A 72089-nucleotide genomic window follows, 5' to 3' on the forward strand; every position below is an offset into this window, starting at 1 on the left:
TGACCGAAAATCCATCACTAGCGGTCTCACAGACCACACACCCCAGTTAAAGGTTAAATGAAGAATGATTTAAGAAAAGGTAATTACTTTCCCATGTGATCTGCTTTGTACTAAATTTTCATATTACATTTCAAATTTCATTCTATTGTAATATTTAGAGATATTTAATTGAGTTGATCAAGCGGTAAAAACTCTTCTGTGCAAACAAAGGATACAGCATGATGTACTCTATGCTTTTTAAATTCATCGAATTGAATCTCGTGATTCACAGAAGTTTTAAATGTGTTGTGGTCATTTCAGAATAGATTTCAGCTAAGAATGCCGGTGCATTCTGAAGCGGGGGAAGTGCAACACAAATTCGTCCAAATTTCAAGAATAATTGATCTTAACTGGTTTCAAAAGAACTAACTATTATTCCTTTTACATTAAATTAATGAAAATAAGTTATTATTTTACCTTTTGTTAAAATTCAAATTCTGCTGAAACTCTGTGGTAGAAAAGGTCTTAGACGTCTACTGCTTTGAGTTCTCAGTGGGCAGACCAAAGGTTATCGAGAAAATGCGACATCTTACTTATCTGTCACCTTGCCGATTATACTGCCTAATGCAGTCAAACCGTTTGACCTTTACTTCGATTGTTAAGAAAATATTAATTTTAAGATGACTTTTAAATTACCATATTCGTTAATGCAGATCTCTGCACAACAGTCCTGAGGTGATGAAGACATTTGCAAATGAAACTCTAAATCTCTCGCAAAGGGACGCGGAAGGACGGCAATTCCTCCCTGAACTAAAACTGTAATTAAACTATAACTAAAACCATTCATTTCATCCTTTTAGTTATAGGATACATAAACACGAGCGTTCCGATGATACCGTATGCATAATTTTTTCCGCGCATTTCTTTTATTTAGTAACGTGAAAATAAAACCGAACTTGAATATGGAAACCCACAACAAAGACTTAACACGACGCCTTTGGCAAAACAAAAGAATGGGTTTCGACTCTTCTACTACTACATTACGGGAGTTTCGGTTGAAACAACCCGCTTGGTATACGAGTATTTCGAGATTATTGATTTAATCACCGCATGATATAACGTACCTCAATCCTGAGGAAATATAAATTGGTGTTTTCTCATAACTGAAAGCGGCAGTGGGAAAGGATTCAACTTTTAAAATTGAGAAAACTTTTTCAAATTAGGTTTTCACATCTAATCCAATTGAAACGTGCTTAAATGTTCATATTATATACCCTTTTACTGAATAAATTCGAAAGAGAATATAAATATTCATGAATGAATTTGAAAATTTTATAATACAACGATATTCCGAATGGCATGTTCGAATGTCCGTTAAAATTGTCATTTCCACAAATAAGAGATTTCTTTCTTCGTTGTCTATAGTCTATTGGAAGATCACTGCTATGGGAAAGAAGTATCCAACTCATCAGTTTTGTGCCGGTTAAATCTACTGGGATTAATCTCTATGACCCTCGTGTAGTTCTAAAGTCTAATGAAAAGTGCTGTAGATATGTGCCAGTTTAGTGTGCGTCTTCGTCATCTTAGAACTTAAAATGTTACACAACAAGTGTTTCGTCTTTCTTGAAGAAGGAGTAAGATCTATGTCTGCATCTTCTACTTCTATGAGGATGCTGTGTAGATAATAGTTCAGAATCTTAAAGATTTTGAACTATTCAAAGTGGATTTAAGGCAAATTAATGTGAAATTTAATAGAAAATCTGACCAAAAAAACCCTGACGATCGCCTTAGATATTTTACGATTCAGTGCACCTTTCCAATTATCTTCATCAAATCCTGTTCATGTGTCGTCCTCGATATCTCACTTTGGCCTGAAATTCGGAGGGTTGATTCGAAATTGCACTTCTGTCGTTTAAATAACTAACCTAAAACATTTACCAAACCTATTTTCTGTAATCATGTTTGTCTAAAAACGCAACATATAAAAATTAACTTAAGGCTTCATCATCAGAGTTTAGATCATGGCTGTGAGCTTTATACGAATTGCTTCGAGCGGCATTATTCTCAATGGAGCTATATCGTTCACTGTATGTTTATCTATCTAATTATGTATTGATGAGAGCAATACTTCACACAATGAAAAATTATAAGTAATTTCTTATTGTTCTTTTTTAGCTGTACACATTAGGACACAATCGGGGCATTAGCGGTAAGAAAACTCTTGAAAGAAATATGCACAAAGGTGTTTTCCATTCCGTTTTACAACATTCTGTCAAGACCAAAATAATGCTAACATCTTCCAAATGTCACTCAACCTTGCTATCTTGTAAAGAAGAATTCTATAACAGTATTTGCTGTGATTGCATATAGTATATTCACTATAAAGCGCTTTGACTTTCTCGCCACTATAACTTGACTTTTGTAAATTATGTAGATATTAAACAGAATTTTTCTATATTAGTTTTCAACCAAGGGAGAAATTTACCGGCTTTGGAATACACTAAGACTTTCATTCCACTTTACTTCTTGTCGCCTTTATTGACTAGTTGGTATACCTCTCAAATAGTTGCTAATCCATAATCGTTTAATTTGTAAAATTTATATTCACGAGCGTTTCGAGGATATTGTGTGCATAATTTCTTCATTTCCGTAACTTGAAAACAAAACGAAGTTTCAACACCAAAACCGAGAGCAATAAAATAAGAAAATGGAATATGGAAAATGGAAAATGGAAAATAAAATACGTTTCTAATTTTTCATTATATTATTGGAGTTACGGCTAAAACTCCGTTTTGGTATATAATGAGTGCGATGTTTTTATTTTTTACACCGGGAATAACAGCAATCCGCATTCTTGGAGAAATATAAATGGATGTTTTTTTTACTGCTGAAAGTGGTAGCAAGAAAGGATTCAGGAATTAAAATAGAAAAAACAAATTTTCAAATTAGTTTTTCACATCTATAAATAACCATACAAATGTGTATAAATATTCATAATATTACGTTTTATTTAATAAATTTTCAAGGAGAATATAAATTCTTATGAAGAGAGCTCGAAACATTATTATACAGCGATATACCAAATGGTGCGTTTGAATGTCCGTAAAAATTGCTCCTTCCACAAATAAGAGATTTCTTTCTTTGTCATCTGTGGTTTATTGGAAGGTCTCTGCTTTAAACGAAGTATCCAACACATTATTTCAAAGGAGCTATTTAGTTTATTGTATGTTGGTCTATCTCATCGTGTGTTTAGTTGCGCAATATTTCACACATAAAAAATGCAAAGATTTTCGTATGATTCCTTCATATTTGTGCATATTAAGAGAATAACAGGACAGTAGGAGAAAGAAAACTATTGCTCTCACTATGCGTACAGGGCTTTCTATTCAGTTATAGTAAAGCCTGTCGTGCACGGAAATCACGATCACATGTTTTAAAAGTCAATCAACAATGTTATTTGGAAGAGGAGAAATTTGGAAGCAATTTATTTTAGAGTAATGCCATTGTTTTTGTAAAAGTTTGGCGCTGTGATTTGAATTCCTGTTTATTCATTGCGAATGCTGTTTAATGTTCATAAATAAAATTAATTAATAAAAAAATGTATAATTAAAAATTATAATTCAATATTTTTAAAAATAACGAATCCATCTTTGAACTTTGTCATGCTACCATGTAATTGGTTAGAGATAAAGATCGCATTTTAATTTTATTTTATGTCATTGTATTCTATATTAAAATTCTTGCTCATTACATTCTGAAGAATTATTTCAAATACACTATTCGTTTGGAAAGAACTATATTTCTGGAAACATAAATTAACATATTTTGCATTTGAATATGGCAGCAAGTGAGGAAAGATTCATCAATTAATGCTGAAAAGAATTTTTTTTTTGGCTTTTCCTGTCCTTAATAGCACTAGTGAACACGTCTTTTTGGAGTTTAATATTGTTTAAATTTTTTTTTTATTGTTGTGTGTTGTAAATAATGACAAAATGCGGCAATTCATTTTGCAACTTTGCTTGCATAGGGAATCATTCAGAATGCACTTTTTCTAGGGTACGAGTATAATTTAAAACAGAATTTCGATTTGTTGTGACGTGGTTCTTAAAAGTTGACAGGTGTTAGATTATAAATTTTATTAATGATGAAAGAAAAAAATTGATCATTGAAGAGTAAATTGAAATATGCGAAGCCATCACGCACTATTCAGTTCATTAGAACAGAAAATAAAAAATAAACAAATATTACAAAGTAATTATATGAAAATTGCACCAAATTAAAGACTTTTTTTAAAGTTTATTTTAAACATAAAAATCTTTTCTGAAATTTTCATCTTATATTAATGAAATTATTCCACATTTTATCCCTTACTTTCTTTATTTTTTTTAAAAAATAAAGAGTACATTATTGTACAAATATTCGAAACATTGGATATAGGAAAATAATAATCAAATGTTAGTACAATCCAGTAAATCTTAGATTTTTAAACTCTTAAATTCTAAATTTTTTATTTTTCATTTTCTTAAGTCAATTTAATTATTTTTCACTTATGCAACATTTTCTCCTAAGTGAGCAATAAGATGGTATAAAATATAAAAAATATCCATAAAACTATATTTTATGAATAACTAAATGAATATCGTGAAATTTCATTGGGTATAATGAAGTTTCCATGCTTTTTATTTATACAAATTCCAAGGCTGTAAAGATTTTAAATAATTCAGAAACTTAAAACTGAATTTTTTAAAATTGTGATTCAGAAACTGATTTCTGAATCAATGATTGAATTCTCAGAAAATTTAAAGACGTCATCAAAAATATTTTATGAATGCTTAAGTAATTTTGACACTCACATTATCAGGCCTCTTCCTTTTTTTTTCATCCATATTTTTGATCATAAGGGACATATTTCTTTTTTCCATAAAGCAAAGTAAAACATTTTTTTGTTAACTTTATGTTTATTTGGACAAATTTAGAAACCAGACTGATTTGCCAGTTATCTTGGTTATAATTCATTTCGATTGCATCTCTTATACTTAATTTAATATTCAAAATAATTATATTTTTTAAAATAGAAATTGCAATATAGGTTAAAGATTTATAATTATGTGCTCTACGAAGGACTCTATCCGTGTTTAATATTAACCTTATTGTTTTTGCCTAAGATAAATGAAATCTTAAAATTAACAAATTGGATATTCAAAATAAACTTGGATCATTATGAGGCTTCTATGTTTCGTGTTAATATAGAAATCAGTTTTTTTTTTATTTGGATTATCCTACTTGAATTTCTATTAAATCTATTGTTTATTAAAATAATAACAAAAATAACAAAACAGCTATTTTTCAGGAAAAAAATAAACTTCATTTCTAGAAAAAAATAAATGAATATGTTTAAATTATTGAAAGTGGAGAAAAATGAACTCATCGATTAAATTTAAAAATAATTTTTTCAAATTGGTTTTCCAAATCTACAACGATATGAGAATATTAATTTTTAACATAATATAATCTTTTCTAAAATTTAACTTATAAAGAGAAAACTATAAAATAAATGGACGAAAAATTTAAAACATTTTCTTGGTTTGCAATTTTTAAGATAAAATATTCACATGTTACTTTAAATTCCTTTTTATTTCTTTCTGTAAATCATAGCGTTGTTTCATTTTTACAGCCCAGCGGCAGAATCTAGACGTTTGGAATGAAAGACACATTACTACCAATATTATACTTGTTAAATCGCTCAGGAACAATAATCTTGTGCGGTAACCCAGGTTTGGAAGATGGGGCTAATAATTTCCGAAGAAATACTGGCTCAAAAACACTTATTTTACTGAAATACTTTTTAATTTTTTAATTATAGGATCTGTAATTAGTAACGTTACAAGGATATTCTATACAAATTTTATTTTCCTGAAGGCTCGTTGCTCCAGCAACAAAAAGAAATTTGAAAAGAGAAATTCAGATAGAAACCAACAAATACATTCCTAACATTTTATCAAATAACGAGAGATTGTATTAAATCGACTGTTCGATATCACTGGACAAAAAATATATATTCACCGAGATGACAGTTAAAGCCCTTTCTGAAGAAATATAAATTGATGTCTTTTCACGGCTTAAAGTGGTAGCGAGAAACGATTCAGTGATTGAAGCTTGGAATAATACTTTCGAATTATGTTTTCATATAGATAAAAATATAAAAATGTGTAAATATTTATATTTTATACCTTTTAATTATTTAAATTTTAAAGACAATATAAAGATCTATGAATAAATCTGAAATCTTTAATGCACTATGGTATACCGAATGACATATTCCGATGTACTTCAAAATTTTTCTGTCCACAAACGGGAGATTTCTTTTTTATGGTCTATTAAAAAAATCACGGCTTTGTTAACGAAGTTCACATCACTTCGAAACTATTTTCATGTTGATTAATTCAACTGGGATTAATCATTTTTAACACACGTCTAATCTAATAGCACATTTATTGTAAAACTGAAATTTTGAAAATAATGATATAAATATGTAACAAGTCCAAGCACAGTCCAAGTCTTCGTCATTTTATAGCTGTAAATGCTCCATAGTAAGTGTTTTCTATTTTGGAGAAAAGGGAGGAGGGGGTCGAAGTCGTCAACTCTTCCTTCTCAGACGGAGCTGCACTGAAAATAGTTCAGAATTCTAAAAGGTATAAAACGATCAGATTAAATAATAGGTCTAAAGTGGGTATAAGGAGATAAAGTAGATAATTTCATTGATCTAATTTGTTCGCTTATGAAATATCGCTTTATATAATGCAATAGTACAGGCTGAGATACGGTGAACTCTTTGACGGATATAATTCAAAATTTGATAAGTATCTACATTGTAGATGCTAAATCCATACTAAATTTTTATTCATTCAGCTTTTTAGATTTTGAAGTGGTCGAGTTTCCTTGTACAAGAACAGTGGGGCCAATAGATTTGCTCAGAATTCATAATGTTCCTAATGGGTCAGAAATCTGCAAATTTGGTGTTAAGTAAATATGAAAGATACATGCTAAGAAATCCGTCCGGCTTATGCGTCTTTCTAAGTTTTTTTTTTTTTTTTTTTTTTTTTTTTTCACATACAGACAACGAAATTTGCTGAAAATGCATTTTGTGCACTCGGGGAGGAATGAAACTTGGGAATTTTTTAAACTCTTCAATTCTTATGTTCAAAATATAAGAATTGAAGAGTTTAAAAAGTTCCGAAGTTTCAACATTTTTGAAACATTTTTTGTATACTTCGAATACGAAAAAGTAAAACTATTATACTGTTATCAACAAGGCTTAAATTGCAACTTGCTTGATTCTGGAAAACAAAATTTCCAAACTAAAGAAAACACTATAAAACCGGGAGGTGTGTTGGTTACAGTAAAAGGCCATGGGTAATTGTCGAGAACAGATTTTTAACAAATTCCATGTTATCCGATGCTTTCAGAAGCTTTACAATTTTTTTTTTCATTCGCTAGTTTGACAAATTTTTTTTCACAATTACGTCTTTTCTTCAAAACTATTCGTAAAAAACAGCATTTTTTGTTTTCAAGTAAAAATGAGCAGCGCAAATATTTAAACCCATTAATCTAAAAATAAAAGCATTTACTAGTAATTACACCATGTCCATCATTACCACCAAGGTTTACAGGGCGATATTTTCTAATACCATTTGAAACTACTTCATAACGGAAACTTTTAAATAAATGCTGTGCTAGTTAGTTATTTTTCAGAGAAAGAGAAATGGATTGTTTCTAGATGTACACATTATTTAAAATACTATCAAGAAGTATAAAATGAATAAATCTAATTTCTGTGAAATGTGTTTGAAAGCATAACTGCATTCAATTATATAAAATTATTGATTCTTTGTGTATGATACTTTTTTTCCCTTTCTTCACTTATTTGCAATGTTTCTATCTTTTATACGGTAAAACAATTAATGATTTGAAAAAATTCCCACTTTCTGTGAAGATTCAAATGTATTATGGATTGAAGATTTATACTCATGAGCTCTTGTAGAGGATTTATTGGTTTTTAATAGTAACGTTATCGTTATTTGGGCCAAGTTTCAAAATAAAAATAAAGATGGGTTGTCATATCAAATTTATATCATTATCGGACATCTTTGTCACTTCTGAATAAGCTACGGGTCTTCAGTTAAATCTTTTGGCTATTAAAATACAAACAAAGATCATGTATCAGCTATTCCAGAAAAGAAAGATTTGGCATTTCCAAAGAAATATAAACTATGGTATTTATCACTATTGAAATTGTTTCCTAGATGGCGAATGATTCAACGTTTGGATATGAAAAGAATATTCTCAAATTAGTTTTGAAAATCTACAACTGTGCATAACAGTTACTATTTTCCATGACAAAATCTTTTTGAAAAATTATATTTAAAAGAATAAATTTTAAAATTAATATAAAAGTGGGTGAAAGTCTTAAAATCTTTTCTTACTACGTCGTTTTAAACTAAAAGTTCCAGCTTTATTACAAATTTCATTTAATATATATTCATTTTATTTATTATCAGTTCATTTCATTTTCTATAAATCAAATCGTTATTTAATTATTGGAGACCAGCAACAGAATACAGATCTTAGTACCCTTTATTACCATCATTGTACTTGTCAAATAGATTAGGGGAAGTATCATTCGAGGCACAGAATTTTAGAATATCGGCTAATAATTCACTTGAAAAATCTGACTGATGATGATCTTATTTTATAATCCTATAACTAAAAAAATTCATTTCATAGTTTTAGTCATAGGATTTATATTCACAAACGTTCCGAGGATATCGTATTAACAATTTTTTCGCAGATTTCGTCACTTCAGAAATGAGAAAATAACACGTTGGCATAGCGAAACCGAAAGCGTTAAGACACGCAATGGTTATCACAGAAAAATCAAATAAATTTCTAACTTCTGATAGTATTAACATTGCTCCTGTTGAAACACCCGCTTGGCATACTAACAACAAATTATTAGTTTTGCGCACCGGATCACTCAGCTATAACATTGCAATTCTGAGCAAGTATAAATTGATGTCTTTTTATAGATAAAAGTGGTAGTAAGAAAGGATTCAACAATTAAAATTGAGAAAAATGTTTTCAAATTACTTTTTCATACCCGTAAGAATCTAAAAGTGCGTAAATGTATTGCTTTGTATCCTTTTAATAAATAATATTTGAAATATTATATAAATATAGATAAGCTCAGCTTAATAATTTATTATACAACGGTATACCAAATCGCATGGTCGAATGTCCGTTAGCATTGCTCTTTTCACAAGTAAGCGATTTCTTTCTTTGTCATTTATGGTCGATTTAAAGTTCATTGGTTCGGGAAGGAAGTATCCAACACATCAGTTTCGTGTCGGTTAAATCTACTGGGATTAATCGTTTCGACTGTCGTGTAGTTTTGAAGTACGGGGAATAATGCTTGAAGGCGCGTGTTCGTTATCTTACAGCACGTAATGTGACGGAGAATGTTTCGCCTTTTGTGTTCAAAACCTGATTCTTCAGCTTTTCTCTTGATGATGTACGGATAATAGTTTAGAATAATGCAGATAATGAACTATTTAGAGTAAACAGTCTTTCTAAAGTGTATTTAAAGTAGAGTAATGAGAAATTTAATAGAAAAAATAACAAAAAGAAATCCTGAAGAGTACCTTAGCTGTTTTAGGTTTCCAAGCACCTTTTCCATTAACTTTTTTCCAAAACCAGCTCATGTTCTGTCCACGATATTTGACTTTTACCTAAATTCTGAGGGACGATCCAAAACGGAATTTATGTCACCTAAATAGAAAACATAAATTACTAAACTAACCAAAAATGTGTGTCAAATCTGTATGTCGGCTAGGGATCCGTGCATTGATAAGCGCAATACTTCAAACATAAAAAAATTATAAGGAATTACTGATTTTATATACATATATATATATTAGATCATTAATGGGAGAATAGCAGAAAGAAAACACTTGAAAGGAAAATACAATAGAAAGCGCTCTATACTTTTTAAATTCATCGGAATGAAATAATTGTATTGATAATCGCATCGCACAGAAGTTTGAAACCTATTACTCGTTTGAGAATAGATTCCGGTTAAGATGACGAAACTTCAAAGGCAGCTATCGATTAAAGTTCTTACCGAACCGTCAAATTTATCGGGAAAATGTGACATCTTTTTTAACAGTCGTCTTGTCGATCATACAGCCAGTTTTAGTCAATTTAAATTTTATTTGGATAATGTATATTACAGTATTTTAACTTTAAGATGAATTTTAAATTATCATATTCGTTAATGCACAATTCGCCACACCATCCTGAAGTGGGGAAGACTTTTATAGATGAAACTCTCAATCTCTCGCCGAGGTGGGGGGCTGGGGGCAACATGCGATATGGCGCGGTCAATTGTCTCCCTTACCCCCTTGCCAACACCACCACTGGATGTACATTAAATTTTTTCCCCCCGTTTTAAAGATTTATGTATGTCATCAAACGACCAGAATGCCGTTTGACAGAATTCTAATTTGAAACAGGACGCCCTTAACGACTTCATATGTAATGAGCTCAGATAATAAGCAGGATGATGTGTAATGTCTTTTCAAGCGCTTTGAATTCAGAACGGCTTTTCGTATAGAAAATTTACTGTGCTCAATTTATTCAGATGGCTTCTAACACAACAAGTGGAGAAATAAGAAAGGTTCAAGAAATAATTCAAAATATAATGGGATGTTCCAAATAGTCTAATTTGAAATTTAACCTTATTTCATTCAACAACCTTCTTAAAAAAAATCATCAATCAACTCGTATCGTTTCCTCGTGCATGTTTTTAATTATTCAGAAAAACATAATTACAAGCATCGGAATTCTTCCACTTTTAGCCACGAAAACAGAAATTTTTATCATTCTAAAAGGCAGTGTGTCACGAATAGTTTATAAAATATGACTCATAGCTTAAAGGATTGCATAAATGTTTAAACCTCATAACTATTCCAACGCACCCTTTACAGACTGAAACAGTATGCGAATTGCAATGAATTATTAATTTATTTTTCAGTTCTTAACTAAAGGCGTTAGTCCCATTACAATTTCTTTTTTTTTAAATTTAGTATTGAGAATTCTTTAATTGATTTGCTCCAGTAGCAGAAATACGTCTTGGAAATTTCAGGAAAACCAATAAACGCTGTACGCTTGTTAAATTCATTGAAATCATTTGCTTTAATACTCTCGTGTTATTCAAAAATGATTATGTTTATCTTTTGAGAATAGAACCCGCATAACAGTTATGATGCATTTTAAATAATTTAAAATTTAAAGACTTACCCGCAGAAACTATCAACCATCATGCTGTCGTACAGTTTTTTTTTTTAAAAAATCGCAAAACGACATATGCATTAAGGAGGAATAAAATTACAGTATGATAGGAAAACCTTATAAATTCAGAATAGTGCATCGTATAGCGAAATAAGAAATCTGCACCTATAGTAAATTGACAATGCTGAATTTATCGAGAAATATTTCCCCCGGGTTTCTCTTCGAAAAGAGGATGAGATATTTCAGGAATGGTGGTTCGATCTCGCTACCCTGGAAGGTACATAAATCGGTGGGAGATCTGGCTCCCCCACATATCTCAGCGCAGTTAAAAATGGTTCATCCTAACTTTCAAAAATAGATTTTCCAGTTTTATAATACAGTTTTTGTAAGTTAAATGGGAACGAGGCAAAATTTAAAAAACAGAGAAAATGTGTTTTAAAATTAAAAAAACATATGTGTTGTCATATCAAATTTAGATCATTATCGAGACATCCTTATCACTTCCGAATATTCTACGAGTCTTCAGTTAAATCTTTTAGCTATTACAATACAAACAAAGATCATGTATCAGCTATTCCGGAAAAGAAAGATTTGGTATTTCCAAAGAAGTATAAATTATTGTATTTATCGCTATTGAAACTGTTACCTAGATGGCGAATGATTCAACGGATGGATATGAAAAGAATATTCTCAAATTAGTTTTGAAAATCTACAACTGTGCATAACAGTTACTATTTTCCATGACAAAATCTTTTTGAAAAATTATATTTAAAAGAATAAAGTTTAAAATTAATATAAAAGTGGGTGAACGTCTTAAAATCTTTTCTTACTACGTCGTTTTAAACTAAAAGTTCCAGCTTTATTAAAAATTTCATTTGATATATTCATTTTATTTATTATCAGTTCATTTCATTTTTTATAAATCAAATCGTTATTTAATTATTGGGGACCAGCAACAGAATACAGAACTTTGTACCCTTTATTGCCATCATTGTACTTGTCAAATAGATTAGGGGAAGTATCTTTCGAGGCACAGAATTTTAGAAGATCGGCTAATAATTCACTTGAAAACTCTGACTGATGATGGTCTTATTTTATAATCCTACTAGCCGCCTTTGGCGACCAGTCGGTTCACCAGTATTACCGCTCGCTACAATTTTCAATTAAATATTTTAAGTAACTTGTTTCTTAATAGCTTCTCAAACAAATCATTTTTAATCTTCAAATTTTGATAGTTATACCAAACTTATACTGTTGTTTAGATCGTTTCGTTCAATTTACTATATATATTTTGCTAATTTGTTTTCATTTCCGGTAAAACTTCAACTTTAATTTAAAGTGGAAATGCTGAAATTGCAATTAATGTAAAGATATTTTTAAATGAAACCAAGCGTTTTATTTTATTTATCATTTTTGTTGTTATTTATTTATTATTATTATTATTGAATATGAGTACTGCAAACAGAATCGTTCGGTATTTAAGTCTTATGTGAACTACAAAATATTTTTCATAATTTGCGTAATATCTCAAAGAATAATTCAACAAAAATTTCTCAAATTCAGCATAAAATTCAGTTTTTAGTTTTGCTTTCAAAAGTATTGAAATGAAATCAATAATAATATTTTGTTCCGGCCTATAAATATATTTCAAAAATTATGAAGTCTAAATTTTATGCAGTAAGGTATCATATTCTGAGAAATATTCTGGACACACCAAATTTTAAATAAATGAATGAATGTTTCCATTTTCCACGATTAATTCTGATTTATGTTAAATTAACTGATAAATGTTAAAAATTTAGAAAAACTCAACATTTTCATAATCTTAGGCCAATTAATCTTGAGAAACCTGAGCGCTGATTGGCGTATTTTCTTTAAAACAATCGATGGAAAATTTAAAATTATCCTTTTTTTTTTTTTTTTTTTTGAATAGTGATATTTAAATTTTTATAAATCAGTCAGTTATAGTGACTGATTTTGTTGATTGGAAATTAATTCTTTATTTAAAATATTAGTGTTTCAAGAACATTTTGTTAAACGTGATTTCCACAGCAGAAGCTTTATGTAAAATCAAAAATTCGTTATATATTAGAGTACTTATTGGATCAAGTTACATAAAATATAACCATTTTCCATTTAGACCATTTTAGCAGATCTGTGTCTATTATTAAAGGTTTACAAATTAGCAGTGTGGCCCTGATTTGAATGGATATTCTGTTCATATTAAACAAAACTTGCCTTAAAATAAAACTGATTTATTATATTAATAATACAGATAGTGTAAAAGATCATAAAATAATTTTTCTTGAATTTATTTTTTAGAAAAAAATAATATTTCATATTTGTTTTATTTCCTACAGACACGTGACGAAAATCATATTTTTGCAGATTTCATTTCCAAAAAGATTTAATTTATTTTTAAATGGAGCTTTAATCGATGTGATGGCAACACTTTGAAAAATTTTTTCCCCATGAATGCGAAACGTGCTCGTGTAGCTTAAATTTTATTTTTATTTTGTACGAAAAAAATTGTTAAAAAATATAGTTAAATTATTTATTTAAAAATTAATTAAAAATAGAAATTTAATTTTAAGGTTAAAAAAATTGGTATCATTTAAAAGATAAAATTTTGATCTTTAACTTGATGTAAAAATCTTTTTTGTGTGGTACTATTTTCGGAAGTTATAGCAGAAACACGCTAAAATTTCGCTTATTTTTTTAAATATATATAATTTTAATTAAAAATTGGAAAAAATAACCCCTAGGTGCACATTCCGAGCCTCCAAGGTATACACGTGCCAAATTTCGTAGCTGTTGATCGAACGGTCTGTCCTGTAGAGCGCCAACACACACACACATCGAGCTTTATTATAAGTATAGATAAATAAAACAATTCATTTCATAGTTTCAGTCATAGGATTTATATTCACAAACGTTCCGAAGATATCGTATTAGCAATTTTTTCGCAGATTTCGTCACTTCAGAAATGAGAAAATAAAACATTGGCATAGCGAAACCGAAAGCGTTAAGTAACGCAATGGTTATCACAGAAAAATCGAACAAATTTCTAACTTCTGATAGTATTAAGGGTGCTCCTGTTGAAACACCCGTTTGGTATACTAATAATAATAAATTATTAGTTTTGCGCACCGGATCACTCAGCTATAGCATTGCAATTCTGAGCAAGTATAAATTGATGTCTTTTTATAGATAAAAGTGGTAGTAAGAAAGGATTCAACAATTAAATTTGAGAAAAATGTTTTCAAATTACTTTTTCATACCCGTAAGAATCTAAAAGTGCGTAAATGTATTGCTTTGTATCCTTTTAATAAACAATATTTGAAATATAATATAAATATAGATAAGCTCAGCTTAATAATTTATTATACAACGATATACCAAATCGCATGGTCGAATGTCCGTTAGCATTGCTCTTTTCACAAGTAAGCGATTTCTTACTTGGTCATTTATGGTCGATTTAAAGTTCATTGGTTCGGGAAGGAAGTATCCAACACATCAGTTTCGTGTCGGTTAAATCTACTGGGATTAATCGTTTCGACTGTCGTGTAGTTTTGAAGTACGGGGAATAATGCTTGAAGGCGCGTGTTCGTTATCTTACAGCACGTAATGTGACGGAGAATGTTTCGCCTTTTGTGTTCAAAACCTGATTCTTCAGCTTTTCTCTTGATGATGTACGGATAATAGTTTAGAATAATGCAGATAATGAACTATTTAGAGTAAACAGTCTTTCTAAAGTGTATTTAAAGTAGAGTAATGAGAAATTTAATAGAAAAAATAACAAAAAGAAATCCTGAAGAGTACCTTAGCTGTTTTAGGTTTCCAAGCACCTTTTCCATTAACTTTTTTCCAAAACCAGCTCATGTTCTGTCCACGATATTTGACTTTTACCTAAATTCTGAGGGACGATCCAAAACGGAATTTATGTCACCTAAATAGAAAACATAAATTACCAAACTAACCAAAAATGTGTGTCAAATCTGTATGTCGGCTAGGGATCCGTGCATTGATAAGCGCAATACTTCAAACATAAAAAAAATTATAAGGAATTACTGATTTTATATACATATATATATATATCAGATCATTAATGGGAGAATAGCAGAAAGAAAACTCTTGAAAGGAAAATACAATAGAAAGCGCTCTATACTTTTTAAATTCATCGGAATGAATTAATTGTATTGATAATCGCGTCGCCCAGAAGTTTGAAACCTATTACTCGTTTGAGAATAGATTCCGGTGAAGATGACGAAACTTCAAAGGCAGCTATCGATTAAAGTTCTTACTGAACCGTCAAATTTATCGGGTAAATGTGACATCTTTTTTAACAGTCCTCTTGTCGATCATACAGCCAGTTTTAGTCAATTTAAATTTTATTTGGATAATGTATATTACAGTATTTTAACTTTAAGATGAATTTTAAATTATCATATTCGTTAATGCACAATTCGCCACACCCTCCTGAAGTGGGGAAGACTTTTGTAGATGAAACTCTCAATCTCTCGCCGAGGTGGGGGGCTGGGGGCAACATGCGATATGGCGCGGTCAATTGTCTCCCTTACCCCCTTGCCAACACCACCACTGGATGTACATTAAATTTTTCCCCCCCGTTTTAAAGATTTATGTATGTCATCAAACGACCAGAATGCCGTTTGACAGAATTCTAATTTGAAACAGGACGCCCTTAACGACTTCATATGTAATGAGCTCAGATAATAAGCAGGATGATGTGTAATGTCTTTTCAAGCGCTTTGAATTCAGAACGGCTTTTCGTATAGAAAATTTACTGTGCTCAATTTATTCAGATGGCTTCTAACACAACAAGTGGAGAAATAAGAAAGGTACAAGAAATAATTCAAAATATAATGGGATGTTCCAAATAGTCTAATTTGAAATTTAACCTTATTTCATTCAACAACCTTCTTAAAAAAAATCATCAATCAACTCGTATCGTTTCCTCGTGCATGTTTTTAATTATTCAGAAAAACATAATTACAAGCATCGGAATTCTTCCACTTTTAGCCACGAAAACAGAAATTTTTATCATTCTAAAAGGCAGTGTGTCACGAATAGTTTATAAAATATGACTCATAGCTTAAAGGATTGCATAAATGTTTAAACCTCATAACTATTCCAACGCACCCTTTACAGACTGAAACAGTATGCGAATTGCAATGAATTATTAATTTATTTTTCAGTTCTTAACTAAAGGCGTTAGTCCCATTACAATTTCTTTTTTTTTAAATTTAGTATTGAGAATTCTTTAATTGATTTGCTCCAGTAGCAGAAATACGTCTTGGAAATTTCAGGAAAACCAATAAACGCTGTACGCTTGTTAAATTCATCGAAATCATTTGCTTTAATACTCTCGTGTTAATCAAAAATGATTATGTTTATCTTTTGAGAATAGAACCCGCATAACAGTTATGATGCATTTTAAATATTTTAAAATTTAAAGACTTACCCGCAGAAACTATCAACCATCATGCTGTCGTACAGTTTTTTTTAAGAAAATCGCAAAACGACATATGCATTAAGGAGGAATAAAATTGCAGTATGATAGGAAAACCTTATAAATTCAGAATAGTGCATCGTATAGCGAAATAAGAAATCTGCACCTATAGTAAATTGACAATGCTGAATTTATCGAGAAATATCTCCCCCGGGTTTCTCTTCGAAAAGAGGATGAGATATTTCAGGAATGGTGGTTCGATCTCGCTACCCTGGAAGGTACATAAATCGGTGGGAGATCTGGCTCCCCCACATATCTCAGCGCAGTTAAAAATGGTTCATCCTAACTTTCAAAAATAGATTTTCCAGTTTTATAATACAGTTTTTGTAAGTTAAATGGGAACGAGGCAAAATTTAAAAAACAGAGAAAATATGTTTTAAAATTAAAAAAACATATGTGTTGTCATATCAAATTTAGATCATTATCGAGACATCCTTATCACTTCCGAATATGCTACGGGTCTTCAGTTAAATCTTTTAGCTATTACAATACAAACAAAGATCATGTATCAGCTATTCCGGAAAAGAAAGATTTGGTATTTCCAAAGAAGTATAAATTATTGTATTTATCGCTATTGAAACTGTTACCTAGATGGCGAATGATTCAACGGATGGATATGAAAAGAACATTCTCAAATTAGTTTTGAAAATCTACAACTGTGCATAGCAGTTACTATTTTCCATGACAAAATCTTTTTGAAAAATTATATTTAAAAGAATAAAGTTTAAAATTAATATAAAAGTGGGTGAACGTCTTAAAATCTTTTCTTACTACGTCGTTTTCAACTAAAAGTTCCAGCTTTATTACAAATTTCATTTGATATATTCATTTTATTTATTATCAGTTCATTTCATTTTCTATAAATCAAATCGTTATTTAATTATTGTGGACCAGCAACAGAATACAGAACTTTGAACCCTTTATTGCCATCATTGTACTTGTCAAATAGATTAGGGGAAGTATCTTTCGAGGCACAGAATTTTAGAAGATCGGCTAATAATTCACTTGAAAAATCTGACTGATGTTGATCTTATTTTATAATCCGATAACTAAAACAATTCATTTCATAGTTTTAGTCATATGATTTATATTCACAAACGTTCCGAGGATATCGTATTAGCTATTTTTTCGCAGATTTCGTCACTTCAGAAATGAGAAAATAAGACGTTGGCATAGCGAAACCGAAAGCTTTAAGTAACGCAATGGTTATCACAGAAAAAACGAACAAATTTCTAACTTCTGATATTATTAAGGGTGCTCCTGTTGAAACACCCGTTTGGTATACTAATAATAAATTATTAGTTTTGCGCACCGGATCACTCAGCTATAACATTGCAATTCTGAGCAAGTATAAATTGATGTCTTTTTATAGATAAAAATGGTAGTAAGAAAGGATTCAACAATTAAAATCGAGAAAAATTCTTTTCAAATTACTTATTCATACCCGTAAGAATCTAAAAGTGCGTAAATGTATTGCTTTGTATCCTTTTAATAAATAATATTTGAAATATAATATAAATATAGATAAGTGCGGAGGTAATAATAGGAGGTGCGGTCGTAGAGACCGCGCTTAAATAAATAACTGAATTATTTTAAAAACCATCCGTTGAAATGAGTTGAAAAATTGCATGTGTATTGAAGGTCATAAAACAGGAAGCTACAGGTCAATCCATTCAATTGAGCTAAAAATAGAATAGGGGTGACCGAAAATTAATCACTAGCGGTCTCACAGACCGCACATCACCAGTTAAAGGTTAAATTTAGAAAAAATTAAGAAAGGGTAATTACTTTCATATGTGATGTGGTTTGTACTAAATTTTGATATTACATTTTAAATTTCATTTTACTGTAATATTTAAAGATCATTAATTGAGTTGATCAAGCGGCAGAAACTCCTCTGTACAAACAAAGGATAGAGCATGATGTACTCTATGCTTTTTAAATTCATCGAATTGAATCTCGTGATTCACAGAAGTTTTAAATGTGTTGTGGCCATTTCAGAATAGATTTCAGCTAAGAATGCCGGTGCATTCAGAAGCGGAGGAGGTGCAATAAAAATTCTTCCAAAGGTCAAGAAGCATAATTTCTCTAATATGATTCCAGAAGAACTAATTATATTTCCTGTTATATTAAATTAATGAAAATAAGCTATTATTTTAACTTTTTTAAAATTCAAATTCTGCTGAAAATCTGTGGTAGAAAAGGTCATAGACGTCTACTGCTTTGAGTTCTCAGTGGGCAGACCAAAAGTTTTCGAGAAAATGCGATATCTTATTTATCTGTTACCTTGCCGATTATACTGCCTAATGTCGTCAAACCGTTTAAACTTTACTTCGATTGTTAACAGTATATTAATTTTAAGATGACTTTTAAATTAACATATTCGTTAATGCAGATCTCTCCACAACAGTCCTGAAGTGGTGAAGACTTTTGCCAATGAAACTCTAAATCTGTCGCAAAGGGAAGCGGCAGAACGGCAATTCCTCCCCCCCCCCCTGCTAACACCGCCTCTGAGTGTTTTCAAATATTCTCTTTACTTCCGTTAAAAGATTGATGCATGGCTCATTCGACCATTGTGCTGTTTGATTTGATTCTCTTTTTGAAGATCCGCTTGGCAACCTCATAGCTCAGTTAATATACAGGATGATGTGTAAAGTGCTTCCAAGCGCTTTGAATTAAGAACGGCATTTCGTATATCTAAAAATGTAAATTGGCTATGCTGAATTTATTGTGATAGGTTCCGACGCAACGAGTGAAGAAATAATGTATTAAAGTTTTAAAAACTGATTTTAATTTCTAAAATGGACGAGCAGAAGTTAACATAGAATCGCTAGTGAAATTATTATCAACATCATAATCAAGCGATAACATTTACTAATTATAGAAGCGAATGTGTGTCTGTGCATCTTAGCGTTCTACAGAAATGATTATTTTATCTAAAGCTAGTAAAATTGGCGCAAATAGTACTCAATGAAATGTGGACGTAAGCACTTGAAATGACTTTTTTGAAATTTTAGTTTTAAAAAACAAGGTGGATTTTGGTGTTCATATCGACAGCCACCAAAACTATTATTTAAAAATGGTTTTCCTCTAAAATATTTCGTCTTTTAATCGTCCTAAAATTGAAAAAAAAAATATCCTTTTTAATGAAAAACGATTTAGCTGCCTTCAAATCTTTTCCTGGATATTGGTATTTCCTTTTTTTGTTCATAAAGTATTTTCCAACCCAATTTAATTTTTTCCCATCAAATATTACACTGCCTGATTTTGTTTTGTATATGAAACCTAAGTAAGGCTCTTCTTATTATTTCCGAAGTACATACCAGAAATAAGAAAGTCGACGGCATTTCACGAAAGACAATATGTAATTAGATTCTCCTTGTAATTATATTTATAATGACGAAATGATGTCACTTGCCTCGCACAGTAAAAGTATATAATAAACAAAATAGGCTCGGGGCTGTTAAAATACCGCAACATAAATATCAGTCACAATTTCATGCATAGCAATATTTTGTTCCAGAGACGATTGATATTAAGTTACGTTTAAGAGATTTATTTGAAATTAACTATAACAAATAATACCCGCCAAACTAGTGGTATCTAATTGTGGCTAAAAATGTTTAGTTTAGTTTTATTAACGTCCCTTTTTAAAGCAACACTATTGATATTTTGGGACGGACCTCGTAATTTTGAACCGAGGTCAGATGACCCCCCCCCCTCCTCCCCACACCAGCGGGAGGGCGTTTGGCCTGGACGGTTTTAACGTGCATCAGACCTACTTATACGACGATTCTTCGGTGGAATCGGATCTCGAACGTGAAACCCTCGGCATCCGAAGCCGTTGACCTTACCACCAAGCCACTGCTGCCCGTGGATAATAAAGAATAAAGTTACCAGAAAAGTGTATTATTTTTAAGTTCTAAGTGTATTATTTTACGTTCTAAGTGAAGAAATATCTAACTTATGAGCAATTATATATGGAGTAAGGAAAAGGAAGAGGCATGATGCCAGATAACATGCTTGTGAAAATGATTTGATATTTCATGAAATATCTATCATATCGTCTTGAAACTTTCAAAGAATTCTATCGCAGGATCAGAAACGACTGTCTCAGAATTTAAAAAAAAAATGTTAATGTTCTGAATCCCTTTAAAATCTTGCTTTGAAGGCACTCAAGGTGTTTAGGAAAACCCCTCACAATTTCAAATTTTTAAAAAGTACTCCATTTTAATTTTTTGACCAAACAAAATTCATAGCTTCGAAATTAAAACTAATGTAGTTTTAAAATGTGTACAATTTAAAGGTGAGGATGAATATACGGATTTGTTTTTTTTTAATTCCTCCAAATGTTTTGAAGATCAATTATGCAGAAATTTCATGTATACGCAGATCCGAAAGTGTTCGGACACTTTCAATGATACAGTGCATCTAGAGACCATAAGAATTAATATGAAGCAAAAAAAAAAAGAAAAAAGAAAGAAAGAAAGAAAGAAAAGAAAGGAAATTGAAATTTTATCATGGATTGGGACTGAAGGACTGGTTCTTTGATTTTTCTCGTTGTTTTAAATATTTAGATTAATAGAAAAATTCTTCTTGGACCGAAAAAAGAAGGAAATTTTTTTTCATTTAGCAAATTGTGTACGGTATTAAAATTTCTAAAACATAAAAAATCTTTTTTAGCATACTTTTCTTTTTCTGGAATTCCTAATAGCAAATAAATCTTGAGAGTTCTTCACAGAGACAACATAGCTATCGTTAAAAAGCTTAGTTCGTATTCTGCTTTGTAGTAATATTTTCATATTTTTGATGCATATGTTGATTCTTATTTAAATATGATTGAATCCGTTTAATTTTCACCTTTTACAAATTTTTAATATATATTTCATTATGTTGTGACTCATGGCACTTTACAAGACTGCTGACTGATTTATCAGCGAATTAAGTCGAATGAGCGTCTCTTGTTTTTTTCAGTAGCGCCATCTAGGGCCGAACGTATGACTCAGCGATGCGACACATTCGCGTGCACAACCCCTTTATAGAGGGGGACACCTTCACACACCTCACATATAGAACACAGAAGTAGAAAAACAACCATGCCCGAACCGTGAGTTGAGTGCGGGGCATCAAGATCACGGGAAAGACGCGCTTCTACTAAGACAGGACGCCAGCTACGTGATTAGGTAATAATAATATTAAGATGACAAAATTTTCAATAAATTTAATGTAATTCTTCGACAATTCTCATTTATCGATTATCTAGAAAAGAACACAATTATCGATCATCAAGAAAAGAAAAGCACAATTTTTTACTGTTAAATATTATTTTCAATGCAGGACATATTTTTAAAATAGGTACTGTTCATTTCATGAAACAGAAGCTAACACTTTTGAACTCTATTACATAGCAATCGGTTGATAGGCAAGGAATAAAACGAGCGCATTTCCGGATTTTTCTCTTAATCAATGATCTGCATAAGCATTAAATGCTTTCTTTCACTTTTATTTTTTTAATCACTAATCATTCAGAACCTTTCTACTTGCCTTTAATTAGAAACTTATTTATTGGTCATACGGATCAAGAGTTATAATAGAGAATATAAAGACATATAAAATAAAATGAAAAAGCTATCTTTATCTCTAACCCATTACATGGTTACATGGCAATGCTCAAAATTCGGAAAGTTATTTTTTAAAACAGAGAATTACATTTTTCAATTATAATTTTTTTTTTGTTATTTTTTAAATATTTAATCTTATTTATGAGCATTTACAATATAGAAATAAGAATTCAAATCGCAACGCCAAACTTTTTGACAAAAACAATGTTATTACTGTAAAAAAAAAAAAAAAAAAAAAAAAAATGTGCAACTCAACCGAAATCCCTTTTGAAACCAGCTCCGCGTTCAAACATCTATACCACGAGATTGTCCTCAACGAAAGTGTCTTTTTATCTCACAGAATATAACAAAACAGCCTATGGCGGTATAAATTCGGGCGCCAAAGCCGAAACTCTGTCTCTAGACCGACGAAATTAGAAAAAAAAATGTTTACAGAAAAAAGAAATTAAAATTGAGACTTGAACACTTAGCTCAGAATTTGAAAATGAAATAAAAATCTTAATTTTTGTTTTAATTTTAAAATTTACTGCTGGATATGATTTTTTTAAAAGAACAAACAGCAAATTATCGCACTTGTATTAATGGAGACATGAAATATTTACTCGAAAATGCTTTTCGAGTTTTAATCATTGAATATATTGTACTCTGTTTCAATTAAGACAGTAAAAAGACATAAATTTATATTTTTTCAGAAAAGGAAAACTTTTGTTCCAATGATGCCAATAACTTAAAGGACATTCTTATACCAATCGGGATTTTTAATAGAAAATTATTTTTGTCAAAAAGAAATAAAAATTACAAATTTCTGATTTTCTATTTTTCATCTTCTGTGATCAGTTATCTACTATGTGTTTTTTTTAATTAAATTAACTCAGATAATTCGTGTATCAAATTTATACTAAACATAATTTGCGATCTTTAAAGGCATTTAAATTCAAAAAGTCCTTACCTGTTTACAGGGAAATAAAGTGACTGTGTTAAATTTATTCAGACAGGTTTTGAGTCCTTCTAGTTGTGAAATAAAGACGCAACAGAAAATAACAAAAAAAAAATAGAGCTGATCAGACAAAATGAGTCATCAGAACGTTTTTCTCCGTGCGTTTTTCAGATTTTCATAAAATTTATATATTTGTTTATCTTCTCTGTTTCTTTTAAATTTCGCCTCGCCGCTACTTAACACGCAAACATTTTATGATAAAACCGGAGAAATTTGTAATTTTTCGGTGCTAAAACGAAAGCTTTTTAAATGCACGGAAAGATAAAATTCTTCTTGTAAATATATCTGCCAATTTTAACAGATGATTCCAGAAACCATTTTACAGAGCATTTATTATGGTATACTACATAATTTTATACATAGTCTTGGTCGATTCTTGGTTTTATACATAGTTTTGGTCGATCTCGTTCATTTTTTGAAACTTTTAGTGTGCCCTTGTTATTTCCTTGTTAGTTGGGCTCGAATGTCTTCCAGTGTGAAATGCACCATAATTCTCAGCAGAGATATATTCTCAAAATAGCAAAACATTCAGAATTTCATGAACACGCGAGAGTCAAAAAAATTCAATTTCATGAATTTAACAGACATAGAACCGGTCATGGTATTTCATTAATTCCCGAGGCGAATTTCTGTCACCAGATCAAGTCAATTAATGAATTCTCAATTTTACTGAAAAAAAAACGTATTAATTACGAGAATTGCACCATTAGTTTAGAGCAGGAAATTAAAACATAAATTCAAATTTTTGTATTAATTTTAAAATTTACTCTTTGAAATTTAATTTTTTGAAACATTGTCATACTGTAAACAATTGCTGTGTCCTTGAATTCTTGGAGACATGATATATTAATCCTAAAATCGCTTTCCAATTTTAATGATTGAATAATTTGTTCCTCGTTACCAATTTAAACTGTAAAAAGGCATGGATTTATATTCCTTTCGAAATAGCACGCTATGTGTCTCGGTGAATAATATTCAAGCATATGAAATGCGAATCTAAGAGGGAGGTTTGATAGACACTCCTGTATTTTTGTTTAAAATTATTATTCGGGGGATGTGATATTGTAGTAACCTGTTTTTAAATATTTAATTCGTTGTTTGTTATGAATTCTTAAAAAGTTTTATTTCAATTATTTAATACCATTGTAACATTTGCACAAAATAAGCTGGGTGATCGTTAAAGTCCTTTAAATATCAAACGGCATTTGCTGTATTCAAGTAAATAAATTGTATTCAATTATATCCCATCTAAATAAATATGCTGCATTCAATTATATCCCATCTAGCTGTGAAATAAAGCGCAATAGAAAATAACTGAAAATAAATAAATAAAAATGATCGGATAAGATGTATCAGTAGAGTCCCCTCCCTATCAGTGCGTTTTTCGGATTTTTCATTACATTTTTTATTTTATCTATTGAATAAATTTCACCTCGCTGCTAATTAACATGAAAAAAGTGTATGATAAAACCGGACAATACATTTCTCAACCCTAGTATGAACCATTTTTATCTTCAGGGAAAGGAAACATAACTTCGTTTCCTGGAAACTTTTCCATGGAATTTAATTATGATATACTATATACTTTTCTAGAAGGATTTTTTTTGGGTGTCAATCTCCTTTAATTTTCGAAAAACATTTAGGGGAATCCTTCTTATTTCTCTGCTACTTCGGATCAAATATTTCTGAATAAATTCAGCTTAGTCAATTAACTATAAGTACACATTTCTTATTTGAGTGGGGCCGTGGTGGCCTGGTGGTAAGGTCTGGTTTTCAGAACCGGTGTGCTTCAGTCTTGAGATATGATTCCACCGAAGAACTGTCGTGTAAGCGTGTCTGGTACACGTTAAACAATCAGGACCAAACATCTCTCCACTGGTGTGATGTGGAAGTTTGGAGAGGGTGGGGAATGTTAGCTCAGGTGTCGTCCTCGTCATCTGACAGCAGTTCAAAATTACGAGGTCCGTTCCAAAATAGCCCTAGTGTTAATTTATAACAGGGATATTAATATAATTAAACTAAACTAATCTTATTTGGTTATACGATATACCGTTTTGAATTTATAAGGTTTGAAAGGCATATTGTATATGCCGCTTATTGTATATGTCGTCCTGTGAGTCTCCTATAAAAAATAGAAGTTAATCCAAAGGCACAATGGTTAATAGATTCTACACATTAAACAGGAAAAAGGAATCAATTAAAATACATCATAACTGTTAAGAGGGAGCTATTCTCAAAGGAATAACACATTCAAAACTTCATTCAAACGCGAGTGCGAAAACAATTGACTTAGATGAATTTAACAAGCATAGAGCCTTTAATGTTTTCTTTTAATCCTAAGATGAGTTTCTGCCTCTGGATCAAGTCAATTACAGAATTCTCATAAGTGCAGAAAAAAGAAATTTAAAAGGTCATTTTCAACTTCATTCATTGCAATATAGGATGCTAAGTAAAAGTATTCAGCCATTCGTTCATCTTTACGTTAATTATAAAACATAATTATTCAAACAGTCTTATAGTTAAAAACTGTTGCGTATTTGTATTCTTTAAACATAAGTTCTATTTCATAAATACCTTTTCACTTGCAATCATTGATTTTTTTTTCTCACTTCTTATGGATTTCAGTGGCAAAAAGACTTTCTATTACATTTCTTCCGAAATTAGTGTCGCTGAATGTTATTTAAATTTGTGAAGTTTAAAAAATTAAATATATATAACTTAAATTTGTATATATATAATAAATTATATATACAAAATAGTGTATATATAAAAAATTTAAATTTGTGTATATATAATAATGCTATTTAAATATATAAATTTGTGCCACTGAATGCTATTCGTTTGATAGGCAATCATATGCAAAACAGCAGATTTAACAGAAACTCTTGTTACATATAAAAAAAATGTGTTCGAATTTTAAAATAGTAATATTACAGCATGATATTTTTTTATGAAATTCGCCAATTATTTTAGATGAAATATAATCCTGCTTATTCAATGATTAGCCAATATATATATATAAACTCTGCTGGTTGAACTCCGAGTAAAAAAAATTTTACAACATCAATGAAAAATGTTGCTGTAAAATAAATTGTTTTTCTGTCAAGATGTCTCCTCAAACAGGCTCAGTATTCAAATCATTTAGACTGGCGAACTTAAAAAGGATTTATCTCTAAGACATAAGAGCAGAGTTCGTTGTGTTATATCTTCCGTGCCCAAAGCTGAGATTGTGCGATTATAACTAGGGATTGCAATACCGGTATACCGGAATACCGAATACCGGTATTTTGAGCCATTTGTACAATTTTGTAATACCGGTATTCACAAGTTTAAATACCGGTTTTTCAGTATTTACTAGAAATTTTTAAAATTGTCTCCACTCTATGTTCAGGGATCGCCAACACAGCAAAAAAATATATGTTTTTGTTTTTATGTCTCCCTAAAAGGCGAAATTAATTAGCTAATTAGTGGCTTAATTAATTGCTTAAATCTAAATTAGCGAAACATGGATTATCCCTGAAATCCATGTTTACAAACCATCCCTGAAACCCACGTATATGGATACAGGGATTATCCCTGTATCCATAATGACTGATGGAGCAACAGTTATGAAAAGAGTTGGAAAGTTGATTGGTGCAAATCAGCAATTGTGCTATGGTCATGGAATTCAATTAGGAGTAACAGATGTATTATACCAAAAAAAAATAAAGAGCAGAAGAATCCAAATACTGTGAATATAGAAAATTCGGATTCTGACATTGAAGACAGTAAGAGTGAGAGTGATATTGACAATGAAGATAATGACAATATAATTGTTGAAAAAGTTATTGCTAATGAGAATGAAATATTAATCCATCAAAAATTGATTAATATAATTTATAAAGTTCGAAAAATTGTAAAGATATTTAAACGTTCCCCTACAAAAAAAGGCCATATTACAAAAATATTTACTAACTGAAAATAAAACGGAATATATGTTAATTATAGATTCTAAGACACGTTGGAACAGTTTACTCCTAATGATGGAACGATTTTTGAAATTTAGAAATCCAATCCAAAAAGCAATAATAGACTTAAACTTGTAAATTAATTTTTCAGATAGTGAATTCGACTTAATATCCAGAACTATATCAGCTCTACTTCCAATAAAACTGACAATAGAGGCATTATGTCAGAGAGATTTTAATTTATTAACAGCTAATGCAACAATAAATTTCATGTTGCAGTCACTGAAAGAACAGCACACATCACTATCTGAAGAATTATATATTACATTGAAAAATCGGACAGAAGAAAGGCATACCGAAATAGAAAATGTCTTATGGTATTTACATAATTATAATGATTTTAAAAATGAAAATGAAAAAGAAGAAAAGGAAATAATCAATTCAAATCTGATTAAGTTTATAGTAAATTTTCTTAAAATTTTTTACCCTATCCACATTCAGAAGAATTTGGTTCAGTTATCGAAGATTATGATGACACTAAGGTCGATAGTGAAAAGGAATTGTCCCTTGGAAAAAAATTAGAATTAGCTATAAATAAAAAAAATTCAACGAACCAAAATACAATACAGAAATTAGCTATATCCAAAACCATCCGACGAGAAATCGGTTTATTTGAAGATGAGGGATTTAGAGGTAAATACTTGGAAAAAGTATATCGCGCATTGCTAACAGTACCACCAACTAGCGTAGATGCCAAAAGAGCGTTTTCGACAGCTGGTAATTTTTATACAAAATTACTTTTCAGGCTTAATGACAGTACAATTGATGCGTTATGTTTTTTAAGATCACATTTCAAAAATTTGCAATAGCACCACAGACTGGATAATGATATTTACACTTTTTTTGTGATTTAAATAGATAAGTTGTTCCTTTACTTTTTTGTGATTCTTTATATACTGTAATAATTTATAAGTTACATGTTATTTTTTGTGATATTTACACTCTCTTATAAAACTGGTAAATAAAACAAAGAAACACCTGTGTTTTCTTTCTTTTTCTAAAATTTCTAATACCGGTATTAAAACCGGTATCCCGGTATTAAAATCTAAAAAATACCGAATACCGGTATTGAAAATTTGGTCTTTGGTTTCAATCTTCATATCGTGGACATTCTATAAAATATTATAGAATATTCCATATTATTAATATTATTATTACTATAGAATCTTTGATTCAGGGGTCTTGAATGTTATTATCTCTAAAACCTCAAATTCATCGCAAAATCATTAGATGATCTCCAAGTTTCTCTACAAATCCGAAGGTCATTGATCCAGCATCATTTGGTGCAACTTATAAATACATTCTCCTTCCTTGGAAATTTATTGCGCAAACAGCAAGATTAGAAAATCATTGCAATATGCATGTAATTTAAGTCTATAAATAGACTGATGAAATATTTAAAAGGTTTATATTTTTATGCAGTCATTTAAGCTATTAGCCTGATATTATTAAAAGTTCGTGACACACTGTATTTTAGAACAATAACAATTTCTATCTTCGAGGCAAAAAGGAAAGGATTCTGAAGATTTCAAATATGTTTTTTTTTAATTATTCAAATATTTGCACGATGAAATGCTACTTGTTGCCTGATGAATTTTCTTCAAGACTGCTGTTGAAATGATTAGACATCATTTCTAAATGTACTTTTTGGTTGATCTCCATTAATTTCTGAATTATTTTTTACATCTCTCTTATTTCAGCAGTAGTTGCGTTGGGACCTGTCTTAATAAATGCAGAAGTCAATTTACATTCAAGGCTATATGAAACGCCGTTTGGAGTTTAAAGTGCTTGAAAGGATTTTACACATCACTCTGTATATTACTGGGAGATTATTGCTTATAAGTCGTTAAGTATGTCTTCATCCAAAGTAGAGTTCAGACTGACAGCATTGTAGTTAATACATGCCATATAAAAACAGCTAAATAAAATAAAGAAAATATGTAAAATACATAGTCACTCCTAGACTGAATCTATTCTTATACGACCAACACATACAAAACTTTTATATCATGAGAGCGTCAAACCAATTCAGTTTGATGAATTTAAGAAAGATCCCCTGCTGTAGTACAGAGGAGTTTTTATCACTAGATCAACCTAAATACAGATGTCTTATAATTACAGGAAAAAAAAAGAAATTTTAAATGAATTTTACAATTTTAATACAAAACAGGATCACATGAAAAAAAATATTCAGATAATCGTCCATCTTTACATTAATTTTAAAATTTAGTTCTTAAAATGCAATTTTTTTAAATTTATATATTACAAAAATTTTGTGTAATTGCATCCTGTAATTCTTGCCCGAATGACAATGTGCATTATGAGACAGATCAGCAACCCCTAGGACTTAATCAAAGAGCTTATCTAGTTAAATACTACAATAAACTTTTCAGCTTCGACAGAAACGATCCCCCCACCCCTGTTTTCGCCAAAAGACAAAACACTCACTATGGAACATTTTACATCGAAAGATGACAAAGACTTGGCCTAAGCTTGATCTTCTTACATATTTATACTATTTCCTAAATTTCAGAATCTTAGATTATACAAGCGTCAAAATGATAATTCTAATGGATTTAACCAACACAAAAATAGTTTTGAAGGGATGTAAACATCGTTCCCAAAGCCGAGATTTTTTCTATAGACCACAAAGAAAGAAATCTCCCACTTGTGGACAGAAAAATTTTTATGGATATTAAAACATGCAGTCCGGCATATCGTAATATAATAAAGTTTCAGCTTTATTCGTTGATCTTTATATTATCTTTAAAATTTAAATAATTAAAACGGTATATAATATAAATATTTACTTACATTTGTACTTTTATAGATGTGAAAAAATAATTCGGAAGTATCATTCCTGATTTTATTCATTGCGTCTTTCCTCGTTACCACTTTCATCTGTAAAAATACATCAATTTATATTTCAGTAATACAGGTTGTTATCATTCCGGTGAATAGAATGTTTTGGCTACATGATATCGGGCGGGAAATTCATTAGAATTTCTCATAATTTGATGAAACATTAGAAACAACTTGGTATTTTCGGATATATGTATTTTAATATGTTAATGAATCTCACTTTCAATTTTGAAGCTTTATATTATGCTCTTCGTATGTTTAAAGCAACGAGGCTTCAGGAAAAAAAATATGCATATGATATCCATATAACGCTCATAAATATAAATCTTGTAATTAAACAAATGAAATGAATTCCTGTAAAATAAGCCTTATCTTTAAATACTCTATACCACACAAAATTATTGTTCCTGTGCTGCTTAATAACTGCAATATTGGTGTTAATGTGTCTTATCTTTCCTAAGGTGAAGATTCCGTCTCGGTTCTGCAACAATCAAAAAACGCTACGATTTAAAGAAAGAAAAAAGGAATTTAAATTGAAACTGGAATTTTTCAGCTTAAAAATTTCCGACCAAGAAAAAATTTTAAGTTTTTCATACATTTATGAGGTAAATTAATCTCACGAGAGGGCGCTCTGCATTTTTTCGATGATAGCCTAGCAGTCAGAGTTAGTTCAGAGAGTGACGTCAACCGACGTTGGTTGGACCTGAGTTATCAAAGATATGATCCTCTGAAAAGACCGAAACAAGAATTGTTGCGTAGAATAATTCATCTACAAAAGTCCAATGTACCACGCTTAGGTGGGAAAGATCATCGTAATATAATAAAGTTTCAGCTTTATTCGTTGATCTTTATATTATCTTTAATATTTAAATAATTAAAACGGTATATAATATAAATATTTACGTACATTTGTACTTTTATAGATGTGAAAAATAATTCGGAAGTATCATTCCTGATTTTAATCATTGCGTCGTTCCTCGTTACCACTTTCATCTGTAAAAATACATCAATTTATATTTCAGTAATACAGGTTGTTATCATGCCGGTGAATAGAATGTTTTGCCTACGGGATATCGGGCGGGAAATTCATTAGAATTTCTCATAATTTGATGAAACATTAGAAACAACTTGGTATTTTCGGATATATGTATTTTAATATGTTAATGAATCTCACTTTCAATTTTGAAGCTTTATATTATGCTCTTCGTATGTTTAAAGCAACGAGGCTTCAGGAAAAAAAATATGCATATGATATCCATATAACGCTCATAAATATAAATCTTGTAATTAAACAAATGAAATGAATTCTTTTAAAATAAGCCTTCTTGAGCCAGGATTTCTCCGTAGATTATTAGCCTTATCTTTAAATACTCTATACCAAGCAAAATTATTGTTCCTGTGCTGCTTAATAACTGCAATATCGGTGTTAATGTGTCTTATCTTTCCTAAGGACAAGATTCCGCCTCGGTTCTGCAACAATCAAAAAACGCTACGATTTAAAGAAAGAAAAAAGGAATTTAAATTGAAACTGGAATTTTTCAGCTTAAAAATTTCCGACCAAGAAAAAATTTTAAGTTTTTTTGTACATTTATGAGGTAAATTAATCTCACGAGAGGGCGCTCTGCATTTTTTCGATGATAGCCTAGCAGTCAGAGTTTAGAGAGTGACGTCAACCCAGATTGGTTGGACCTGAGTTAGCAAAGATATGATCCTCTGAAAAGACCGAAACAAGAATTGTTGCGTAGAATAATTCATCTACAAAAGTCCAATGTACCACGCTTAGGTGGGAAAGATCATCGTAATATAATAAAGTTTCAGCTTTATTCGTTGATCTTTATATTATCTTTAAAATTTAAATAATTAAAACGGTATATAATATAAATATTTACGTACATTTGTACTTTTATAGATGTGAAAAAATAATTCGGAAGTATCATTCCTGATTTTAATCATTGCGTCATTCCTCGTTACCACTTTCATCTGTAAAAATACATCAATTTATATTTCAGTAATACAGGTTGTTATCATGCCGGTGAATAGAATGTTTTGCCTACGTGATATCGGGCGGGAAATTCATTAGAATTTCTCATAATTTGATGAAACATTAGAAACAACTTGGTATTTTCGGATATATGTATTTTAATATGTTAATGAATCTCACTTTCAATTTTGAAGCTTTATATTATGCTCTTCGTATGTTTAAAGCAACGAGGCTTCAGGAAAAAAAATATGCATATGATATCCATATAACGCTCATAAATATAAATCTTGTAATTAAACAAATGAAATGAATTCTTTTAAAATAAGCCTTCTTGAGCCAGGATTTCTCCGTAGATTATTAGCCTTATCTTTAAATACTCTATACCAAGCAAAATTATTGTTCCTGTGCTGCTTAATAACTGCAATATCGGTGTTAATGTGTCTTATCTTTCCTAAGGACAAGATTCCGCCTCGGTTCTGCAACAATCAAAAAACGCTACGATTTAAAGAAAGAAAAAAGGAATTTAAATTGAAACTGGAATTTTTCAGCTTAAAAATTTCCGACCAAGAAAAAATTTTAAGTTTTTTTGTACATTTATGAGGTAAATTAATCTCACGAGAGGGCGCTCTGCATTTTTTCGATGATAGCCTAGCAGTCAGAGTTTAGAGAGTGACGTCAACCCAGATTGGTTGGACCTGAGTTAGCAAAGATATGATCCTCTGAAAAGACCGAAACAAGAATTCTTGCGTAGAATAATTCATCTACAAAAGTCCAATGTACCACGCTTAGGTGGGAAAGATCATCGTAATATAATAAAGTTTCAGCTTTATTCGTTGATCTTTATATTATCTTTAAAATTTAAATAATTAAAACGGTATATAATATAAATATTTACGTACATTTGTACTTTTATAGATGTGAAAAAATAATTCGGAAGTATCATTCCTGATTTTAATCATTGCGTCGTTCCTCGTTACCACTTTCATCTGTAAAAATACATCAATTTATATTTCAGTAATACAGGTTGTTATCATGCCGGTGAATAGAATGTTTTGCCTACATGATATCGGGCGGGAAATTCATTAGAATTTCTCATAATTTGATGAAACATTAGAAACAACTTGGTATTTTCGGATATATGTATTTTAATATGTTAATGAATCTCACTTTCAATTTTGAAGCTTTATATTATGCTCTTCGTATGTTTAAAGCAACGAGGCTTCAGGAAAAAAAATATGCATATGATATCCATATAACGCTCATAAATATAAATCTTGTAATTAAACAAATGAAATGAATTCCTGTAAAATAAGCCTTATCTTTAAATACTCTATACCACGCAAAATTATTGTTCCTGTGTTGCTTAATAACTGCAATATCGCTGTTAATGTGTCTTATCTTTCCTAAGGTCAAGATTCCGCCTCGGTTCTGCAACAATCAAAAAACGCTACGATTTAAAGAAAGAAAAAAGGAATTTAAATTGAAACTGGAATTTTTCAGGTTAAAAATTTCCGACCAAGAAAAAATTTTAAGTTTTTTGTACATTTATGAGGTAAATTAATCTCACGAGAGGGCGCTCTGCATTTTTTCGATGATAGCCTAGCAGTCAGATTTAGTTCAGAGTTCAGAGAGTGACGTCAACCGACGTTGGTTGGACCTGAGTTAGCAAAGATATGATCCTCTGAAAAGACCGAAATAAGAATTCTTGCGTAGAATAATTCATCTACAAATGTCCAATGTACCACGCTTAGGTGGGAAAGATCATTTCAACAACGTCAACTGCCCATCTTGAAGTAATATTAATTCCTTCTTCATCATTGAATTCTCATTCATAAAAATCATCATAATCATTTTTGTCAATCAAAAAATAAAACGATTTAGCTAATCCAAGTGGACTGATGCATTAAAACCCATCACACCCACATCAATTTTAATCTTTTCCTTTTAAAAGTTGAATAAAAAAAGATTATATCATTGGAAGGATTTAATTTCTTATAATCTAGTAGATTTGGAAAAATAATTTGAAAATATTCTTTTCAAATTTGATTGTTGAGTCGTTCATTTTTCTCGGCTTTCTCCGCTTTCAATTGTAGAAACATATTATTTTATATTTTTCCAGAAATTAAGACTATTTTTTTTTCCTGAAAAATAGCTGTTTAGTTATTTTTGTTATTAATGTGATCAAAAAGAGATTTAAACGGAGAATCGGGGAAAACGGAAATGTGATCGGACAAAGTGTGCCATCATATTCATCTCCCCCCGGTACGGTTTTCATTTTTTTTTATTTGTTATTTTTGTTCATTTTCTCTGTTTCTTATATTTAGACTCGTCTCAACTTTACTCTAAAAACATTGTGTGATAAAACCTCAGAAAATATTTTGAAATGTTGAAACGAACAGTTTTTAAATTCAAGGAAAGTTCAAAATATATCCGACAATGTTAAAGATAACTCCAGTGCCCTTTTCTTCCAGATCTCTTGTTATAGCATTTATATATTTTTAATATAGATTTTAGTTCGATCGCCTATATTGTTTTAAACATTTTAGAGTACGCTTCTTATTTCATTGCTATTTGGACAATTATCTCAATAAATTTAACACATCATGTGTAGGTACACGTTTCTTATTATATTATATTCTTCTTCTTATTATTATTATTATATATATATATATATATATATATTGGCAATACAAGACATCGTTCTGAATTTAAAAGACTTTAAAGAACCTCATAGATAATCCCGAACATTATATCCTGCTTACTGCATATAAGTCGTTAAGTGAGTTTTGTTTTTTAAAAAAACCGAATTCAGTCCTTGAGCATAATGATTGATAGATGCTACACAGTTCTTTAAATTGAAATAGGAAAAATATCTAACATGCACCATAACTCTTAGCACAAATTTACTCTCAAAGTACCAAAACTTTCAAAAATTATTCATTAACACGCGATTGTCAAAACAATTGACTTCCATGAATTTAACAAGCATAAAATCCGTCATGTTATTTCATTACATACTAAGACAAGTTTCTGCCTCTAGATCAGGACAATTAAATAATTCTCGAATTTAAAATATTGTTAATTTAAAAACGAGACTTGCTCCTTTAGTTCAGAACTGGATAATAAAAAAATCTTTTTTTAAATGTAATACATTTAAAGAATATACAATATATCACCATTGTGAACTTGTATTATTTCACTAATGAAATACTAATTCTAAAATTGCTTTTCTAATAATTAATCAATTAATAAATAATTATTGAATAATTATTCAATAATTCGTTCCTCGTTACCAGTTTTAACTGCGAAAAGCCATTGATTTATATAACTTCGGAGATGGCATGTTATCTGTTTCGGTGAATAATATTTAGGCATGGAAAGTAATGTGATATGCGGGAGTTTGATACCCCCCCCCCCTTTTTTTTTTATTTAGTTATTGTTGTCGAATATGTGTGTGTTATCGCTTGTGCTTTACAAGCCCTTTCACAGTTATCTGTCAGCAATTTAAGCCGAGTGGACATCTCTTGTTTTTTCAGTAGCGCCAACTAGGGCCGAGAGTAGAACTTGGCTACTTCATGCGTCACATTCGCTTGCACAGCCCCTTTTTATAGAGGTGCATATTCACGCACCTTACAGATAGAACATAGAAGAAGAACAACCATGCCTGAACCGGGGACGCCCATATCACGGAGGAGACGCGTTGCTCCTATGCCCGGATGCCGGCTAGAATATGTAATCAGTGATACTGCAACCAGCTGATTTTCACTATTTAATTCGTTAATTTTTATGATTTTTTTTTCAAAATTTTATTTTATTTATTTAATACCACTTCAAAATTCACACAAAATATGTTGGATAATCGAGGGTGTACCTTAAAAAGAAACGGCTCTTTATTCCGAATAATTTGTTACCTTTTGGATTCTAAATTTTTTTTCTACACATCATCTATCGACAAGAAGATGTAGACTTTGTTCCCATTCCTTTTTACCGAAATACAAAACACTAGTTGTGGAATATTTTACGTTGTAAAATTACAATACACGCGCGACTTAGCTGGGTATTCTTAAATATTTAAAGCACTAAATTTGTATACTTGAACACTACACGATAGTCGAAACAATTAATCCCAGTAGATTAACCGGTATGAAACCTGATGTTTTGGATACTTCGTTCTTATAGCAATGATTTTCAAATGGGCTACAGACGACAAAAAAAGAAATCTCTTATTTGAGGAAATGACAGTTTTAACGAACATTCGAACATGCCATTTGGAATATCATTATATAATAAAGTAATAAGCAGGAATCTTTAATATTTATATTGTTTCGAATTTTATTCACTAAATAGGGTATATAATATAAATATTTAAACACGTTTGAATTGGTTTGGATGTGAAAAACTTATTTGTAATTATTTTTCTCAGTTTTAAACGTTGAATCCTTTCTTGCTACCTTTCAGCTATGAAAAAACATCAATTTATATTTCTTCAGGAAGGAGGTTTGTTATCTTCCCCGATGAGCAAAACAGTGTTGTCACAATTATCATATGCCGAACGGGTGTTTCAACAGGAACGTCCATAATTTAATAAAAGATTAGAAACATATTCTATTCTTCTGCCAAAACTATTTTCTTACGTTAATGTTCTCGGTTTCGGTATTCAAATTTCGTTTTATTTTCACATTACTCACACAAAAGGTAAGTAAACATGTTTTTTTTCACATATTACGCACACAAGGTAAATGCACACGGTTTATTTTCACATATTACGCACACAATGTAAGTACACACATTTTATTTTCATATATTAGACACACAAGGTAACAAATTAGCACAACATTTACGAGTTTCTATAACGAAATTGTTTCAGAGGGTATTTGTTATAAAATGTTGGCCTGTAAATCTTGATGGTAATGATGGACATGGTGTAAGAACTGGTTTTTTGAAAAGGTAATAAAAAAAAGTGCATTGAAACTTAAAAGAGCTAAAATCCTCTGTTGTAATTTTTTTGTCGATTTTGTTATTAAATTTCTCATTTGTCTGCTTTAAATCCACATTAAAAAAGCTGTTTGAATAGTTTATAATCTTTCGCATTCTGAACTTTTATCTACACAGCATCTATAAAGAAGGAGAAAATGCAGACTTTGCAGACCCACCCTTTTCCGCCAAAAGACAAAATACTCTCTGTAGAACATTATATATCGTAAGATAACAAAGATGTGCCGTTAGCTGGGTATTCTTACATATTTAAAGCACTATTCAATATACTTCAACACTTCACAAGAGACAAAATGATTAATTCTTAGTACATTTAATGTGGTGAATACTTCGTTTCCAAAGCAATCAACTTCCAACAGAACACAGACGACAAAGAAAGAATTTTTTTTATTTTTGGAAAGAAACTTTTAACAGACATTCGAACATGCCATTCGGTATATCATTGTTTAACATTGTTTTTCGGTATATCATTGTTAATCATTCGGTATATCATTGTTTAAGCTTGATTCATCTATTTTTATACTACCGTCAAAAATTTAATCAATAAAAGGGTATGTAATATATATACATTTGCACATGTTTGTATTGTTATCGATGTGAAAACATATTTCGAAAGTATTCTTCTCGGTTATAATAATTGAATCCTTTTTCGCTACCACTTTAAGCTGTGAAAAGAAATCCATTTACATTTCTTCATGATTGGCTTTTGTTATCTTCACCGATGAGCAAAACTAAGTTTATTTTCTTATGATATTTCTGCTGAAATCTTTAAACAAGTTTTTCTCAGTTTGATTTTTTCGAAATAATGTTTGTAAAGAAATTCTAAGCCAATCACATTTTTTATTTTTTTATTTCTCCAAATTATTTAAAATATTTTTCTTTGTACACATAACTTTCATGTTAATTGAATTAGAGTTAATTTATTAAAAGTTGTGATTGAAAAAAAAATTACATACAGCGAAACTCAGAATGTCTAATATTTTTAAAACGTACATATACACACACATACAAATTTTTCAGAAAATATTCTTTTACAAAACTAATTCAAAATAAGCTCCCTAATTTCGCAAAATTCCTAATAAGGATTTTCTCAAAAAAAATTTTGTACGGAAATATTAAAAATAGAAAGAGAAGAAACAATTTAAATAAATATTTATTTTATAAAATAGTATTTAAAATAAATTCTTATTTTTTTAATTAAAATCTTTAAGTAAACCTTTATTAAAACCTTCATTTGCAAAAATTTAATTTTTAAATTTCTGAAAATGGTAACATATCTTAGAAATCTATATTTCTGCACAGTTTTCATCCAGATTATTCTAAACAAAGCAAATGTGGTCAAAATTGTAGAAAAATATTGTTAAAGCAGTGTTCCCTCACTTACGAGTTCCCTAAATTGAATCTACAACTCTTCTATTTTGTGCGTATTATAATCAACCAAAATAATTCCGTTTCATACTTTGCAATTTTAAATATTATAATGGAGCTGGATAGTTATTAATTTATTTAAAGACCGACTATATATAATTTGAAAGCATTTTTAACTTTATTTTAATTTAACTAATTAATTAATTAATTATATCGAAATAATATTTCAAAAACAAACTGGAGGTTTGTTCTTAATTTCTTAAAAGCAACGTAGATATAAAAGACACGCGTTTCTTTTAAGTTTTCCTCATTATGAAGCAAGAAAAGTGAATTTAAAAAGTGAAAGAACAGTTTCGCTTCCCACATTCGCTGATTCATTTATTTGAAGGTTACTGGAGTGTTTACGGCTGTCTCATCAATGAATAAGTATTTCATTCATTTAAAAATCCCACTAGTAGTTTGTAAATTGCAAGGCCATAAGCGTGGATACTTACTGATTTTCGTCACGGAAAGAGTTTTACTTGCTGTTTTAAAAAGTCTGCATGAATATTTATTATACGTAGCAATACATTCAGTTTTCTGCAGTTCTATTTTGCAAAAAATTTTCTTTTCAACTAATCACCACTTTTATTTGTAAATGACTTTAGTTCAATTTATTTTGAGTAGGAATCGTGTTTTCGAGTACCTTGCAATCTATTCTACTAATTTCTAGCGAATGAAAAGTTCCTTTTTATTACGCTGGAATGGAAAATTAGGTGCGGCGACCTTCGAGAAGATTTTGTGTTTACTCTCTCCCACACGTGTTTTAGCTTTGTCTTACTGGGCTTTTGTTTTCTTCGAAAACACCGTGTTGTCAGAACTTGGATTTAAAAACTCCTGAAATGGAGTGTAATGCAACAAAACATTATACGGGGAAGATTTTATTAACCAGTTAATTGTTTTTGACTAGTATATTCGTCATGGAGAAAGTACAACATTTTCCATTATGGCGAGTTTATTCGTCAGGAGTAATAAGTAGTGACAATTTGCAACTTGAATTGTAATTTTAAAGAAAACTCAAACGCATTCGTAATCTTCAAGATGTTTAAAATATTTTGAGGCCAAGTCGAAATCAAAAGAACAAATAAAAGATTAATATGCGTTGTACCATGCTTTGCTCAATACCATTCTCTAACAACAAATTAAAATAATAAATTAAATTTTTTATGTTTCTTTTCATTCATATGCAAAAAATGTATTTAAGTTTAAGCAAATAAATAAATGTGATTATTGAAAAAAAATAAAAGTAATTTCATTACAACATAATTCCATATTACAGATACTCTGTGTTTGACGAGTATACTCGTTCTTGACACAATTTAGATACTCATTTTCCGAAGAAATCAAAATAGTTAACTGGTTAAAAAATTTTACTAACTATTTGCTCAGTTTCCTAAGTTTTTTTCCCTTCTCTAGCCATTGGCGACCGGCTGCCTTTCTAAGAGTATTAGCAATGCTTAATTTTTTATATTATATAACTTATTCATATAAAATTGGACGTTAAAAACATTAAATTAAGCTACAAATTAGTCAACAAAATGTTTTTTAACATGAAATTACAGGGCATAAAAATTTGTTCGTGAAAGCACTGTAATCGTGAAAAAATTCAAACTCCAGATTTTGATGAATCCTTATGCCTCAAACGTCCTCACTGAGTTCGAAAAATGTTTTTGGTCATTACGTCTTTCTATTTGTCCGCTTGTCTGTGACACAGATAAATTAGAAATGTTTTGAGATATACTAATGAAATTCAGTGATATATATATATATATATATATATTAATTAACCTGTTAATAGTTTTGGTTCCAAATATATTTGGTTAAAAATATACTGTGATTTAAATAAGTGAAATTTGGTATGTGGTCTATCAAGCTTCTGATATTATACTTCTTGCACCTTCACATTTTATTTATTTTATTATTTTTTTTAGTTATGATACCATTCGCTTCTAAACTGATATAATCTCTAATTCCTTTTCCAATACAATAAAAATTGAGCAATAACAAAAAATTTTCAGAGTGCATTCTAAGTAGAAGAGAAAAAACTATTCATTAATGAAATCATATCAGTAACTAGGACAAATGGACTAGGGTAATTAGGGCATGAAAGAATCATTCAGAGTAGGTCAGTTTCATTTCCTAGTGAAAAGGACCCATGAGGACATTAATAAAAAATTTGTACCTGATAAAAATGATTTTTTTTTCCGCAGAGAATTTGAAGCAAGTCGCAGAATTAAGATATCTGCTAACTGTTTTGTACAGCTGAGATTGGCTAATTCTAACGCCTTTAATCAGAAATTTTATTTGGTCCAGTGATTTAAAATTAACATAACGCTAAAAGTTCGTTTATAAATTTTTCACTTTTTATCTTTTCTAATTTCCGTTTCTTAGCAGAATAAATTCCAGGATTTTTAGTGAATAATTTTTTTGTTGTATCTTAGCTGCAAATTTTCTTTTAATTTTTTCTTTCTTTTTTTCAAATTTAATGTAAATTAATTAATTAAAAAATTTTAAAATGTAAAAATTCTCATAATTTAAATATATGATAAGAATTTTATTTGATTGACCTATTTTTAAAATGATTAAGAATGAATTTAGGAAAATCTTGGTTGTTGATTAACTTTTTAAGATCATTGAATGTCAAGAAATAATTTTTTAATATCTCTTGTTAATTAATAATCTTGAATTTCAATGTAAAAAGCGTTAGAAGATTAAATTAACTCGTTTTGCTTCAGTTGTGCAGAAATGAAAATGATTCCACTTTTTCCCAATTTAAATACACTTTTGAAAAGACATTATTCTTTCTTTAATTAAATGTAAAAATAATGTAAACATAAATGAAACCAAACTGAATTATTTTCATGCTACAATGTTTTGAACTAGAGATTTATTTTTTATTTATTTATTTATTTATTTTTATTTATTTTTTTGTGCTTTAAAAGACTCAAGCATATATTTCATGGAAAATAATTAACAGTTAAAAAGAGTTAAAAATAAAGGGTTCGATCGTTAGGACATTCTCTTTTTATAATTTATTCACGGTGCAGTTCGTTTTTGCAGTGAATCGTTTTATTTTTTCATCTTTTTCGTTTCGCTTTGATTAAAATATTAGTAATTATTAACAGTTAAAAATAATTTAAAATAAAAAGTTCAATTATCAAGACATTTTTTTAATTTTATTCTCAATATATTTCGTTTTTTCAGTGAATCGTTTTATTTTTTTTATCGCTTTGGTTTCGCTTTGATTAAAAAGTTAGTAATAATTAACAGTTAAAAACAATTTAAAATAAAACATTTTTTTTTATTTTATTCTCTATGCAGTTTTTTTTGCAGTGAATCGTTTTATTTTTTATCGCTTTGGTTTTGTTTTGATTAAAAAGTTAGTAATAATTTACAGTTAAAAAGAATTTTAATTAAAGAGTTCAATCATTAAGACATTTATTACAATGCAGTTCGTTTTTGCAATGAATCGTTTTATTTTTTCATCCCTTTGGTTTCGCTTTGATTAAAAAGTTAGCAATAATTAACAGTTAAAAAGAATTTAAAATAAAGGGTTCAATCATTAAGACATTTTTTTAAATTTTATTCACAATGTAGTTCGTTTTTCAGTTGAATTGTTTGATTTTTTATCGCTTTGGTTTCGCTTCGATTAAAAGTGACAAATACATTTAAAATATCATAGATCCTCGACTTTTTTAAAAATTTTATTTTGTATTTTAATTGATTTCATAAGAAATATCTCGGTCTCATAAAAATAACTGATATAGATGCCAAGTGCATAGAGGAATGTCAATAAAAGAAAAAATTCTCTTTCCCAGACACATTTGAAATTTTAAAGAAATGGTACTATTTATGGCAAATTAAAACATGTAGTTAGTCATTCATCAATAAAATGTTTTTTAAATGAATGTAAGATGCATTAAAAACAATATCGCTGCTTGGGGTAACTAAGTACAACTTTAACTCTCAATTCATATCATCGGAGATATGAATCTCCGTTCTTGACAATTCTGCCTCCTAAAATCCCACACGGTTTATACAGAGTGTGATTTGAAATAATATAAAATGTTTGTTACCAAAAATGTATTGGTAGAAGAACGAAAATTAGAATTTTCCAAAACAATTTTTTTAAAAAAAAGAACTGAATAACATAAAATATTTTTGGATTAAAATTTATATTGTTACGAATCTGTAATGCGGCTTTCCAGCATAGTTGGTTCCATAGGAGGTCCCAGAGCTTGGCGACAAATTTGGAGACCATTTGGTGCCTTGGCGACGAATTTGGCGACTTTGGCGAAAAAATAGATTATACCCGAAACATTGAGAATTTTCCCGATCCGTCCAGTAGGAACGGAGATACGCCTCGAACGTTCCTGATTGGTTGAGAGGTTTCTAGCCCCGCCCCCTGAGACCTATAAAAGGAAGCACCCGCAGCTGCCGGGCAGCGGTGAATTGAGAAGAAGTCGGAAGCAGCAGAGCAGAATAGGGTGAACCAGTGGTGAATTGGGTTGCGAACCAGTGGAGTCGAAGAGTAGTCGGAAGCGACGGTGAAGAACTCGTCTTCCAGGGACTAGCGGAGCAGCGACGGAGTAGAGCTGATGTGTATGCTGCACGTCTCGGCTGAAGATAATCGTCTTCTGTGCTGTATATAGAGTCGTCTTTGTGCTGTCCTGTGTGTCTTCGTGTAAATAAACGTCAGTGTTTATTTTCTACTGCCGCCTGATGATTGAGCGTTCTTCACACCATATAACTCCCACTATCCAAACGAACCACCGGAAATTTCGTAACAATATCATATCTAACAGCCGCCTTCTGACAAGACAAATAAGTTTCGCAAATCTAAATTCCATGAGCAGACATTGATGTTTACAAAACTTAACTCTCAATTCATATCATCGGAGATTTAAATCTCCGTTCTTGACAATTCTGCCTCCTAAAATCCAACACGGTTTGTACAGCGCGTGGTTTGAAATAATATAAAATGTTTGATACCGAAAATGTATTGGTAAAAGAACGAAAATTAGAATTTTCCAAAACAATTTTTTAAAAAAAGGCTAAAAAACATAAAATATTTTTGTTACTGAGCATATATTATACCTAGTAGCCGCCTTCTGACTAGAGAAATAAGTTTCACAAATCCACATTCCATGAGCAGACATTGATGTTTAGAAAATTTAACTCTCAATTCATATCATCGGAGATTTAAATCTCCGTTCTTGACAATTCTGCCTCCTAAAATCCAACATGGGTTGTACAGCGCGTGATTTGAAATAATATAAAATGTTTGTTACCAAAAATGTATTGGTAGAAGAACGAAAATTAGAATTTTCCAAAACAATTTTTTAAAAAAAGGCTAAAAAACATAAAATATTTTTGTTACTGAGCATATATTATACCTAGTAGCCGCCTTCTGACTAGAGAAATAAGTTTCACAAATCCACATTCCATGAGCAGACATTGATGTTTACAAAACTTAACTCTCAATTCATATCATCGGAGATTTAAATCTCCGTTCTTGACAATTCTGCCTCCTAAAATCCAACACGGTTTGTACAGCGCGTGGTTTGAAATAATATAAAATGTTTGATACCGAAAATGTATTGGTAAAAGAACGAAAATTAGAATTTTCCAAAACAATTTTTTAAAAAAAGGCTAAAAAACATAAAATATTTTTGTTACTGAGCATATATTATACCTAGTAGCCGCCTTCTGACTAGAGAAATAAGTTTCACAAATCCACATTCCATGAGCAGACATTGATGTTTAGAAAATTTAACTCTCAATTCATATCATCGGAGATTTAAATCTCCGTTCTTGACAATTCTGCCTCCTAAAATCCAACACGGTTTGTACAGCGCGTGGTTTGAAATAATATAAAATGTTTGTTACCAAAAATGTATTGGTAGAAGAACGAAAATTAGAATTTTCCAAAACAATTTTTTAAAAAAAGGCTAAAAAACATAAAATATTTTTGTTACTGAGCATATATTATACCTAGTAGCCGCCTTCTGACTAGAGAAATAAGTTTCACAAATCCACATTCCATGAGCAGACATTGATGTTTACAAAACTTAACTCTCAATTCATATCATCGGAGATTTAAATCTCCGTTCTTGACAATTCTGCCTCCTAAAATCCAACACGGTTTGTACAGCGCGTGGTTTGAAATAATATAAAATGTTTGATACCGAAAATGTATTGGTAAAAGAACGAAAATTAGAATTTTCCAAAACAATTTTTTAAAAAAAGGCTAAAAAACATAAAATATTTTTGTTACTGAGCATATATTATACCTAGTAGCCGCCTTCTGACTAGAGAAATAAGTTTCACAAATCCACATTCCATGAGCAGACATTGATGTTTAGAAAATTTAACTCTCAATTCATATCATCGGAGATTTAAATCTCCGTTCTTGACAATTCTGCCTCCTAAAATCCAACATGGGTTGTACAGCGCGTGATTTGAAATAATATAAAATGTTTGTTACCAAAAATGTATTGGTAGAAGAACGAAAATTAGAATTTTCCAAAACAATTTTTTAAAAAAAGGCTAAAAAACATAAAATATTTTTGTTACTGAGCATATATTATACCTAGTAGCCGCCTTCTGACTAGAGAAATAAGTTTCACAAATCCACATTCCATGAGCAGACATTGATGTTTACAAAACTTAACTCTCAATTCATATCATCGGAGATTTAAATCTCCGTTCTTGACAATTCTGCCTCCTAAAATCCAACACGGTTTGTACAGCGCGTGGTTTGAAATAATATAAAATGTTTGTTACCAAAAATGTATTGGTAGAAGAACGAAAATTAGAATTTTCCAAAACAATTTTTTAAAAAAAGGCTAAAAAACATAAAATATTTTTGTTACTGAGCATATATTATACCTAGTAGCCGCCTTCCGACTAGAGAAATAAGTTTCACAAATCCACATTCCATGAGCAGACATTGATGTTTAGAAAATTTAACTCTCAATTCATATCATCGGAGATTTAAATCTCCGTTCTTGACAATTCTGCCTCCTAAAATCCAACATGGGTTGTACAGCGCGTGATTTGAAATAATATAAAATGTTTGTTACCAAAAATATATTGGTGAAAGAACGAAAATTAGAATTTTTCAAAACAATTTCAAAAATAAAAAGGGCTTAATAACATAAAATACTTTTGGACTAAAATTTATATCATATCTACCAGCCGTCTTCTGACTAGAGAAATAAGTTTCGCAAATCCAAATTCCATGAGCAGACATGGATGTTTAGAAAATTTTACAAACAGCTGATATCAGCTAGATATCATATTCACCTTAGTTTAACATTAATGCAGTGAAATTTGAAAAATTGCAGAGACAAAGAAATAGATAAATAGATAAATCCTAATACTAAGGGTTACATTTTAATAAATTGGTCACACATTTCTTTGATGTCAAACGGAAATTTTTTCAACTTTTGCACTCGAATTAGAGGTTCTGCACTCTGTTATTCTAAATGATACAAGATATGAATTGCAAATATTTTAGATTATGCACTCACCTTTTATTCCATTTTTAAACAGTGCAAAATTTTATAAAATAGTATAAAACACATAGATTTTTATGCTAAATCACTCATTTAAGTTTTATAATCAGAAAACACATGCCAGGAAATCAAATTAACAAAAAAATAAATTTTGTGTAAAATAACGGCTGATTACTTTGCTTTTCTGAACAGCTTATCATATTGCGCGTCGAGAATCACGAGTTATAAAAGAAGGGCTTAATTTTAATGAGTATTGCATACTGAGTCGATGCATTAATGTTATAAAAATTCTGGAATGGCAAGATTTATCAATATATAATACCACTGTTCAGTTCTGGCAACCCTATTGAAAAAATAATGTGACAGCTGATAGGTTGGAATTCGTAAAAATGGAGCGTTAAAAGATAGAACAATCCGTATTCTGAACGGCGTATTCGTGCTGCCATCTAGTGAAAGTTATCAGATATTTGTGCTGTATGCGAACAATGCAATGATAATAATCGCTTTCTTCAATGTCTAGCTTCTTATTTTGCTTTTATAATGCACATCAAAAAATTGGTAAAGTACTGGGAACGAAATAGAAGGATATTTTTATGAAGCCAATCAACATTTTGACTTATTCAAAAAAGATACGCTGAATGTGATTCATCTAGAGATCTTTCTTGCCGACTTTGAAAAACGCAGATTTGCAAACGAAAACTCGTTCCCTTTGCAGCAGAATCTAATTTCTGCACAATTATCAACGATATTTTTCAAAAAAAAAAAAATCAAATGGGAAATGGAGCAATTTAATATCTGCCAACTCAATGATTGTGGATACCTGATATTTAACGTCATTCAAAAAGCAGATGAAGATTCGCATTTTGTGTATTAGTCGTATGCGAGCGATTAATCGTCAAAACAGTCTCCAAATATGTCATATTCATTGCAACTAGTGGTTAATCACTGAAAGAGACATAAAAAATATCATATTAGACTGTTGTTCGCCAATGATGTGCGATTAATGTACATGTACAGAAGAGTGTATACAATGCGGTATACACTCGGACGGTATTTAGTAATGACAAAATCCCAATAAACGATATTTGCTTGTCTGGGAATGCAATACCGCGAGTCCCATGACTGATGCAATTGCAAATGGTTCCATTGAATTCACAGAGTATGCTATAAAAACACACTCACTGAAAATTAGATTTCTCTATTGAATATGGGAACCATTTTTTATCCCATCAAATTGCTTATTCTTTCAGAGAGACTTTAGAGTAAAAATTCATGCAAAAAAATAAGAAAATTCATATCGTCCGCTGCATTTGTAAAATGTTTCGCAATTATTCATGCAGTAATTTTGTCTTTCCCTTACAAATATTGCTTCCAGAAGTACTGACAAAAAATTAATTGGGACAAAGTGATTCCATAAACTTCGGTGCATTTTTACAAATAATTATTAAAAAAAAAATAGTAGGGAAAAACAGAATTTCCGTATACAGCAAGTCTAGTCCTTCGTGAGTATATAGACAAACTACTTCCTTGACACGTCCACCACAACATATCTCTAACTCCAGGATTTCGAAGGTTGCTTCTTGTAGTTTATGCGGATATGTGTGGAAAAGGGCAAAAAGAGATTCATATATCCCTACAGCGACAGAAGCGCAGAAGGTTTAAACCCTCGAGTCCCCCAGTTTGCTTTCAAACACCCAGTCATTTATTGCGAAACAGTAAATTTACATGGTCACAGTGAAGTACTAAGCAATTATTATTTATAGGGCATGTGAATAGAGCAGAAATTATAACAGGTCTTAAAAGAGAATAAAAGAGATATTTCACGATTGCATTGTGAATATCGATTATCCGGTAAAATTTCAAATCTCCGGTATCGGTGCGGCTTGAAAAAGACCTGGAAAGAATGGGATCATCGAAGATTGACGATAATCCTTAAATGAGGTAGAAGTGCAACGCTTCTTCATATTGCTTTGTATTTCAATGCTGGGCATCAACAAGTGTCAGCGTGCGAGCTATTCAACGGGCCATCATTGATATGAGTTTTGAAAGTCAAAATCCCTTTCATGCACCATTTTGACTGGACGGCACAAAAATTTACGCCTTAACTAGGGCCACCAAACAGCTATTGGAATGTTGGTAACTCGAAAATCGTTGTCTTGTCCGAGGAATCCCGTTTTCAATTGTATTGAGTGTATGAATCGTTACTGAAATATCATTCATAATTTCTTATTGGTTAAGACCAGATATAATTTGAAACAACCATTCTTGCAGAATGCATAAGATTTTCCAGAAAAGAATAATAGCACTTTTGTCTAATATATCGGGAAATGTTACTTAAGTACTTGCAAGGCATCGGCATCTTTGAATCGATACCTAAATTTTCGGTCTAAGAACATGAATACAACTTTCCTACGATCATCTTCAACCAGAACCAAATTTTACACTAAGACAGAGATCTAGATCTCCGCATTCTCGATAACCACAAATGAAAAGAAGTTCTGAAAGTATCCTTGAACCGTAAACTGATATAAAGATATTTATGTAAATAACAAAGTGGGAGAAAGAAATTAAAAAAACCACCTTAATTTTTTTCACTGATTTCTTTATAACTGGCAGAATATTGTTATCGGTAGGCAAAGCAGATTCTAAACACTGTATTCAGCCATCAATTAACTAAAGAAAGAATCATATTTTAGTTAATTGGAGACAAAATCTCACAAGACTAAAAGCAAGAGAAAATCATGTCTTTTACATAAAATTTTTTCATCTAATAGTTCTTAGAGACAATTTAGTTTAAACTAGAAAAATCCTTGAACTAAAAACCAATGGAAGTGGCCTGCTCAAAATTTTCCATCATAATCTCTAAACTTATGCAAGAGAAAGTCTTGTATGGCACTAGCGTATAACAATTACGAAATATTAACTTTTGGCTTGAATTTAGCATTTTTACTGATTCTGTCGTGAGATGGTAGGCAAGTTTTTTGGCGATTAATAACATCAAAAAATCGAATTTGTGTTTTAGACACTATTTAAGTCATTGATTTTTTGAATTATCGCTTTTGCATGTTTCTGAAAGATATTTTATAAATGTAAATTTTTGTGTACAAAATTTTGTCAATCTAGCTGTCTGTATTTTGTAATTATCTTACATCTGAGCAGACGGACTTCCTCTGAACGAATTTTACTCAAGATTTGACAGAAAACTGAAAATTTGATGTGGAGGCCATATACCAAATTTCAACCGTCTAGTTCGAAACGTTTTTGAGTTAGTTTTGTCACAGATAGACAAACGGACATTTTGTATAAATGATTTCATTTTTTTTTAACTTAGGGAAGTCTTAAACGCAGAGATTCGTCAAAATCTTTTGGCGATTTTTTTGTCGATTGCTATACTTTCTCTATTTTACGTATACGAGAAAGTAATAAATAAAATAACGAGAAAAGATTTCACTATCTTTGTCGAAATAATTAATATTTTTATTTCATACGCAATTAAAAATTAATTTTTCATCACCTTTCCAAAATAACTTTCAAGTCAAATTGAAATTTTGTGCTAGAGAAAATTGACTGATTTGAGTACTTATACTGTACACTAAAATGATTGAAGGACGTCTGTCGCTTGTATGAATGACTAAAATTTAATTCCACTGACTATTATTCCAGGACCTTACACATAAATTCTTAGCTACAATCTCTTTACGTTCATATTTATAGAGATACGTTCATACAAAAAAAAAAAAAATATTCATGAAATTAAAAAAAAAATCATAGCGTATTCCCTTTTATAATAAATAATATTTTATAATAATCTTATTTATTTATTATTTTTTTGCAATTTTTTTTTTTTTTGCAGTTGCAATTTTAATGAATGCAAATATCACAGTACAATAAAATTTTTGATTTTTTTTTTTTTATCCAAAACATTTTTCGGATTTTTTTTGTTTTTGTTTAATGTTATCGAACGTCTTTCATTTGTTCCCTCTTCAATGTTTGGATTTCAACACAGCAAAAAGGTATTTTATCCTATTCTGCTAGTAGGATAAAGTGATCCAAGTTGGTGGTAGATTCATCTTTGAACAGTTAAACGCTTAGGACCTGAAATATATTGGTCTGTTCAGCTGTGAATGATATCCAGGACATTATGCTGTTTATTTGACGTATGTTTTCAAGTACTGAGGACTCGATGCTTACACTTTTCATATTTTTGTTATGTAATATAGGGAATGTATGAACTATCCATTTCCTGTAACGAAGACTGCAGCGTTAACTGTTTCATTCGGTTTAAAAGTGCAAGCCTTTACCATGCCGGCAAATATTTTCCAGAGGTCCTAAACTTTAAACTTCGGTATGGGCTGACATGACCAGCTGAAAATGTACATTCGCTTGCGGCTATATTCTTTAAATGACCGAGAACTTGATTTGACTTGGTACATTGCTTTCCTATCCAGCCAGAAATACTTAAAGACTAAGACTTTAGTAAATCAGCCATCTGACTCTCGGACCCGCCACGAAGGCACACGGATTTAAACCATAAAACTGAATGACCGGACCGCCGCAACAGCAACACTGGCGGGAACTGAGGTTGAGTCCTTAGGGCAATCACCGGCCACGGTACAACCCTACCCGAAGGAAGTACGTCCCGTCATCGATGGGAGGAGTCAGATCCCCCACCTATTTGTGTGCCCTCCAGGGTAGCGAGATCCAACCACCATGCCGGATGCTCACCAACCACCATGCTCATCCTCATTTCGAGATACCCCCCCCCCGGGGGTTGGAAGACTTTAGTAAGATTTCTTGACAACTTTGTAAACAGTTTTTCGGAAAAGAAACAAAACAAAAAAATTCTGAATAATGACACGGAAAATTTTTTATCTTCAGCAGTGCTGTCTATATTAGCTAATATGAAAGAAAATAAACTCATTTTAAAAATTAACGAAGAGGAAAAAAATGTTCAGTTTGGCTTCTAATAAAAGAAATAGAATTTTATTAACAAGGAAAATAAAATTATATTATTAAATTCCAATTTATATTAATACCAAAATTATTGTTCTTACCACTAAAAGCTGTAAATCCAAGACAAACATTTTCAAATTTTAAAATGTACTGGAAATTCCCAGAAGAAAAAGGCGAGAGGAGGTTTAAATTGCGCTATAGAACTGAATGTAAAATAAATAAATAACGACTCCAAACATCGGTAAAAGAATTTAATGGTCATAATATTTTTTTTTTCTCTAACACAAACATAATCAATTTTCACTTTCTGTATAAGTAGTACAAATAAAGTATATAGTAATCGCCAAAAAATTCGAGCTCGAGATTTTGAGAAATCACCACCTTTTAGATCGCCCTCAGTTCGAAAAATACATTTTTTGGGAAAGGTCAGTCTGTCTGTCTGTGACAAAGACAACTCAAAAATGCTTTGAGCAAGATGGATGAAATTTGGCATATGGCCTTTACACCAAAGTTTTAGATTTTTATTAGATTTTGGACAAATTTGTTCAAAGCAAGTTTGTCTGTCCGGCTGTTCGAATATACGTTAACATGATAACTACGAAACAAAAATAGCTATATAAATAAAATTCAGTACACAGATTTAATATCTATAGTATAGACATCTATTAAATTTTGAACCAAAACCAATGGGGAGGGGGGTTGATTATGCGTCGGTCTGTACTTTCAGAAATGCACAAATGCAATAACTCAAAATGCAATGAGTTAAACATATTAAATTTGGAATGGGGATTTCTTACTCAGGCGTAGCTTTATGTAAAATTTTTGTTATTAGGAAAAACGCGTCGAAAACACAAATTCAAGTTTTTGATGCTATTAATCGACAAAAAACTTGCCTACCATCTCACGACAGAGTCAGTAAAGCTGCTAAATTCACGCCAACAGTTTGTATTTCTTAGCTATTGTACGCCAGTGCATTACTCTACAATAACATCTTTCATTGAGAGTATGCGAGAAAGTTTTGGGGAGACTTCCCACTAATTTCTTTTTCCCGAGCAATTAATTTTAACGCAGTGTGATCAATAATCTCCAGTGATTCATTATTTTCTATAAAATAAAATTAAGAAAAAAAAGTTTTTTTTTTTTTATTTCCTGATATTATATAGTTATTTAATATTGAAAAATTTAAAAGACAAATATAGCCAATAAGGTCGCTAACTAATGATTAGTTTATATTTACTGAGATAATTCATTTGTTATAATGCTCATATTGAGTTATGGGTGATTTCTAGTATCTGAAAGGAAATTATGTATTACTGATAATTTTAAAAAGAATAATTAACTGCATAATAAATTAATTTCAACGAACACGCCGTTAAAAAAATTTTATAAACAATCGCCAAGAATGCCAAAGAAGCGATAAAATAGCAATTTAGGAAGAAAAGCAAAGAAGTATTGCACAACGTTGAGTTAAAGCTGCAACCATATCCACGGAGCGAAGTTCTTTTACTCATTGTTGTGCAATCTTCGTTATTCAATGATAAAAAGAAAACGCAAACCGAAAAGTTGTCAGTTAAGTTTTTGACCGTTGTTGTTTACTTGCGGCGTAGAATTTCAGAGGAATAGAATCTGTTGAGATTGTTCCCTTCAAAATGGGTAAGAATTCTAACATTTTTTGTTTAGTAATTTTCTTAAAATAATTATTAAATGATAACTTATTAATGATATTATGATATTTCATTCAAGCATGTTCTTAATTATCACCTTAACATTTTCTATCATATTTTAAATTTATAACAAAGCTATTTTAAAATTGCTTCGAAATAGCAGGCAGTACGTTCTTTAGTATTTACCTTTTTTTTTGTGAGATTTTAAATATAATTTTTTTTCTCTTTATTTACTTTACAACTGACTGTGAAACTTATTTCATTATTCTCTAAATTTTTTTTTTTGTAATGGTTTAATTGTTTAATTATATTTGTATTTTTTAAACTCCAATTATTACAAGATTTTCTTATAATAATTGGATGTCATCTCACTCGTGCCCTGAAGTCATATCATTATTTTTCATTAAATGTGTAATGGATTCCAAAATGAAATCTAATGATATGATTGAAGTTTGTAATATGCGCTTAAATTGTCTCTACATTTTTGAATGGAAATTTTATCGGTTTCTGAAATATGAAAGAAAGAAGAAATAATGAATTTATTTTTATGTATATTCCTAAATGTTATAAATGCAGATTTTCTTTATTTATGCTTGAAAAATTTTTAAAAAAAGATTTTGATATTGGAAATCATGTATAGATAATATTTAAGATCGTATTATTCATTCGGTGAATAATTTAATTTTACATTATTAATGTCTAATTATACCCAATAAATATCCATTAAATAAGTCACTAAATAATATCAAATCACAAAAAATATTTAGAAATTACTTTTAGGAACTTTTATTGCTAAAAAGATGCCATTTTTTGGCAATATTAAAGAAAGTAATTAAAGTATTTCATTATTATAGGCAAACATGTAATGAAATCAAAAAATAGTTTTAACTGGAAATGTCCTTAGCATCATCATATATTGTTCAACATTGTTACTTTAAACTATATTGTAAAATATGAACATTTTATGTAAAAATTCCAAATAATTTCAGAAATTATTGAAATATTGAACGATATATTATCATTGCTAGAGAAAAGAGTTTACTATTACAATTTACAAATGTTGAATATAGTTTTGCCATTTAAATTTGCACCTTCAACAAAACTCTTTTTATCGATTAGATTCCAAATTATATTTTTAACTGAAAAATTTAGATTTTAAATGCATTGCTGTTAATATTAATAAAGAGTTATTTTCTCAATACTCATTTTGGTTTGTATCATATTTATAATAGTTCAGTTCAATACTTTAAAAAATGATCGAAAAAACGTGAATTGAAGATTTCGATTGTACGTCCCTTAAAATCGGAGAAGAAAAATTATTAGATATAATATTAATTAAAGATATAAATTAAGATAATAAATATTAGGACAATCTAAATTTTTTTCCAGAAAAATAATCAAACTTGAGTGTTGCGCTTGCAAACTTTCCTCAATCTAGAGGAAAATGAGAAAGGATAGTTGCAATAAAAATAATTATTTTAAATTCTGTGCATCACAAGAATATGATGTGTTATATCACAACACATCCAATAATTAGACTATAATATTGTTAAGCATTCTGTGAAAAAAATTCTAGAAAGAAGGTAAATTTATATATCCAAAATCATTCAATAAAGGTTCTGTAATTATTATTACCATTCTATCAATCAAGTATTTAAAAAACATGGAATAATTAAAAATTTGAAATTTCATTAATGTCATTCTTAAAGCCGTTCCCGTAATAATATATTGAAATGGTTTTAATGTTTCATTAAAACGTGTATCTATACCGGAGGTCAAAGTCCTTTTTTTCGCAAAGGGCCATTTTTAGAATTATTTTACCAAAATAATACCTTAACAACTTGAATGAAGAAAGGTCCGCTTTTAGAAAGTGAGTCTAATTTTTTTTACTATTATTTTTGTTAAAATGAGTTTATGTTTGTTTTGTTTAAAAATATTGTATTAAATATAAAATGTTATAGTAGTCGCGATTGCAAATGAAAAATATAATTATGAAAAAAAAAAAAAATTAGTGACTTCAAAAATTCTTACATGTAAAATGTGATTTTTCTTTCGCCACACGTTACCCTGGGGATTTCTAAGTTTATGATTTATAATTTTATAGATATATTTAAATTTTTAGATAATAAATTAAAAATATATGCTTCATAAAAATGAGAACAATATATATTTCCTTATAAGATTTTTATTGCTGCATTTTTCGAGACAGTTTGAGCTAATTTAATAAATATGACATTCCTTTTCCAGCAGCTTATGTTGTAGGTTGCTTTTTAATATAATTGATACTGAATTATATATCTAATTTTTGAAAACTAATATTTAGATGAAAATGTATTTATAATTTTTGTGATATAGTGTTTGGAATTTTATCATTGACTTAAACTCAATAATTTATTATGTCACATGTGTATTATATATTAATTTCAATGAGTCACAATTATTCATTAAAAGAATCTCCCGCAATTCCGGTGCCACAGATTTTAATCAACAAGCCTTGTCTCCACTTTTGGCCGCTGTCGCCTGATGGTCAGATCAACGGCTTCGGAGGCCGCAGGTTTCATGTTCAATACCCGAATCCACCGAAGAACCGTCGTGTAAATGGGTCTGGTGCACGCTAAATCCGTCGGAGCCAAGCGTCCTCCCTCTGGTATGGTATGGAAGTTTGGAGAGAGGGTGCCAACTCAGGTATAGTCATCATCTGACGAAACGAAATCTGATCATCATCAAAATTACAAAGTCCGTCCCAAAATAGCCCTAGTGTTGCTTAAAAGACGAGACGTTAATGTAACTAAACTAAACTAAAAAAACTAACTCGCACATTTTTGTGGAATGATCCGAAGAATGTTTTGATACATCCATAAGCATGTGGTATTAACCAGTAATATTGTTTATCAGGTCTTTTACATGCTTACAAAACAATATGAAATCATTCATAAATTATGGATTCCTTATAAGTTTTGGCCCTAAAAAAATGATTTACTTTTAACTGTTTTGTCCTTTGTCTTTATAAATTTTCCAAACTTGGAATTTGATATTTTTGCATTTGAATTAATATATTATTGTAAATGTAAAATGTATTTTTAAAGCATTTATTGTAATTTATTAAACAAATTTTGTTTAATATCTTTGAATCAAATGCATCGAAATATTTATCAATTTTGTTTAATATCTAGAATGCATCAAAGTATCAAAATATTTTTTTTCTATATTTGAATTATGTTTCTTATAGTTATTTATTACAAATTGTGTTTATGTATTAGTTATTCATTAATCGTTTCATTTAATGCTGTTTTCTATGTATAAGAAGTTGGCATTACTTTATTTAATGTTTGTAAAAAAAAAAAAAAAAACTATACTTTTATTCTATATTTATCCAAACCTTTAAAATATCTGTACACACTTTTAAATGTGCTTTTTGTATCGTTTTAGGAAAGTCTAAAAACGAAATGCCTCAGTGCAATTTTTCAACCAAAAAAGAAAGTGAGGTTGTGCCTGTAGACTCCTGTCCGGGTTGGCTCAACCCTTGCACATTTTGCGATAAGAGGTTTGGTGACTGGATAGAAGCAACTGAAGAAAATCTCGCCAAAATACCAACAAAACCCGGAATCTTGGAGATTGCTTTCAAGTCCAAGAATTCTACTGAAATTGTGAGCGTGATTCTCGACACTCACGACCTACAAAAGACGGCCTATGAATCTGTGGATTCCGCCAAAGAAATAATTGCGGACAAGAAATCTAAAGTTACAAAAACTGTCATTCTTTGCAGATGGGTGGTATTTAAACAAAGTAATGACAAAAATATTACTACTCTATGTGCTCATTGGTACAATTATGGTGTATTACCCAAATTTTTGAAATCTTGGCCAGGACTGGATATTCTTCAAAAAACAGACAGTCTAATATATTCAGAGAAACTCCAAAAATGGTGTTATCCTAAAAAAGAAGCTTTTTGGAGGAAACCAAAGCAGCTACCCACAAAACTAGTAGAGGTTGTAAAGTCTTGCACGTGGACGCAGCCATGCGAAATTTGTGATTCATATTTTTCTAAATGGGAAAGAGCAGAAGATGTCATTGCCCATGACAAAGCTCCTGATGCTAATGGAATCTTTATGCTTGCCATTTGTTGTGAACAGAAGTTAGAAGTGTGTGAAATAGTGTTTTTTAATGATATCGTATTAAACATTAGAAGATCGTTGGAATCTGTTTATACACATAAAAAATATCTGTTGAAAAGAAAAGATTATGCAAGTAAAAATGCCTTTCTTATGGTGCGGTGGCTGGAACTCAAAGATCCCCAAAGTGATAATTCTTGCTTTTTGTACGCTCATTGGTTGAACAGTGACTCTAGACCAATGTATCGTTCAGTACCAGGAGTGGATATTGTCAAGAAAAATAAACATTTTGTAATTCGGACTCGTGATCAAAAATGGTGTTATGAAATAGATACCTTGAAACAGATAAAAACAACTAAATTTCAGCAGAAAAGACATATCATAAGTGATTTAAAAGAAGATATATGCCTTAATTTTGGTGATAATTAACTCTGTATATGTTAATGTATATAAATAATTTATTTGTAATAAAGTGGTTTCGTTTAATACAAGAATTCATTAGTTTTATAATAATATTTATTTCAACGGAACATCTGTTTAAAATTGTAATTCCATCTTCTTTGGAACTGCAGATATCTGAATCTTCTATTTCTTTTATTGTAAAGGACCCCATCCCCCCCCACATACAAACACACAAAGAGAAGAAAAGTAATTATTAAATCTAAAATAAGAAAATATGATTTGTAAAATTAAATATACTCAAAAATAAATAAATAAGCATTAACATTGAAAGAAAAATGATATTAATATTTATTATTTGGAGTTTCAAAATTATTAGAGTTAAAAAAACTAATTAATGTGCTCTTTTTTTAAAAAAAAAATAATTTATAATAGTTGTTTCACACTGATAAAGAGAGGCATTTGAGAAGTTAAAAAAGAAAAACTGTTTTAACACCATCTTTCTACAACAAATCCCGTTCAGAATTCCTCCAGAATTATATTCAGAAACAGATTAACATGTCAATCTTATTAATCCAAACTTTTAGATATAATAAATGAGTAATCGACATTCCACATTTGAATTTGGCCATAAAAGTATTATTCCCAAATAATTAGTTTAGAAGAAAAAGATAAATCTCTATGCTTTGTTCTACTCTAGCTAAATTAAATCTCACTTCCACCGTTTAAACTAATTATAGATTACATAAAAGAGAAATAAAGCTGGGGAAAAATTATTTTTGCTTGAATATTATCAGAGGGTCATTGTATTGTTTTCATCATGTAAAAAAAAAATTAACTGAACTCTCGAAACAACAGGGATATTTGTCGCACCATTTTCTCAAAAGCATTATCATCTTCAATCTAAGCTTTGTGTGTGATTTGTATTATTAATTGTAAAGATCATACCAGTGATTTTATTCTGAAATTGTTTATTGTTCACGCTTTTTTCAAAAACAAATATTTCGCCTCACGTGATAAAGATGCAATGAGTTTGAATTTCGCAGTTTTTAGTGAGTCACTTGCATCTACTTTTATAACACAAGTTAATAAACCTGACGTTTCTCAGGAATAAAAGTTTTTCATGCACAATATTTATAATGTAAATACTTCTTTTGTATAAAGTATTAAAATGTATAAAATCCTTTCATCGTTTTCAACTCTTGAAAATTAAGTTTAGAATATCAACTAAACTAGATGATTTTTAAAAACCGATGAGAGCGAATTTTTATCACAAGTTATTCATATTTCAGATATTAGTACTGCATGCCTCGTTTTCAACAAATGTTGATTTGACGAAATTGTTTCTGTGTTCACAAGATGATTTTAATATAAGATATACATGATTTTAATATAAGATAATATAATTCTAAAAGATATTAATTACTTTCAACGTATTTAAATGAAGTAAATGTAAGCAACCTCGGTATAATTTAAAAATTCAACTTTAAAAATTGGTCTAACTCTTTGCGTTTTAATATTTAGAAGTAATTAATTATTTAGTAAATTTTTTAAGCAAATGAAGGATTTATTAAACATAAATAATTATTGTGAACAACATTAAAAAATCAGGAAGTTAAATGATTGTTCCATCTGCTATTTTTTTAGTCACTTTTAAAATCATATTCATAAGAAAGTTTATTTTCCTATAACTTTTTATATCATTTCTCACTAAAAGTTAAAATATGAACATGTAAAAAATTTTTTACAACTTTTGTTTTCTTACATTTATTCTATGTAAGATTACAAAACAGATAAGATTCTATTTTAACGAAAAAATTTGAAAGAATTTCCCACTGAACAAAGGTAACATGGCATAAGTCAATTCAGAAACTTATATCTAGTGCTGTATATGATCTACATTTTTTTCTCTTTCACAAGAAATAAAACGTTTACAATGCCTGGTAACGAATACCTTTTTTAAGGAAATTAATCTGAAAAATCTCTTAGCGAAATCTTTTTCTTCTTGAGATCAAGGTCGGTTCCATTGGTAAGCTGCAGTGTGTATTAACTTGATATATATTAAATCCGTCAAAGGTCAAATGTTCTCTCAGTGTAGTAAATAGATTGTGTGGAGGAGAGGTGGGTGCTGGCTCAAGAGTCGAACTCGTCATTTGATAACGTTTAAAATTATGAAGCTCTTCCCAGGATAGCTCTGGTTAAGCTTCAAAATGGAATATTATAAAGTTAAGTAGAATATGCAATAGATAAAAAAATAAATAAATAAAGGTCTGTTTTCACTAAAAAACAGTCACTCTTCATATAGGAGCAAAATAGGTTTCTAAAAGCATTTCGTAATTAGGATTTACTTTCATCGCTGACAATAAAGAAAATCAGCTGCTCTTTTTGCTTTTTCAATCACAGAGAAATTTGCTTAAATTTGAAATGTGCTCTTCAAAATGTTCTAGCATGAATTCTATTACTTGCAAGAGAAAATTAGGAGATTAAGTGTCAAATTTGTAACATTTTCGCAAAGTTAGCGAGTGATAACTTTTTGTGCATATTTTCACTTTAATTTACTTTTCAACAGCTTCTGAAATATACAGAAACCGCTTAGTAGCAAATCATTTGCAGCCAATAGTCGTTTCATTCATAAAAACATTCGATGAATTTTGAACCGTCCCTAGAGTTCCAACAATAATTCCATAGCTTACAAGAGTACCTATAGAGCTAATTAGAAGAGAATAATCTATTTTATAAATTTTCCACAAAGTGAGGGACAGTTTATTATGCTTCACTTTCATTTTAATGAATTTGTTTAACAGTTTTTGGTGATATGGAAGCCATCCTGGTAGCGAAAGCACTAAATTTCTTGCAACTTCGAAGGCTTTATTGGCTGAAGCAGCAGGCAACATTACCATCAGAAGCCACAAAGCATAAGTGAACGCAGCTGCCACAAAATACAAGTAAAACAGATAGTCGTCCTTTGAATCGAAGACGATCACATAACAAGCCCAAAATAGCCCTCCCAAGTCAGCTAATACGTTGGTAAAAACTGGATAAGACATAAAATCATCTGTAGCAACAATAACTTGGGAAATTTCAAAGTAGATTTTCAAAATGGTTTCATAATCACTTATGACTATTAAATTTATCGATTTTGTGTTAAATTCTGAGAGCAATAAAGATATATGGTAGCAGATAAAACAATAATAACCGCTGATTGAAATGCTGAGACCTAAGAGCAACGAAACAGTCAATACATTCCTTATCTCTAAGAGAAAGATGCAGAATTCTTTGTATTCATCGAAAATGTCCGCTGTATGGCGAATGTATTGATGAATTTGAATTCTCATGTTAGAAATTAAATATACCGTTATAAAGCCGACTGAAGAAACAGTACTGTAGAAACAGAAGACATTAATTGGATTTTGCAAAATGTTTCTTTTATTAAAGTAGTTCAACATTTTCATTATTTCAGATATCTTCTTCAGCAATCCACGTATGCATACTTGAGTTCGGAGTATAAAAATATGAGCAGTGATTTGGAGAATTATGACTATCAGTGATGTCAACTCCCGTTTTTTCAGAGGTAACAGCAATACCAGAACAATCTGTGACATCAGAACAAATAACAAAGCAAAATTGAAGACATATTTCGGAAAATTCCACAGAAATTTGCAAAGTTTTTGCTTCCTGCAAACTTTGGGACAAGGCAGTGTATCCATTCCAGTAAAGTAGAAAAGAATCAAAAGTGGTAAATACACCCGTTCTAAAAACCTTGCAGACTTTTTATTACTCATTCTTGTGGGTTATGATCCCGTATTTGTTTGTATGAAATGAAGAAAGTACGACTTATGAAAACTCTACAACAAATAAACTCGAATAAAAGAAACACACTTTATATTATTCTATCGATAATAAAGCCAAATATATTATAGGAATTCATGAAAAATGTAAATGCTTACTGTCACGAACGCGATGACTAAATATATATGGAGCTTTTATCCACCGAAGATAATTACATTTCGATTTCATGTCATAAAAATGAATTAGCACTGTTTCAAATGCAATTTTTCTATGATATTGACAGAGAAAGATATTAAAACATATTCATTTACATGTTACGCATAAATTTCTGTACTTTGATAGCTTAACACGCATGATATAGTATTTTATTTCCACTTCTCCACGGCTTAGACTAGAATTTCAGATATAGGTTATTTGTATAATCCTTATGAGGGAATAAATTTCAAATTTTGTATACTTCATTTATGCAGATTTAATCTTTCAGCTTATGAACTTTCAATTTATTCATTGAAAGCTGGATTTAATTATGCAAAGGATTACTGATCAATCTCAGTGCATTACTACTTTTTCTATTAATTTATATTACTACTTTTTACAAACCAAATTATTTGTTAATGAATCAGGAGTTTTAAAATTTGAAATCTGATAACTTATTCTCGTCATGAAAAACAAAGCTTTAAAACAATTAAAACGCATTTTCATATTCAAATTCGTCTAAAAGATTTATTTTAACATGACACATTTCAGTTAGAATGAAAAATTGTTTTTCTCTTATTTAAAAAAAAAAAAAAAAAAAAAAAACATTTGGTTAAGTAAGATAAAGTTGCATAAAAGAATACATATATGTTAGATAAGGAACTATATAACTGTGAAAACTACATAAAATAGTATGCTGTAAGTCCTGTAATGTCCTTCATTTTAGCATTCAGTGGATAGCAACAAGATTTATCATTTAAAACTTACAATAATTTCCAGTCATTCTTTTCAGTAACTTAGTTTCATTTTCCGCTAACTTTTTAATCAAAACATTTTTTCATGTTAACTTTTAAATAAAGTTTACATTTTTTGCGTGATTTTAATCATGAAAGCAACGATTATGATAATTAACTGCTACAAAACATATTTTATTTAACTTAAACAATAGTTGACAGTGAAATAAAATTCTATTAACAAAGAATATACCTTGTAAATGGATTGCAATAACTTTAACGACCACGTAAAAAAGAGTGATATATTATCTATACAAGTCATGTCATTCTTTTAACATGTCGTAAAACCGAAATGCCGAAAACGTTTGCAGTAGTTTCGAAAACAAAATTATATATTTGAAAGTTTTTAAATAATATATTCTAGTAGGTTATTATAAAGTTTTTAATAATGAACTTCTCACTGATAAATAAATTTATTCATAAAAAAATTGGTAAAAACAGCAACAACTAAGGCGTGATATCGAATATAAATTATAAAAAAAAAAAAGAACACCTATATGAATTTATTAAATAGAAATGCAAATTGAAAAATAAATAAATAAAGGAACTATTTAAAAAGATAGAAACATAGTTTTAAAAACATAACTGAAATTTTTTGTGAATGTTTTGTATATGTCTTTAAAAAATACAAACAGACATAACAGAATTCTTAGATTTCTTTTCAATTTGCTACGAACGAGCCCATTCGCATTTTTAATTTTTGATAATAAAGTCAAGGCTATGTTTTTATAAATGCTCAAATATTGAGAAACCACGACAACAACAAAAAAGACTAAAATATGCTGTCTTACCATTAGATGAACTAAAAAAATTACTTAGCTTGTAAGTGTTTTTTTTAATTCCAGTCAGGCAATACTAAGTATAAAATTATCACTAACTTCAATTTACGACTCTAAAGAAAACGTTTAAAATGCTCTTAAACTGTCCATCTCAGATGCTGCTATTTTTATTATAACAACATAACTAGCCGCCTTCGAAGACCAACTGTTTGTAAAAGACATTATTTGCATTAATTTAGTAAAGTCGACCAACTTCGATGAACTACATCTTATACCAAAAAATAAAAACAATATTTGCATAATAAATGTAAAGCATTCTAATGAGTTAATAATGTATGGAAGTGACAGAATTATTTGGCGAAAGTAATTCAGTTTTGAAGCTGATGGCAAAGCCATTTTATTTTGTGACATCTTTTTAAAAAAGAGAATGGAGAGCAGCGATTATTGATGATGTCAAATTGTTAAAAATTTTCATGTGAAATAAAAATTAGCAAAATCGGTACTGTAATTGAAGAATCTGACATTTCTTTTTTTCCTTATAGAAATGTATATTAAAGTAATATTTTTGAGATTACTTTCGAAAATTGAAATAGTTGAGGGACAAGTCACCAATGATGGTCACCGGTCATCTAAAGAGCATATAGAAGCTTGCCGGTAAGACAGAGCTTGTGAATATATAATGCGACATGCACAATGATAACAATCATTCGAAACTTTTTTTTTCCTATAGAAATGTATATTAAATATATATTGCGACATGCATAATGGTAACAATTATTCTAATTTTTTTTTCCTATAGAAATGCATATTAAAGTAATATTTTTGAGATTACTTTCGAAAATAGAAGTAGTTGAGGGACAAGTCACCAATGATGGTCACCTAAAGAGCATATAGAAGCTTGCCGGCAAGACAGAGCTTGTGAATATATAATGCGACATGCACAATGATAACAATCATTCGAAACTTTTTTTCCTATAGAAATGTATATTAAATATATATTGCGACATGCATAATGGTAACAATTATTCTAATTTTTTTTTTTCCTATAGAAATGCATATTAAAGTAATATTTTTGAGATTACTTTCGAAAATAGAAGTAGTTGAGGGACAAGTCACCAATGATGGTCACCGGTCATCTAAAGAGCATATAGAAGCTTGCCGGCAAGACAGAGCTTGTGAATATATAATGCGACATGCACAATGATAACAATCATTCGAAACTTTTTTTTCCTATAGAAATGTATATTAAATATATATTGTGACATGCATAATAGTAACAATTATTCTAATTTTTTTTTTCCTATAGAAATGTATATTAAAGTAATATTTTTGAGATTACTTTCGAAAATTGAAGTAGTTGAGGGACAAGTCACCAATGGTGGTCACCTAAAGAGCATATAGAAGCTTGCCGGCAAGACAGAGCTTGTGAATATATAATGCGACATGCACAATGATAACAATCATTCGAAACTTTTTTTCCTATAGAAATGTATATTAAATATATATTGCGACATGCATAATGGTAACAATTATTCTAATTTTTTTTTTTCCTATAGAAATGTATATTAAAGTAATATTTTTGAGATTACTTTCGAAAATAGAAGTAGTCGAGGGATAAGTCACCAATGATGGTCACTTAAAGAGCATAAGACTTCATATGAAATAAAAATTGACGCAATCAGACTAATAGTTAAGGCTGGGGAACTAATTGTTCTTTAGTTTTGCTAATTATTTTAAATGTATAGAAGCTTGTCGGCAAGACAGAGCTTGTAAATATATAATGCGACATGCACAATGATAACAATCATTCAAAACTTTTTTTCCTATAGAAATGTATATTAAATATATATTGCGACATGCATAATAGTAACAATTATTCTAATTTTTTTTTCCTATAGAAATGTATATTAAAGTAATACTTTTGAGATTACTTTCGAAAATTAAAGTAGTTGAGGGAAAATTAAAGTAATAGTTATGCTCTAAGTAACCAATGATGGTCACTTAGAGCATAAGCCTTCATATAGAATAAAAATTGATGGAATCAGACCAGCAGTTAAGGCCAGGGAACTAATAGTTCTTTAGTTTTGCTAATTATTTTAAATGTATAGAAGCTTGTAGGCAAGACAGAGCTTGTAAATATATAATGCGACATGCATAATAGTAACAATTATTATAAATACTCTTCAAAGCTGGTCACTAGGTTTAGGGTTATCAAATTTGAGAAGTTGTAATTTCTTGAATCATTTATTAACACTGGGTGTCAAAAAATACTGCTAGTAAATAAATGAACGTAATGTAACAGATAGGAATCTGATCAAAGATTTATTTATTTCTTTTTTTTAACAATTTTTTTTTCTCTTTTTGCTAATGAGCTAATAATGCACTTTTAATCAATTTGCTTCAGCTCAAAGTAGTAGCCTAGTTGAAAATCCTGCACTGGTTGAAACAGTTCTGCAAAAAGTATTCCAAAAATTCTCATGTAGCGCTAAAAAAAATGCCAGCTTTAGGATTCCCAATCTAAAGATGATTTTCCCGAATTCTAAAAATTGCTTGTTAAAGAATCTTTGAATCACTAAATATGAGTTAAGTAGACTCAAATATATCTTACACTTTTAGTAAGAACAATGCTGCAGAAAACAAATTGATCTTTTTAAGGAGTGTAAAATATTAGCTAAAAAATAATGCTTCATGTCCAGTATAGAAAAAAACATATGAAAGATCTTTTAAGATTCTTTATGTATATTAAAAAAAAAAAAGGTAACTGAATAGCTGAAACTAAAATGTAACTAAAAAATATTTTTCATACATGACAATTTTAAAAAATTTTCTTTATATAAATCATGAAAAATTACTATATAAATTTATGGTAGTTTCAGGAATTGAATATATATATATAACGATCCAGTTAAAGAATTAATATTTTAAATTATAAAACAATTCAGATTACAAAAGACATGCAGTTAGTTGCTGGTATCATGATAATTTTAATTATTAACTGATTTCTAAATCTTTTTACTTTAAACAAAATGTATTAGCTAGTACATACTTTTACAGCAACTTTTCATCCCTACATTAAGAAGTGAAATATGCTTTATTGAATCAGTGTTCCATCAATTGTGTTATTCTTCATTCGATTAAATCTACAGAAATAATTCAGTAAATACAAAACTCTATTCATTGCAAAAAGCAAATGATAATGCAAACAAAATTAATAATTTAAAAATCTCACTTTTTATTTTGATTAATAAAATTTTTTATAAATTTTAATAAATTAATTTTTTGATTATTCAAAAATTATACTTTAACAATAAATGATAAGAGCAAAATTAAAGATGCTGCACTTTATTTAATAAAACCATGAATATAGTGTTTAATTTCAATATATGAGAATCTGCCACATTTTGATAAAATTTATATGTTTTCATTTTCTTTGAATATAGATTTATTTTTTTGAAAATAGTTCAAAAATTTGTAAATACTTTATTTTCATCGTGTAGTGGTTTGAACTTCCACTTGTTTCAAACAATGCAATTTCTCTAATTGTTTCATACTTTTAGTAAATACTAAACATTTCCACAGTTTCAAAAAACAGAAGCTGTAAAGCATTTTTTTTTAAATAAATTCTTTTGTTCAGGGATATCTCATAATGACCTGAATATAACAAAAGGCACAATGTTATATCTTGGGTATTCCTTTTACAAGCATAAATAAATAAAATAATTGACACTTGCTTATTTTTAATTTCGCTGGGTTTCCTAGAGAATTTTCAGATAATGCCAAGCTCTATTTTACATAAGATGCCAAAATGGTTGGCTAAAATTTATCGCAGGCCCAAAAAGATAAACAAGTATTGAATAATCTCAATGTTATCTTTAGAACCAATATTGACTGCAAAGCTATTTTTGTTCTCAGACAGTGAGTAGAACGGATAGATAACATTTCTGTAATTTCAAAAAATCGATTTTTATTTGTTTACCTCATTGAATTTTGATTTATTATATTTATCAAAATTCATTTATGAATAAATGATAAATTCAAAGCCATTTAGAATATTTATCTTTGTTGATCTATTTGCATAAAAATTCCTTATTATTTCGCTTTTCTCTGAAATTAATTTAACATAAATAAATGCTTAATACTTAAATGAAAATAATCACATTTATAGAAGAATTGAGAAATCAATGCATTCCAAATTAAAAATAACTTTTCAGCCTGAAAATTAAAAATTTGGTGTAAAAATAAGCAAAAGAATGAAAGATGTCATTTTTCTTTTACATCATTTTGAAAAAGGGAATATATCATGTCATTTAAATAGTTGTGAGTTTACTTTATAGATTATCTTTTAAAATTTATACATTTTTAAATATATTATTTTCAAAATTTTATAACTCTGATTCCTAAATATGATGGGTTTTTTCTCATGGACATCAATATTTTCAAAGTATTTTGCTTTTCTTCAAATCAATTCAATTTATAGCAGAATTTTTAATTTTGGTGGTGTTGCATTGTAGCTACCTTGATTTAATAAAAAATAAACTATTATACAAACTTCATCTTCTGAAAACTATTTATTACACATTTTTATATATATATTTCTGTGCATTTACACAGAATATTTCTGTACATTCTGTACTTTTATATCACAGCTTTTGAACTAAAAAAATTGCATGAAAACTTCTTCAATATATTAGTTTTAGTTCCCATAAAATTACTTATGGTATAACATAAGATTTTAATTAAAGCTGTTTGCTGAATCAGAACAACACAACAAATTCAACAAAAATTCAAAAAATAAAAATATTCAACAAACAGGAAATAAAACAATGTCTACAACAACTTTGTCTAATACAAATACAAGCATAAGCAACAAGTTCAATATATCAACAAAAAACAAAAAAATTTATCAATTGAAAATGAGTAAACAAATGAAAATGAATATAAAATATCATTTAAGAAAATAAATGTGTTTTCTTAAAAGAAAAAAGAAATGTTTAAACTGAAGAAATTGAAAAATACTCTTTTAAAACATAATGATCCAAAATATAGGAGAGAAATAACATTTTTATATCTAACATTTCTAAACAAATATAAATTATATATTTGTATTAAAAAGAGTAAATTTTAAAATAAATAACAAAAATTATTTACAACTTTTAATTTGAGCTTGAGAAACTTCTACAATTATTATTTATTTCTCTATATCTTTTAAAAATAAAACAATTTTCAAATATAAATCCTAAAATTATACTTTAAAAAAAACTTACACACAGAATATAAACTAAAAATTCTTAAGAATTTATATTAAGTTAAATAGCTAAACCTTATAAATTACATCTAAATATTGGTATTATATTTTCTGTACAAAACACGCCTTTTTCTAAAATGGAATAATAAAAAGCAATGATAACTAATGAAATCTATAAAAGACCATTTTTAAAACATCATTATGTTTGATTCCCCCCCCCCTCAACTTTAATTTGGTCCAGAGTTAGAATGTTCCAAAATTTTTCAGTGAGTGATTTTAATAGAAGTTTGTCTAAATATAACTGACTTACCATACAGTAAAAGAAAATATGCATACACATATAACATGCTTTGAAGAAACAAGTATGGAATTCTTTAACAATTTTTATTCTTTATGATATTAAGGAAATAGTTTAAATTTTATTTATTAAGAAAATTTCTTTTTAAATGACATTAGAAAACTGAAGAAAAACCTTTCAATAATTCCAGTTTAGACTTTCTGCTTTTGTATTTTGCAATAAAATAATGGAAACAAATCATAAGCTCCTGAATTTTGCAATAAATTTTCAATGAAAAATAATGAGGAACAGATATTTTGAATTAAAATATAAAGTACAAAGAGCATTTCTATTAGTAATTTCAAAAAGTTTTTGTCGCCACAAATTATTTTTTAGTACTTTCAGTTAAGTTTAATATATATATTTATTTATCAGTCCACATTGTAACAATATGGATTAATATTCATGTCAAACAACTGTAAAACTAGATGTTAACTACAATACTAGATGCTAATTGTATACATACAATTTAGTACACTGCATTAAATTGCATTATTCGGAAAAGAAAATTTATAATAGTTTTGTAATAAAGTAAAATGAATGTATAGCAGTGAAATGATTGGAATATATTCAAAAATATATTATATGAGACTCTTTTGTAATGTTTCATATGGAATAAATGCATTAATGTCTTTTTTTTATGGTTAGTATTATTATGCAAATATATTTAATTTCAATTTTTTAAAATGTTAAAAAGAGGGGGGGGGAAAGAAAGAAAAAAAGAAAAGAAAGACTAGAGCACCAGCATGATCAACATTTCCAAACTGCTAAAATGCATTCTTTAATTTTGATAATGAAATACTGGGTAACACAAAAATGTATGCTTACTTTGAATAACTATAGCATAAACAATTCAAATATGCATCACTTTCATCCTATAACCTAATTACAACATATTGATTATTCTTAGAATTAATATATTTCATAAACTGGATTATGAATTTCAGGTTTAAACTTGATGAAATTTTTCATAAAAGCATGGTTTGAGAAGAATTCATTTCTCTTGCATTCATTGAATCTGATCTCAGTATTCTTTTCATGAAAAAATTTGAAACAATTTTTTAAATCAAGATTAGCATTAATGAAAAAGTTGAGAATTGCTACTAAAAGCAAATGAGATCAAATGCCATCTTAGACATTCTTATGATTTCTTCGTTTACAATTTACAATAGTACCTAGACAGGCCTAATATTTGACTGAATAAACATTAGAATTAAAAAATTTGAATCACAAACCTCTGATATTAGATTTTTTATGAAATTCAAAGCAAGGAAACATTTTTAGTTAACATTTTTTAACATAATTATTTTCTAAATATGAAGTCTAACCCTATCAAAGTAAAAACAATTTTATTTATACATATTGATAAGTTACATTGTAGCAACTAAGAAAATAAACAAACCTTTAAGTGCTGTATGATTTTTGGCACTATGAAACAGAAAACTGAAATGAAAACAGGAAAATGACTTTGATATGCCACCTATATATATATCACATTAAAGAGCATATATTTTCTCAATAGCGATTGCTACGAAGTAAGCTACGTCCAAAATTCAGTGCTGTTTTTTTATGATTCTGATATTTTCCCCAGGCACCAAAGGGAACAATCACAACTGTAGCATTATCCTCTGATCCAAACTGCAATGCCTGATCAGTTACAAATGCAGCTGCTTCTGTAGGATTGTGACATGTGTTAACTGCATCACACACTTCTTGATCACTCATTGCAAAATTCACACCATCAGTAGTTAATATTAAAAAGGCATCTCTTCCATGTTTTATCTGAAACAAAAGTTTGATTATAGATTGATTACTTAAAAATAGCTTAAATGCAAATAATTCATAAAAAATTAATTTACAACAAAGTGTAAATTTAAATATATAAAGTTTTCCTAATTAGTGGAAAAGTTAGAAATGGAAAGGGGGAAATATATTTGATTTTTTTATCTTCTTATACCTATAGATAAAGTGCATAGCACAAATATATTCCAAAATCATTAAGTGCTTCACAATGCTATTGGTCTAGATTTATGATAGAATTTATTATCCAGAAGATAATTTATCTATTTTATTCTTAAATACCACATCATATATGATGTTCATATCATCATATTTCCAACTAGTATGAGTATAAGTTACCCAAAGTATAAGTTAGAGAGAGAAAAGAGAATAAGTTAAGAAAAAGTATAAAAGAGTGTAAAAAAAGGTATAAAAAAGAGAATGTTAGAAAGAGTATAAGTTAAAGAGTATAATTTGTATTACCCTTGACATGAAAGGGTAATACAAATTTTTGTTTCTATATTAGAATCTCTATTTAAAAAAGGATATCTAGATATTTTAGCTGATCATAACTTAAAGACAAATAATGAAAATTATGTAATGCAAATAAATGCATTCCAACTTCCTTTCAAAATTAGAGAGTTTTTAAGCAATACCAGTTTCTCTAAAGCATAATAGCATTCATTACAGAAAAAATTAATTTGCTGAATAATAAGATATTTTCCTTGTTTATTAAGCTGATAGTCATATTATACAATGATACAACTAATATCTCTTTGTTTTGACATTTAGGCATCAACTGGACACAAACACATTTTTAAAACAATAATGCATATCATAAAAAAATTATCTGTACTTTATAAAAACAGCTCCTTTTTATTGACAAAAAAAAATAAAAAAAAAAAAAAAAATAGCAAAACTTTTTCTGAGGCTCAAATAGAAAGTGTTTAACTTCTTTTGGAATTTTTATTGATTGAATTATACATCTTTGCAAAGCAACATAACTGCATCCACAAATAATAATAATAATAATAATAGTAAATAAATAAAGAATTTATTAAGGTGGGAAAAGCTTACTTCAAGAGATCTGGTATCGGCTTGTGCCGAAACACCATAAGGCTTCAAGTCTAAATCACCAATACTACGTGTCATGGCCAATCTTCCATTCACTAAATGCCTTCCTATATTGTCAGTATTAATGGTCCCTTTGGATTTTAATATTCTTTCCTGAAATAACAGAAATTCTTTTATTCATTTAAAAAAATTCATTAAAATTTTATAATATTAGCAATATATATAAGCAAAATTTTGAGGACGACAAATCTTTAAATTAAATAATTGGCACATACTAAATATTAAAAATGTAAACATTTCAAATGTGCTAAAATATTCCAAATGAATTTTTTTGCTTGCAAAACAAATAATTCTGAACAGCATTGAATTTTTTTTATTAAAATTTTATAAAATAAAGATCTTCAATTTCATATGCATAAACAAAATGGTAACAAACTCACAAACTCTTTTACTAAAATAACTGCACATATGTTTCATCCTTACAATTCTCCTTCATTCCAAATAGAATATTTAACATATAATAGAATGAAATAAATATTTTGCTGTTAAATATTGTAAAGAAGGGGAAAAAAATTACTAAACAGTCATAAAGAGACCAAATTCGGTAGTATGCATTTCTCAAAAGAAAAAAAAAAAAAAGGAATGACACAAAAGCACATATTTTTTTAAATATTGTGCCAAATGAAACTAATTTAAACTGATTACTGATGTTACTTTATGTATG

At 29.4% G+C, this 72089-nt stretch overlaps 2 protein-coding genes and 1 long non-coding RNA gene across 5 annotated transcripts in view; 1 reads left to right on the forward strand and 2 right to left on the reverse strand.

Moving 5' to 3' along the window:
• Positions 1 to 6454: 6454 nt before the first annotated feature.
• LOC129973101 (uncharacterized) lies at positions 6455 to 15228 on the reverse strand. The gene is made up of 3 exons (XR_008784935.1): positions 15148 to 15228; positions 9678 to 9804; positions 6455 to 6664 (listed from the first exon to the last, which is right to left on the reverse strand). It is a non-coding gene; the product is annotated as an uncharacterized LOC129973101 (long non-coding RNA).
• Positions 15229 to 52713: 37485 nt separating this feature from the next.
• LOC129973031 (uncharacterized) lies at positions 52714 to 57451 on the forward strand. Of its 3 annotated transcripts, none has more exons than XM_056087381.1 (3): positions 52772 to 52851; positions 55314 to 55547; positions 56292 to 57451. In XM_056087381.1, the coding sequence occupies exons 2-3, from the start codon at positions 55517 to 55519 to the stop codon at positions 57401 to 57403; spliced, it is 1143 nt and encodes a 380-aa protein (XP_055943356.1). In that variant the 5' UTR covers positions 52772 to 52851; positions 55314 to 55516; the 3' UTR covers positions 57404 to 57451. The 3 variants fall into 3 exon arrangements, with proteins under 3 accessions (XP_055943358.1, XP_055943356.1, XP_055943357.1); XM_056087382.1 differs by having other exon boundaries at positions 52784 to 52851; positions 55340 to 55547; XM_056087383.1 differs by lacking the exon at positions 55314 to 55547 and having other exon boundaries at positions 52714 to 52851.
• A 10028-nt stretch (positions 57452 to 67479) lies between these two features.
• Positions 67480 to 72089, reverse strand: part of LOC129972758 (protein phosphatase 1K, mitochondrial-like) — a 10316-nt gene continuing 5706 nt past the window's right edge. Inside the window, exons 4-5 of the mRNA XM_056087009.1 lie at positions 71369 to 71518; positions 67480 to 70294 (exon numbers count right to left, since the gene is read on the reverse strand). Coding sequence (XP_055942984.1) covers positions 70028 to 70294; positions 71369 to 71518 — 417 coding nt within the window. The 3' untranslated portion in view covers positions 67480 to 70027. The remainder of the gene's footprint in view (positions 70295 to 71368; positions 71519 to 72089) is intronic.

This window comes from Argiope bruennichi, chromosome 6 (assembly GCF_947563725.1).
Source record: "Argiope bruennichi chromosome 6, qqArgBrue1.1, whole genome shotgun sequence".
In the NCBI taxonomy this organism is placed as follows: Eukaryota; Metazoa; Arthropoda; class Arachnida; order Araneae; family Araneidae; genus Argiope; species Argiope bruennichi.

Coding starts and splice junctions, on each gene's coding strand:
- LOC129973031 (XM_056087381.1), top strand. CDS start 55,517: ATGGAAGTTTGGAGAGAGGGTGCCAACTCAG. Junction 55,548..56,291: donor GAGAGAGGGTGCCAACTCAG/GTATAGTCATCA, acceptor GTATCGTTTTAG/GAAAGTCTAAAAACGAAATG.